Source organism: Apium graveolens, chromosome 5 (assembly GCF_009905375.1).
Source record: "Apium graveolens cultivar Ventura chromosome 5, ASM990537v1, whole genome shotgun sequence".
NCBI classification, from domain to species: Eukaryota; Viridiplantae; Streptophyta; class Magnoliopsida; order Apiales; family Apiaceae; genus Apium; species Apium graveolens.
This window is the reverse complement of record NC_133651.1, coordinates 53,480,495-53,552,583: the sequence shown is the minus strand read 5'-3', so window position 1 is coordinate 53,552,583 and position 72,089 is coordinate 53,480,495. Positions and strand designations below refer to the sequence as shown.

Here is a 72,089-nt window from a genome sequence, read left to right as displayed (position 1 = left end):
AATATCTGTTGTGAAGCCCTCAATCTGTTCTATCTGATTTTTGCATCAAAATCAATTGAGGTTTGGTAAATTTTAAATTCGTAATTTTAGGGTTAATATTCGAATTTGGGGCTTTTCGTTTAACTGATTTTTGGGTTATTTTGATGTTATAAATTAATTGTGCATAATCAGAGCTTTAAGTCGAGCTATGTTTCATGAAGTTTGGGTTAGGAACGACTGAATTCGAGTTTTTTACAGAAATCCGGAATCGAAGCTTTAACGCTTGTTTGTTAGTGTTGTCGACGTATTCTGGCTGCTGGGACGTTGTTGTTGTTGTTTAGACTGTTTAGCAGATTAAACGGTGTGATTCTGACCAAGAACGGAGCTCGTCGGGATCAGAGAACCCCGCCGGAAACTGGTGATATTCCCAGAATCCGGTCGGTGTTCAACCCGACCCGGATTCGTTCTTGGATGACCCGTTTCTTTTAGTTCCCGACCCGGTTTCAATCCCAAAACTCCCAATTCTGTTTACAAAATTCTGTTTCTGAGGTTTTCTGTTTTAAAAATAATTCAAAAATCCTATTTTAATTTCTGAAAAATTCATTTCTATTTTAAAAATCATTATTTTAATTCTGAAAATTTATTTTAATTCAAAAATAAATCCAAATTATTTAGTTAATTAATTTTAGTTGATAATTAATTATTTATATAGTCAATTAATTTAAAAGTTAATTGATTAATTATTTTAATTAGTTATTAATTAATTTTAATTGATTATTTAATTAGATTTAATTATTTATTTTTTATTTAAAAAAATCCGAAAAATAGTTTCGAGCTTTAAAATATTATTTTAAATTATTTTCCAGGCTCGATAATTTTTATGAAATTATTTTTGAGTATTCGAGCCCTATTATTTAGTTATTAAATGATTCGTAGATTGTTTTTATTCCGAAAAATGTTAAAAAAATTCATAATAAATCAATCGTTCGTCCGTTTAATACGAAACGAACGCGTACAGACTCAGAAAAATATTCCGCTTTTAATAAAAATACTTTCGAGACCCAAATCATTTTGTTTCGAATGGGCGCTTGTTTTACAAGTCATTCTGAGTCAATTATTGATCGATAAATCATATTTTTGACCCGATTTCAGTTTTAAACATATCGAGTCGAACCTTTTGACGAATCGAGTCATATGTGATATGAATTATGTGATACGTGGATTATGTGCTTACGTGCTATGTGAATTATGTGCATATGTGGATCAAGAGTCTTGTATTTGTCTGTTATATTTTTGTGTGGGCTATCGTATGGGTAGACGATAGGCTTTTGACGCGTAGTTCGTCGAGTGGTTATCGATTAGACAATTAAAGTTCTATATTTTAATTATAGATACGGATCTCTCGAGTTGATCGGGACAAGACGTTGGATAAAGATTGAGATGGAATGGAATTGGATAACTGGCTTCTAGCAATCGCAGGAGCAGCATATCAGTCAAGTGTTGAAAAGAAGGACGGTGACGTTTTAAGACAGAATGTCAGAATAGATACGTCTTTACGAGTCTGACTAACTGCTAAAACCCAAAGGCAAGTATTTCTATCATCACTTATTGTTCAAGTGATATTTATTTTGAATCGTGTCATGCAAGTATTGTTTTCCCTATTCTCAGTTTAGAATCGATAAATGTTTTACGTATCGCTGAATTAAATGATTTTGTTTACGCAAGTACCTTCTGTTATTCTATGTTCAGAATAGTCAAGTGATTTTACTTATCCAATTATCGGATTTATAAATGTTTTGGATTCTGAGAAAAGTGATTTGTTTGCGAATATTCCTACCCAAGAATTGGGGGAATAAAATTATTTCGGGTGTCGATTATTATGACCCCATTTCAATAAAAGGTTTTAAGATTGGATCATAATTGCGTAAGTGACCGGGACGGACGGTCCAGCGGAGGGCTATTTCTAAGTACCATATGGAATATTATGACACAATTTTTGCCACAGGCAGGTATATTGCCTTTTGTTTGAGTACTCGTGTTTTTGGGGTCACGTTTCTATGAATCATGACCTTGTGCTATCACACGGGTTGATCAGCATGTGATAGTACGTCCATCGGAGGATGATCCCAATCTAAATTATCATATCATTTTTGATATTCATAGAATAAATGATTTATCAACTGTTTCTATTTTAGATAATGGTAAAATGCAGTTTTGATTCAGATTCTGATTTATGCTGATACTTACGTTGTTGTTAAATATCAAAGGTGGTATTAGTATAGATGAATGATGTTGGCTTCAGTATGGAATGTTGTGAGCATCAAAGTTCGTATTGATATCTAATTTGATATGATAACAAAATAAGTATTAATTTCAAGAGTTCGGTTTTGAATAAAGTTTATGATTCAATCCATAATCATTGTTTCATGTTATTGTGGTTTACGATATTTCCGTAAACACTGTTTTACGAGTTTTATTCTCGTCAAGATTCAAAGTATTGCTGAAGCATCTCGCTCAAAAATATCAAAATGGTTTTGAATACAATTAAGGAATCAATTCTGTGGTTCCTCAACTAAAATTTTATGATTCAGCAATTATGATTTTAAATGTTCTGCTCTAATGCAGATGTCGGTTTTATATCAAAACAACCCTATATATGTTATAATGATCTTGCTGAGCATTTCTTTCGCTCATACTTGTCTGTTTTCAAATTTAACCTCCAGTGAGGATTAGCTTGCATTGTTTAGCTGCGTAATTTGAGGAAGCAAAGAAGAAGTTTTTGGAAGGTGGTTGGTTCAGGGTTTACGAACTAGTGTAAGTTTTATTGTGTAAAGTGGTTTATATTATATTATAATTGTGTTATTTTATAGTTGGGCCTAGTATACTTCTTTTCGAAGTTATACTAGTGGGTTTAATTTTGAGATTGAGATTTATTAAAAAGATTGTTAAAAGAAAGTGGAAAATTAATTTGTGGATTTTGGATATCTTGTTCCTAGAACTGTAACCTTAAAAGATCTTGGATTAGTTTGGGGTCATTTATGATAAATATCTTCCGCTGGCATTTATTTATCGATTAAACAGGTTGTTTTGGATTGAGGTTCCTTCGTGATGACCAAATCCTCTGACCCCGGATTTGGGGGCGTTACAATATATGTGATTTAAAATTCGCTCCAACAAGAGGAGGAAACAAGTATTTTGTTACATTCATTGATAATTGTACAAAATACTGTTATGTATATTTGTTGAAAAGCAAAGACAAAGCTATAGATAAATTTAAAATCTATAAAGAAGAAGTTGAGACACAATAAACTGAGAAAATCAAAACGATACGAAGTGATCGTGGAGGTGAATATGTTGAACCGTTTAGGGAATTCTGTTCACAACATGGTATAATCCATGAGGTCACTGCACCATACTCCCATCAGTCAAATAGTATGGCTGAGAGGAAGAATCGCACTCTGAAAAAAATGATGAATGCGATGTTGTTAAGCTCTGGGCTTCCACAATCGATGTGGGGAGAAGCCATCTTAAGCGCAAATAATATTTTAAATATTACGATGTGCAAGAATAAGGATGTAAGTCCTTATGAAATGTGGAAGAAAAAGAAACCAAGTTACCAACACCTGAAAGTGTGGGGTTGCCTTGCAAAGGTACTGATCCCTACACCTAAGAAGGTGAAGATATGTCCTAAGACTGTGGATTGTATCTTCATCGGATATCCTCCACACAGTACTGCATATCGGTTTCTTGTTCATGAATCCAAGATTTCTGATATTCAAAAGAATACCATTATGGAATCAAGGAATGCCTCATTCTTTGAGACGATGTTTCCCTGTAATCCAGGAAACCAACAACCTACGACGTCTAAACGATCTCATGAGTCTGTAGATGACGATAATGAGAGTGACGAAAGTGAAGACAAAAATGTGGGGGTAGTGAGAAGGAGCAAAAGACAACGAATGGAGAAATCCTATGGGTCTGATTTTATGACCTATTTGCTCGAAGAAGGTGACCCAAAAACCTATAAAGAGGCGGTTACCTCACCTGATGGGCCTATGTGGAAAGAGGCCATCAAGAATGAAGTTGACTTAATTATGCAGAATTATACTTGGGAATTAGTGGACTTGCCAACTAGTTGCAAACTATTAGGTAGCAAGTGGGTTTTCAAGAAGAAGTTGAAAACTGATGGCACTATTGATAAGTATAAGGCCAGACTTGTAATTAAAGGATACAAGAAACAAAAAGGCCTTGATTACTTTGATATATATTCTCCTGTAACGAGAATAACGTCCATAAGGATGATGTTTGATATTGCTGCAATGCGTAATCTAACTGTACATCAAATGGATGTGAAAACAGCTTTCCTAAATGGAGACATAGATGAGAAAATCTATATGGAACAACCCGAAGGGTTTATTGTCCCGGGACAAGAAAGGAAAGTTTGTAGATTGGTGAAATCATTGTATGGTTTGAAGCAAGCGCCTATGAAATGGCATGAAAAATTTGATGAGGTCGTGCTGGCCAATGGCTTCAAAATCAATGAATGTGATAGCTGTGCCTATTACAAGGATAACGAGAACGGCTATTTCATGATGACATTATATGTAGATGATCTACTTATTTCCAGAAGCAATGATAAAGTGATCAAATCTATAAAGGACATGTTGAAATCAAGATTCGACATGAAAGACATGGGACTAGCAAATGTAATTCTGGGAATTCAAATTTCTTAAACATCAGAGGGTCTCGCATTAAGTCAACCACATTATGTTGACAAGATCCTTGAGAAGTTTCTTAAGGATGACTTTGAGAAAGCTAGGACACCTGTGGATATGACTTTGCACCTATCCAAAAATAAAGGTGTAGCTGTTTCCCAATTGGAATACTCGAGGATAATTGGTAGTCTGATGTACCTCATTAGTTGTACAAGACCAGACATTGCATACTCAATTAGCAAGTTGAGTAGGTTTACGAGTAATCCGGGAGCTGATCACTGGAAAGCGATCATAAGGGTACTCAGGTACTTGAGGGGAACTCGATACTATGGACTGCACTATGGCAGATACCCATCAGTATTAGAAGGGTATAATGACGCAAATTGGATATCTAGCAAGAAAGCACTTAAGTCTACGAGTGGTTATGTGTTTACATTAGCTGGAGCGGCAATATCATGGAAATCCTCAAAACAAACAGTGATAACTCATTCCATGATGGAAGATGAGTTTGTGGCACTAGATAAATGCGCCGAAGAGGCTGAATATCTACGTCAGTTTCTAGAGGATATTCCAAGATGGCCAAAGCCTGTAACTGCAATAGGGATTCACTGTGATAGTCAATCCTCTATTGGCAGAGCACATAGCACAATGTATAATGGAAAGTCTCGTCATATACGACGATGACACAGTTCCATTAGACAATTGATCTCAACCGGAATTATCACTATTGACTATATACCGTCAAAAGATAATATCGCGGATCCACTAACCAAAGGGTTATCAAGAGAAGTGGTTGAGAAATCATCGATAGTGATGGGCCTTAAGCCTATTGCTTAATGGCATCATGGTGGACACCCAACCATTACTGACTGGAGATCCCAAGAACTTGGTTCAATGGGACAACTAAATCATGATGACCAAATCACTGTGGGGGTAACCCCTGGCCTGTTCCTATGATGAGGAAACAGTGAGACCCGTAAGGTACGAGGTTAAGCTTTGAGCTTTTAATGATCTTTGATGAATACATGGAGTTCAGGAGTGAACGCATGGAATTCAGTTGAGTAAACGCGGGTTACTCTATAAGATAAAGATCACCTATGTGGGAGAGAAGTGGGGCCGCTTCAAAGGAGAATTGCAAGGCACAATTCTTTAGAAACTCATGCAGAACCAGGACGATGTTCCATGGCCAAAATGGACATACTCATGAGAGTTTAACGAGTCAGAAACGATATAGTGATAAGTATATCATCGTTTACATAAACGGTCGAACAGTTCAAGGACAAGCACGTCTACTGTCTACCAGTAAAGTCGGTATGCTTATTCGAGCGAAGGTTCAAGGAGTATTCTCTACCTATCGTATGCTATATCTGATCGAAGAAACTATCACCAAGTCAAACTCCGTGTCTGTCTGTCTGTCTGGGGTGTGCTACTGAAATATCAATCTCATCCATGTGGGGAATTATTGGAAAATATGGGTATTGAGCCTCACATTGTCAAGTCATTTTGAGTCGTTCTTGAGTGGGTGATGCTTGAAGTATGTTCTCCTCCAGGAGAGTTTTCCGAGGCACTTTGAAACAATCAAAATGGTTAAGGGATGAATGAGATGTGATAATCCAAAGTTGGTCCCTTGAAGGTGGAAATGTAGAAAGAAAAATTGTATCCCACATTGAAATGAAAAAGGGATTTCTATTATTATATATAGCACAACACTTTAGTAGTGTTTAAAAGTGTTATTAAGGTGTCGCTCAATCTCCTACGTGCGCGCACAGGGGGGTGCAAATTGTGGGATTTCGAGGGGTAATCCGAGGCTTGCGAAGCCTTCGGGTTTGCCCGCGTGTGCGACGTGCGGACACGAATGTAGCAGAAAATTGGCCCGAATAATCACGGACTAATTTTGCTAATTTAATTTCCACTGGGCTTAGGCTCTTAAATAAATATTCATTATTCGGTATTTATTTTTATAAATACGAATATGAATTGATTTGACAGTTATAATTCGATTCAATTACGGATAATAATTGACTCTCGAATTAAATTTAATTAACGCGTTTAATTAAATAAGAGAAGTAGTACACATGTTTCTCTAAGCCTATATATTTTTGCTATAGGGTTTAGGGTTAACTCACTCATAATACATAGTCGTCCTCATAAACACAAACCCTACCTCTCTCTCTGTCGATGATAGTTTCGTGTTCGTTCAAGCTCGCTGAAGGTGCTCGTTATCCATAACGCCGCCGCTGCCTCGTTTTATCCTGGGAGGCTATCGACTCGCACATACGGTGAGAGGCGAAATAGTTTTAAGGAGACAGTTTCAACTGGACTCGAGGATCTCCCTTTGTTTATATCCTTTCTTTCTCTGTTTGATTTCGTTTACTCACGCAAACACTTATTTGATTTATACATATTAATCGCAGATTATGTTCACAAGTTATACATAATTTCGCTTATTAATAAAGAATTTAGATGACATCACTTATAGCATTGCATTGGACTTGTTGTTAATGCAAGATGCAACACCTCTGTGGTACGGGGATCAAATACAGATGTAGAACAGAACACCTCTATTCCGTGAATCTGCTGAAGACGAACTATATATGTGACAAGTCCATCACTTATGCCGGATTATAATTTTCCTGTCTTGTCAAGCGCGCACAATGGTCTTGTACATGACCCACGTGGAACAGGTAAAACAAATGGAGACGTAGCAGTGCCATTTTCTGGTTTTTAAGAATTGATCTAAGAAACTCCAATGGCATTCCATCACCAGCTAAGGAAGTTAGTGACTCATTCATTTCGATTAATAGGACTAGGAAGGCTTGCTTACTAGTCAAGGTTTCTGCTGAAAGCCTGTAACACAAAAACTTGGAACTTAGGCTTGGGTTTTGTCATTTGTAAATACTTTGTCCTGGCTTGATACCTTGTAGTTGATAGCCTAGTATTAGTTGGAAATGCGGTATGCTTGTGTTTTTTTATGGAAGATTGTTGACTTGTTGTTCAGGGGGAGAGCAAACATCGGTTCGGTTTTTAAATAAAATCGAAACTGAAACCGCATATCCTCGGTTTTTTAAATCAAAAAGCGCAACCGATTCGTCGGATCGGGTTCGGTTTTAAAATCCTCGGTTCGTTTTTATCGGTTCGATTTCGGTTATAAAACCGCATGAAATAAATATGAAAGTTTTTGTTATAAATTTGATAAATATACCTAACTAAAAATCATTTTTACAATTGTTACAAAATTAAAATTTATAAGCATGAAATTAGTAAAACAAAAATGTAAAAATTTATAAATGTTGTATATTAGCAAAGGAAATTGGTGTTGTACTAAACTGTGCAGTGATGTCCCGAAAAATATAAACATGAGATTTCCTTTTTTATTTTATTAACTAGCATGAGAACCCGTGCAAGGCACGGGTCATGTTCTAGTTTAACTTGTAACGGGTCATGTTCTAGTTTAACTTGTAACTTCTGGGATGTTACATTGTTTGCGATGTTAATAATTTTTGCCAATTTTGTTTGTAATTTGTGCCGATTTTGATATGTATTTGCTTGGTTATCGATGTGAACAATTCATAATTGAAAACATTTTCAGCGAAGTTACCTCAAAATATCAAGTGTCTGTTAAATATGTCCCAATTATTTTGCATTTAACTTTGTTGTTGCACGATGTTAGTGTGACTGCATATAATGTTTATAAAAAGTGTATACCGACTTCTTTCTATTTTTCATCAATATGCAGGTTTAGCTTCACTGCCTTTGTAGTATATTTTATATGAAGATAAAATAAATTTAAGATGTATTCATAATATTATCCACACAAACATATATGAGTATATGTTACTGAAACACTTATCTAGTAAATACGGTATAACTATTAGCTAAGAAAAATAATTCAGCTCTCCATTAAAGTACCTTAGCGGGATAAATGCGCAACATGTGACAATGACATCATTGGTAAATCTGTGTGGTTAAATTCATGAAATCTTTGCTGTAAGAGAGTGCATTGAACATCGAGTGAACCCCGGAGGAGCTTATCTTTGTTAGCACAATGTTCAATTCTGATTGCAAGCCTCTGCCTAAAATTTAATCAATTTTGCATTTATAATTCCATATACGGACCTCTTGAATATCCATTCTAACAGACTCTTGTTCAAAGTGTGAAACTATATGAATTTGTATAATATAGTACAAAGTTAGTTGTAGCCGGTAGAGTGGGTTTGTGACATGGTTTAGCTTCACCTAGATAAAACAAAGTTAATACATATGTGGGGCTATATATTTTAGTTTATATGAACGTACTTTTCTGATTTGGATATAGTTTTTGTCTTATGCCAAGGTTCGCATGAATAATCAAAAGTGAAGAAGTCATTTTTGTGAAGTAGAAGATTGGCCATTTACCAAGTTATTATTAAAATCTATTAAAATCGGAAAAAGGAATTCAAAATCAATATATACCTTCAAAACTGCATCAGTTCCCAAGCAATGTGTATAAGTTGAAGATGCCAATATGGACAACAGCTCTTATTGATCAAAGCAGAAATAGTGATTGGTCATATGAATTATGTAGATATGACCTATGCGTACTACTACAGAAATATCTTCACTACACTACCCTAGGTTCCTTATGTATAAGCATTAGCAATCTCACAGTATTGAGTGATGTCCTGCAAACATGTATCATGTATGGGCATAAGTTCTTTGTAATCACAGAATAAGTTATAAGGGGATATTAGATATTTGAGCAGATATGCAAATTTTGTAGTTTTTTATACGAAGGAAAGAGAATTACAACTTAAACACATAAAATATGTGCCAATAAAGAAGCTTCCACATTGCTGACATGCTAGAGGATTTTCATTACCCGCAGTAGCTTCAATGTCATTTTGGATACATATTTAAAGCAACTATATCATGCACATAAATGTGCAGGACTGCATTAAGTTAATCATATCCAGACCATTAATTTTTTTAAAGTTAGTGCTCATAATAATTTTTATGTCACAGATTATTTAACAATTGGATGATAAGTACCAGCAAAGACGGCTAATTTTACAGTTTTCTTGTGTAATGAAGTTCCATTTAATTTTTATTTACAAATAATAAAAAATAACGTAAGCTTATCATGCTTTGTAACTTCTGGGAAGCTAACGTAAAAGATGTTTCATATAGAGTTTACCTTCCTCCTCTTCAACTGGAAAACCCCACTAATACAACTAAAAAAAGGAAAGGTATAAATATCATCTTACCTATTACTGGATAATACTTTTTAGAAAACAGTACATGTATTACTAACAATAATTTAAATAGATCATTCAAAACACAATGTAACATTTTGATTTTTAATACATCACGTAATATTTTTATTAAGTACCTAATTTAATAATCTTGGAGGTTGTTTTAAAATAAGGCTTAATTGTACTTTTGGAGATAGTATACTGATGCAACTTGGTATTATGTTGTCAGTTCATGGAGTTTTTTGTCCAAAATATATCATTTGTTCTTTTCATCGAGTATTATCTGAATCTTGCACCACTATTATCCGCATTTACAGGTAACCACACATTAGTGCATCCAAATAGGAATATGAAGCATAGATCATACAATTACCCGGGAGAGGAGCATAATTGAGATGCTCAGCTAAGAACGGTCGTGCGACGACCCCACAGTATGGCCTGCTGCTAGTTTTTTGATCTCCAAAGCATGATGATTGAAGAAGAACCCTGATTAAAGAATATAATCATACAAAAAACTCTTTTTTAGTTTGACAGAAACTCGGCACTATACACCTGGAGCACTGGATCATCTTTGAAAAACCCCCAATTTCAGCTGGGGCTACAATTCAATGGCAAAAATAGGATTGTAAGCGTTCAGACAATGTAATTCATGATGAGCGGGGTAATAACTTATTTTCATAAGGATTAAACTATCTCACAAATTTAGGAGGGAAGAAAATGTCTCAAAAATTATTGGCCACTCGTTATATATCGAACTCTCACCCACCCATACTCACTCTCCTGTTTTTACATGTTTTATACTCAAGATAACGCTAAATGTTAATATAGGCGGCTTATACACTCTACACCGCAATGGACCCTTGAATTAAATTATATTCAATAAGTCATTCATTTGCCCGGTGCAACCAAAAAAGCTTTAGCAACCTTATAAAACATTTATGTAAAACTTACATGTGATGGGTAACCGAAATCCATATTCAACTTAGGAGTTACATGTACAGTATTATTCAAATTAATTTATACGATATTCAGAATATTACACAAAAACTTTAAAAGTCTCAGTTATCTATATTTATAAGTGCATAGACTGAATAGGAAGTCTGCAGCATCAGCTGGCCGACCTGTATCTTAAACCTGTGCCTAGAACTCCAAACTTGATACATAGCAAACATCTAGCTCCTAAAATCATCTCAAAAGTATTTGCGTTTTATTCCCGGTTATAACTCCTCTTTATTTAATTTCATGTCAATACTTCTCACATATAAGATGTTATACATATCCATGTATCAAATCACGTAGATGTAGTAAATACACAATCAGCACAAAATAGATTAACTATGTAATCATCATTGTTTATCCACGTAAAATTTTGCACATGTTTAAAGATAATCACTTTGTAATCATGAATGGCAAATTAAGTCCAAGACTCCAAGTACTCCCTCAAGAGTCACATCATTTATAATATAAATGCCAAAATACTCGTACAGAGCAAATATCCAATTTGTACTCGTATATAAATTAATATCCAGATTTATAATCACCTCAAGAAGCAACTTATCTTGTCTTGTTACCATGTTCAGATTTTCACGTTAATTCTTAAATCCAAAAAATATATTAGAGCAAGTCCATAAACATCTGGTACACAAGATAACTGATAATGTATATATATCCAAGAACCTAATGATGATTTAATATGCAAGTTACTATATCAATCAAAAGAATTAAAATCAAAAGCTCTCTGTCCATTAGTCTAACTTACATAGACATACGTGCTTCGAGTTTATTGATCAACCTAGTTTTGTAAATATTTAATCATTCACTCAGCTTCCTTTTGGTCCTAAATTTTGTTCGTAGATTCTATACATATGGTAGTATATTCATACCAAAATTTTAATGTTTAAATCCATATAAATCAATCCAAGTTACTGAACCAACTCAACCAAACAAAGCATTTCCGTTTCTAAAATTCTGGAAGTTCCGACATCCCTCACTCCAAGACCTTTAACCCTTGCTGAGTTGATCCAAGGCTTCAGATTCTTCTCCATCATTTACCCTTATTAATTGAGACTTGATTGTTGAGGCTCCACCCTCTTAATTGTCAAGTATTGTTTCTCCTCAAGAGTTCTTTTTCTAGAGTAGATCACTCTTACAATATATGCCACACCACTTTTGAGTGCCCTCTTGAAAGCTGTTCTTTTATTGTACGCAAAGGTCCCCAGCAGTCTCATGATCAACTTTTAGATTCCTATTTGTTGAATACATAGATTGTAGTATCAAAGGACTAGTCTAACAGTCATGAACAATTTTTAATACACCGTTGTTAGGAACCTGAGCTGACACCTAACTTATGTTTTATATTATTTACTATTATATCGATATGTAGGCTGAAAGAAAAAAGGAAATCAAGTACAAATTCATAAACATAAACACACCACTATTTCAGCTCTAGCTAGGTAGCAATCATATATATGAGAAGAAGCGGACATGCTTGCAAGAGTCTCTTTTCTTTTATCCGAAACTTGAGTGTTCATGTACCAAAATACCCACACTGAAAACAACGTTCCAGTTAGTACCTATGCCATCAAACTATTCCTCCTCCAACTTTTTCAAACACATAAACAGGTTAACTTTAAACGTTATCATGCACCTAGGTAGTTATATGTAAAGATTTACATGATTCTATCCTTTATAGTTAGTATTGACTTTGTGGAAGCAATCATAGCCCTTAAACAAATTGTTTAAAATTCCATTAAACTCCATATATGGCAAAACAATTACATAGAATCAAAAGATTACCAATTAGGCACATAATAATAACCAATTTCAAAAAATAAAAACTAATTTCAGCCTACACCCCCAAAATTAAGAAATTCAAATCACATAATCATAACTAATTTCAGCCAATAGGATTTTAATTCAGCAAACAGCAAGTGAAATCATCGATTACCTGACACGTCGGTGGTATTGATCTGTCATCCAAGTCTAACCCGCAACTCTATGCCATCTGGAACTCGCAACCCTCAATTATTTATTATTTAACCTTAGATTATTGATAGGCTGAATGATAATTGAATGATAATTGATGATTTTATTTTCTCCAACCCCGAACATGGAAGCACGGTTTGAATCTTTTGCGATTCTATGAATGAAGAGTGTTCAGATAGTTCAGCTAACAGAAACCGGAAGGGCAAAGCAGGAAGGATATGACCGTCTTTTTACTAATTAATTGTCTCACCATTTTTATTAGAATTAATTGACTCATGATTTTTTTTATTATTGCCCCATGTTGGGCTATTAATAATAAGATAGATTATCTTCTTTCATAACTACTTATATACACAGAAGAGCTGTTAAGTGCAAAGGTTCCACACAGAAGAAGCAGACGCATATTTTCTGTGTTGTCCAGTGATGGCTTTTTTTAGCCAGAATAAAATAAATTTCGTTATATTATATATTTGATTGACCTAGGGATATAAATCTAAGTTAAGCTTTATTTTGTGATTTAAATATTCAATAGTAGAATATGGTATAAAATGATAGTTGTGAACAAATATAATATAATATAATATAATATATTATTTATCTAAATTTTGTGATTTATTATTATTAATCGGATCGGTTCGGTTTTTTTCGGTTCGGTTTTAGTTTAAAATTGAAACCGAACAATCAGTTTCGGGTTCGGTCTTTAATATTTCGGTTTCGGATCGGTTCAATTTTATACGGATCGATTTTTATCGATTTTTATCGGTTTCGGTTCGTTTAATTTTCATTTCGATTTTTTGCTCAGCTCTATTTAATACCACTTCCATAATTATTTGGTTTGTAGTAACTTCCTACTGCCCCGTTACATAAATTATGAAATTAATTTTGAAGCAACAAGTATAACAGATGGATAGATAAGGCCCAACTGGCCCACAAAATTAAAGAAATGAAGTGAAGTAACAGCAGCAGGACACATTGGTTGGTCTTGTAAACAAGAAGAAGACATTCCACAAAGTGACCTGGGTGGGTATTAATTAACTGTGAAACGGATAATTTGGATACGAATCTGTCTATATCCGGATTCGGATCCGAATCCGAAAATCCGTATCCGTCTCTGAATCCGAAAATCCGTATCTGTATCTGTTTCTGAATTCGGAAATATTTAAAGAACAATATCTGAATCCGGATCCGACGGATACTATTCGGATCCGGATATTATTCGTATCCGAAACCGATTTTCAATCAGATTTTTTTATTTTATATTAAAAATTTAAAAATTTGAAAAAAAATTAAAAAAATATAGTTAAAAATAAATCATTTTTAAAAATTAAAATAAGTGATAAAGTGATTTAATTATATTTTAATTTTTCAAAAATTAATTTTATTTTTCTTTTCAATATAATCGTTATCTTTAAATTGTTGAACACAAATGATTTTTTTCTATATGCCTATAAAATTTGTATAACCATAATATTTAATATATTTTGGACATAAACACGCTATAAATTTAATATAATATATTTTCAAATTATTTAAATATTTAAATATAAAATATATTTATTCGGATTCGGATATTATCGAATATGAATATGCTTGTATCCGTATCCGTATCCGTAATCGTCGGATTCGAATACGAATAATATCCGCTTTGTGTCGGATACGGATAATATCCGCTTTATTTCGGATACGAATGTGGTTTTTTCGGACGAATATCAGATTTTTCGAATTTTTTTGACACCCTATTAATTACTACTTTAATGGTTTGAACCTAACCAATTCACTGAATGTGTGGACTTTAGCTGAACAATCTAGCAGACGCATAACGTGGGCTCATATCTGGGCCATCATATTCTTATGACTAGTTCAACTCACCAATCAATGTCGTTTCCCTCTTTCACAAGCAGCTGGGAGTATCATGTTTAAATTTTTTAAATTAGTTTTGTTGTTTCCGAAATAACCAAAACAATAATATTGACATTATTTTTTCATAAAAAAAAATTAACTTCAACTTTTGCAAATACCGAATATGTTTTTTTCCTCACAGACATAAGAATTTTCGAATATTATTTTTAAAATACAATTTTGTAACTCATGAAAATAAAGCACAAAATTTTGCAATTAGATGTAACAAATATCAAGTGCGATTTTAAGCAATCATGATTAATTAAAATAAAAGCAGCTGCAATAGTTTTTGATATTTTTTCTTTTAAAAAACTAGACTGTTTAAATTGCAATGGATTATGGATATTTTTTTTGCACAAAATTTCACACATAAATTAATTACAAAGACAAAAAATAAATAAAAAGTAATCATCCGAACGAAATACTGGTATGGGTTGAATTTCAAATTCAGACAGTATTGCTAAAGTTGGAGAAATCACTTGGGCCGTTTGAACTTTTTATTAGGATCTTTACGGAAGAATATAAGGTCAGCTTTACTACTTTGAATTATATTTGAATTTTTTCTTTTGTGTTAAACATTCTAACTTTAAGACACTGAATTTAAAATAAAGCATGGTAAAGAAAAGGAGTGCTTGTACAAATGCAATGTAGATTCTTGTTAAAATTAAAAAAACCACATCCAAAAGGGACATGGAATATACTAATGCACAACATTATTATTTACTATTTCTAAGAGATTCTAGCGAATTTTTTGCTCCTAGACTAGGACCAAATATGAATGTTCGTTTAAGAGCATTGCATTTTCAACCCATAATACTATTTTATATCAGGATAATGTAAAAATTACATTATTTTTTAATTTAACTCCAACTCATTAACACTAAGTTATTTTATTACTAGAATATAAAAATAAAGTTAAAAGTAATAAAGGGGTTAGATACAAATGGAATAAATTTATTTTTAGAATAGGAGCAAAAGGCAACATGAAATATATAAAAACTCTAAAAATTTGGTGTGACACCAAATTTAGTGTAATTTTTGGTGCGACCCAAAATAGGTGCAATTTTTAGAATTGAGTTGGAGTTTTAAGGAAAATGGTGTAAAAGTATATTTTTAGAGTTGGGTTGGAGATGGTCTAACATGTAGCCCTGTGTTTAATATTACGTGAATTGATATTATTTTAATTGTAGTTGTTGATAATATTTTTATGTTATTTTTTGATAGATCAATTGATCAAATATCTCCCTTTATAAATCTAAATCGGTGATGAAATTAACGTGTTTTATCTCAAAATTAATAGTATGTGCATCAATGAAATCCAAATGTACGACGACTATATAATGCAATGAAATCATACATCGGTTATGAAATTAATTACAAATCATATTAACGATAACAACCGAATAAAATATTAGGAACTTATTTAAAGAGGTATTAGAGTTGCTTATCGAGTACAATTATTAGTATAGCAGAAAAAAGTAATAATTAAATATGATTGCCGACATATTGAATATAATATTTTTACAACTAAAAATATGGATATATTTTTCAAAATATTTTGTTTTTACAATAAATGTATTAATAATTAGGTAAGTAATCCATGATTATAGAAATTGGAAATCCGATTACCGGAATGTTAAATCCGAATAAAATCTAATAATTTTTTTTTATTTTAAAAATATATATGTAAAATAGTTATACTTGAGATGCATAGAATTATAATTTCTAAGTAAATAGCAATTTTATAATATCTTAATACCTTATTTAACTTTAAATTTTTACAAACCCACCCTTAAAAATGAAAATATTATTTCGTAAATACTTGAGAAATCATATATTTAAGTTTTTAATTTGTGATTATTACATTTTTATAGTATTATATCTATTTTAAAATAATTGATCATTATTTGATGTAAATTAAAAAATATTTTTAATATTATTGGATCATATTTGACTCGAATCCGATTGATTATAGACTACCTGGTTAAAAAGTAAAAAATATGATAACGGCTCTTATTTGGATTTTCAATACCCTCGATCAATTTGTATTCAAAATAAAATAATAACGGACACAAATTTGAATATAAGGAAAATAAAATAATATGAGACTTAAAAAAGTAGCCGATATCATTAGGCCCATTTTACACCTCCACCCCTTGGTTCATACTTTGCATATTTCATTACCAAGAGGGCACGCTCTGTCGTGTTTGGTGCCTGGTGGTGAACCCATCAATTAAAAGTTTAATTACGCATAATTAAATTTAAGCTGGGTGCTTAATCATATGATTAATGTTGTTGGAAATTTAAGGAATTAATTCATCATTTGTTCCACCTTGAGTGCACCATGTCAAGAAATTTTACTATGAATGTAATTGGATAGGGAGAATACTAATTTAACACCAGAGCAGCTTTAACAAAAGTAGTAGAAAATAAATTCCCCAACTTTTTTGGTTGTTTATCTAAGCTTTAATTTTCAGGATTCAAATTAGCTCCCCTATCATCAGCAGTTGAGCAGTATAACTATCTACTACTTATGCACTGGAATAACAGTTGCGCGACTGTGTTTAATTATTTATTTCTCAAATTCTGGAGTATTATATTGAGCACCACAATGAAAATGAAATTGCAGAACTGCTTTAAAATAATCTCTCTGTTTTTCTTTGGCATTTGATTGTGGGATTAGGTAGCTCATGTCATGTCAAACTTACTGTACTTTCTCCTAACCACACTGGACGTTCTCCTCGTGACAATAGGGATGACAATCAGGTCGGTCGAAACGGGTTTAGCAAAAATCAAACTCGAACCTGATTATTTTTGCCAAACTCGAACCCGAACCCGAACCCCGAAAAATCCGAACCACTAAACCCGAACCCGAATCCATCAGGTTCGGTTCGGGTTCGGGTTCGGGTTCAGGTTTGTAGATCACTATCAAATTGCAACTTAATTTGCACAAATTCTGGTGAAAATTTACTAAGATCTGATTAGTGTTCATAAATATGACGATTTTGAAATTTTTGGGATTGAATTAGTGGGTTCAGAGATGACAATGAATCATACCTCTGTGAATAAAATTGTTAGTGAAATAATGCAATAATCTTGACCTTTAGTATACTTGTATTAACACATGTTATGATTTAAAGACTTGAATGCAATAGTTTGTAAAAAGCACACTTTTTTAGTACTAATATTAGTAATATATTATATTATATATTACTTCTTATAAAATATAAAATATTATTTATATATTAACACGGGTTTCGGATCGGGTTCGGGTTCGGGTCGGAACGGAACGGGTTTCGGGATTTCGGGTCGGGTTCGGAACGGTATGTATTAAACTCAAACCCGACCCGAAAATGATTCGGGTTTAAAAATCAAACCCGAACCCGAAATATTCGGATTCGGTAAAACCCGATCGGATCGGTACGGATCGGTTATTCATCGGTTCGGTACAAATTGTCATCCGTAACACTGCAATTTCATTAATTTCTTATATTTACTGTTTCCGGAATATAATTTAAAATTAACAATATTTTATATTTTTTGTTATCGAGAGGAGAATTGTACACATGAGTTTGTAAAATCAAGGCAAGGTGCCCATACAAGCACTTCATAATAACTTATTGTTTGGAAGAGATTGTCGCACTTTCAAATATCAATTATTTCAGGGTAGCACTGTGCACAAACCTAAATGTAGTACATATTTGGTGAATTCTAGTTCTAACATATTAATCGATACAAATTAAAATAATAAAGAAAATATGAAAATAGCAGCGGCGGAATACCAGAATTATAATTTAGGAAGGACCGGATAGTATTAGGAGAAATGGAACTAAAATATTTTATATTTTTCCGTAATTTGAGACTAAAAATATAATGACAGATGAGAGTGATCCAGGCTCAATTCACTTCACTCCCCCAGTTCCTCTCCGGGCTAGAATGAATTGTTTAGTCAAATATCTAGCAGACAAAAAATGAAAATACTGTAAAGAATCACCAAAAAAAGTGCATGTGTATCTTTTCCCTATTTCTATCTAGGGCCATCCATATTGCTGTGACTAGGTAGCTACAACAAGTCAACAACATTATTTTGTTTTCCCCACCACACTCCTTTCACTCCTCCTACATGTAGCTGGAAAAAGAAAAACACACACACACACACACACACAGTGATGGTATCAGAAGAAAGCTCCACACCTAAGCTACTCATGTTGTCTCCTTCACCAAAGCTATCACCAAAGCCTTCAATTCTCTCATCTCCACCACACCAAACCTCAGCTTCAGTTCCATTCCTGTGGGAAGAAGAGCCTGGAAAGCCCAGACCCTGCACTGCCTTAGTACCTCTCCCACCCCACCAAAAATGCTTGGAGCTTCCTCCAAGGCTACAACCAATGGAGTACTCTAGGCTAATTACCAAAACACCCTCCCCCACTACTGTTCTTGATGGTCCATATGTGGGCAAGCATGCAACTTTCTCCTCCTCATTCAGAATATTCAGCAGGAGCAAACGTCATGATTCTTTTGATTACAGGTTTAGTGGTAGGTTTAGTCCTGAGAGAGTTCAGATTGGTGCTTTGTTTCTTAATGAAAACAAGGGTAAGAAAGGGCTGTTTGGTAACTTTAGGGGTCAAATGCACAAGTCTCATAAACTTATGGGTACCAAACAGGAATTTACTGAAGAGGGTAGCTTTGTCATTTCACCCTCTTGGGATGACGTGTCACATTTCGCTGAAGTGGATGATGAGAAAGTGTGTGATAGCAATGGCACCCCCACAAAAATAAAGATGACCAATTTGCCTCATGGCAAATCTCACTTTTGGGTACGTTTCTTCTTTTGTCTACCATTTCCTATTTCTGTATAATTGTTGCAGTTTTATGACTCGTTACTTGCATGTTCTAGAGTCCATGTCCTTAACTATGTTCGAGAGTAGATGATACCCATACAGAGGAATCACTTGGTGACTCACATACACTTCTTGTCTTTGAAAAGGTTCGAAACCTTAGACATTCCGTAAATACTGCTGGGCAAAGGGAATGAAATCAACTTAGGGCAAAGCGAATGAAATCAACTTATTGTTAATAAGTAGAGAGAGGCATAACATTACATGACTGAAAAACAAAAATCAGGCATGCTAAAAAGTTACTGTCATGATCTTTCATGTCAGTTAATATGAGCAGTATCTGTGAAACGTTTTTCAAGAAATATGTTTATCTGGGGACCAAATGCATTTGGCGGACAGTTTGCATATAATGAAAAGTAAGGGAAAACTAGCGCTCAAGGTATTGACTCTTTATCTTGGGCCAAAAGATAAACAAAACATGTTAACTGAAGGATTTTGACATTACAAGTGTTAAGTTTCATCAGCAACCTCTCTAGTTAGGAGTTGAGAAAATGCCCATTTTCATTTTTTACCGTCATTTAGAGCAGGGAAATTGTCTGCGTACAACTTAGTTTTCATTTTCTACTGTCGAGCTAGATATGCTGGGCAGTTTTGTTTGGTTTAGTGTTAAATTGCATGATAACATTAACCTGACAAAATTTTTATTTCTGATAGAGAAGGGTTGTTGCGAATTGAACACAACCCTCAGGCCTGAGAACAATGGGCCTTTCTGACTATGACTGTCATCTTATCTTTGTTTAAGTAGTTGTCTCAAAAGTTATCAACAACTATACAAATTTGTAGAATATTTGCTTTTGGAGAGAAAATTCAACAAAAGACTGCTGAGTTCTAATTCTCAGCCAGTCATCCTTCTAGGGTTCCAGCTAAGTCCTTGCAATATAAACTTAATACAGATACCACTAGTCTTTTCCCTCACTTTAATGTCAACCAACTCCAATTTTTTGAAGATGACAATTCCTGGGAACTAACTGCATGTCGTAGTATGAACTATACTCGATAATATCTTTTTCATCAATTAATGGAAGTGACCATTATTGTCTCTCAGCCTTTCCCTTATCCAAAAGAAAAGGGGAAAGAATGTGCAAAACTGATTGCAACTTCCTCTAAAAAGTTTTTGAACAACAAACTTTACTACATTCTTAACATTTATTCTTGTTACAGGCGACAATGTGCGAGGGTTTCAAGCATGCCATTCCATGGAAGTCGAGAAAATCAAAGAAACAATTTCACATCGTCTAATGTACTCTCCTTTGGATACTAATGGCAGCCCTAGCCTGTTTAAGCTCTTGTAACATAAATTTAAAATTATCTTTTAAGTTTGATATGTTTGCAACTTTTTATTGCTGTATGTCACGTAACTTGGTTCTATATAATGTAACAATCTACAATATGAAATATATCATGGGCTTTTGTTTGTCAGGTTACTGATTCCTAGACAACTCAAGATATCATGTAATATGCACCTGTAAGCCTTATGCTAAGAATCCATTCTCTTGACACCCTAATCTAATGTACCTCAGTAAATCTATTTTGTAATAAATTTCATGCTCAATCATGCAAGCAATCAGTCTAAAGCTCGAAAAATCAAAGAAACAAATTTGGTATCAAAGATTGTAAATACATCTCAGAACCGGTGTCAATTTAAAAGACAGTACAATTCATATATCTAATTCAAAAAATATTATGCTAATAACTATGGGGAACATGGAGCAACACCGAGGCCACACAAACAACTATATCATGGACATGCATATATAAACTGACCTCACTTGCAAAATAAAGGCTGTCAGTTCCAGAGTTCAATTCACAGAACACATGACAAGTCTTTGAATCATTCTCAATTCCTTGCATGCAATGGACCAATCATAGATATAAAATGATAAAATGATTATTCAATGACCTCAAAAAAGCACAGTTAAATGGATCAATCATAAATATTGAATGACAAGATGATCATACAATGACCTCAAAAAGCACAGAAACTTAAAAAAAAAAAAAATTAGATAGGTGTTTGGTTACAGTTTTCCTTTCTTAACAGGACATATCGTAAAACAAAGGTTCTTATTTCTCATTTCAAGCTGGAGAGAAAAGACAAATGGGTGGGGGATAAAAAAGTTACAAACAATAATCTACTTCAACATCACCCCTGCTTTTTACCTGTCATACCTGCAACCACCTGTAAAAAATACAAATACATGAAAAGTTCAGATACTAGGGTACTAGCAAAACCTTTTAGGTGAAGAAACAGGTAAAACAGCAACCAGAGAAATGTTAAACAATGTTACCGAAAAGGACCATGCAATCATTGTAGGAATAAAAAATTAAATAATCAGAAACCGCATTTAGGGTAAGTTGCTTGTTTTACAAATGACAGAAAATGAGATCAAGTAGAACTGTGATCTAGCTATATAAGCATCAAACATTACAGCTAACCTAGCCGTAGTCAGGAGAATAAGATATGTAAACCAAATTATATTAAACACAGCCCCCCTAAGGATAAAATTCGGGATGAAGTAGTATATTGACAAATTAAGAGAACAAGAGTAGCACACAGGGACAGAATGGGCACACACTTCCACTGTGGGGTGGCCAAAGATGTCACTCCCTTAGTTGTGACACAACTACTGATTAGTGGGCAAACAAAGAAGCAGTAGATAAACAAGTAAAGTTACGTTTAAATTTTAGGGATTTTATAGTTAATGGCACATCACTTACTTAACAAGCATTATGATTTAATGGTCGATTCAACTCTTTAGACAGAATATTAACACAACAACAAAATAACTTCAGAATGACCAAATAAAAAAGTAAATATATGATAAAATCTTCCAAATATTATACTTACATCACTCAGAGCAGGTTGAGGTACTTGTTTGGATGATTCAAAAGAATCCAGCATAGGCCTCACTACAGCTGGAAGAAAGAGGCCTGAAAATCAAAAGATAAAAACTATCTAATAAAAAACTCAAACTCGCAATCTGGCTTACAGTTGCATTTCAAATTTACATAACTGGTTTTCAGTAGATTGAATGCTAAACACTAAGCTTTAAACATACTAACTACAAGGTTCCATTGTGTAGCTGAGAAGACAAAAGGCGGCATAGATGCTACAAGGTTTTCCGTTTTATGTGCGGACTACTAGATGCACGATATTTAATTTTCTCGCCATACTAGTAAATTATAATTCATGATAAAAGCCTTTTAATATTCCATAAAATCATCACATCTGAAAATTGCATGTATAAGAACAAAGAATATCAGATTTACATACAAGAGTTTGAATAACAATTACATCTACAAACTAAATATAATATATGAAGAGAGGATACCAGACAGTTACATATAATTAAGTGACTATCTTATAAAACATAATTCCTGAAAGAAAACAAACCCTAAGCCAAGAATTTCCACGAGGTGATACAGTGTGGGGGATAGATTACTTAAATCCAATGCTAAACAGTTCGAAATGTTTTAATTTTTAAATTTGCTAATTTCTAAATTGACCGGATGCATATTGCAGACAAAGTAAAAACAAAAATTCATATCCTTGAATGTGAAATTATAACAATTAGGATGTCCATATGCACTTTACATAACTAGTAAAGAATTGTACGACATGTTTATAAGTTGATGTTGAACGTTTTCAAGTCAGTAACTCTAAATAAGTAATCCATCTCTTCATCTAGCTAATAAGCAAACCACCTTGGACTCTCTCCTACTTTCACTCCCCAATATCTAATCCCAATTTTACGTAATCATTCTTCGGTTGTGATATTTTTTCCTTAAATTGACCAAGTACAAACCAGTGTGCACGATAAAATAAATAAAAATTTAATTCGACTTAATTCCAAAACACGAAGCCATGACACAATTGCAGTTGAGTAAAGTTTGATGATCTGCCTTCAACATCAAAATAAACAAGCATCACATAACACAACAATACAATGCATGTAAACATAAACAATCAATAATAACAATTAAAATATAACGACTACGATACGTTAAAGTTAAACATTAAGCAAATCGAGATGGGATTCGGATTCAGCTAAACAATATGCGATTTAAGCTAAAAATGTAGATTAAATTGAACGATCTGAGAAATAAATTAGGGTTTGGGAGATACAAGAACATTATAAAAACTTGAATTCAAAATAAAATAGAGATAAATGTAAAAATACCAAAGCCAGCAATTAGGCAAGAAGCCGCAACAACAGGCTCCTGAGCTACAAATATCCTCAAAGTCTTCATTACCGTCATCTCTCTCTCTCTGTGTCTTAATCCTCAAAATTTTTAACTTCATCTTCAGTAAGTGGGTCTCCTCTTTTTTCAACGGACCCGGCCGGGTCGGGGCAGTAGAAAATTTTCCATTTTTTTTTTTCAATTTTCTAAAATTTTTCGCTTTTCTATTTCTAAGAAAATTATTGAAAAATTAGAAAATAAGTTCCAAATTAATTTAAACAAAAAAAATTATATATGAACATTTTTTAATTTAGAATATATAATTCTTTTATGTAAGCAATGAATAATTGTAAATAATGTTATTGTCAACAAAAATTATATGATGAAAACTTGTTTTTAAATTATTTAATTAATTTTATATAATTTTCAATATTTGTATTATATATCATATTTTATGCGTTATTATGTTAACAATTTATTTGTAACTGTTTCACTAATATAAAAGTTTCAAATTTTATGTGAATTTGTTTTGTCTTTATTTTATAAACAAATGTATTAATATTAATAATATTAATTGTATTACTATTAATAATATTCATATATTCATGTATGATTCATAAAAATAATATATTATTATATTATGTATATCTTACATAAAAAAGTAGTGAACGTGTATATTAGGGTTAGAATGTGGGTCGACATGGTGAGTTTAAGGTGTTTTCTATTTTATTATATTAGAAAATAATAAAAAACTGTTTTCACAGTTTTCTCTAGTTATAAATTAACCAATAGTGTATTCCATTTTTCTAGTTTTCATTTTAGAAAATATGCAAGTTGAACACATATTCAAAATTTTCTATTTTTAAAGAAAAATTTCCTGAAAAACTGGTGAAGTAAACAACCCCTAACTTTCCCCTCCAGGTTTTTATTTTTTATTTAGTGCTCGTTTAGGAAATTTTAAAATAAGTAACTTATGAGTTAAAATTAACTAATGACTTATAAGTGATAAATAGATATATACTTATAAGTTACGTAATTGTTTGAATAATTTTATTTATAAATAAGAATTAAATTAATTGATTATATTTAAAGATTTAGTATTTTTTTATAAAATTTTATTTTTATAAAATAAGGATTTTATTTTTATAAAATAAGGATTTTATTATTATAAAATAAGGTTTTTATTTTTTATTTAGTATTTTTTTATAAAATTTTAAATTGTTATTGGAACTTAATTTTAAATTCAATTAATAAAATTATAGTTTAAATGCCTAATTAATTGATTATATTTACATATTTTCTTGGATGGACTTGCAAGTTACTTGATATTTGTCAACAGTTCGTGATCCGCTTATTATTTTGCCTACTTGAAAGTGGGGTGGTGATTTGTGATCCAAATTTTTAATAATTTTAGCATGAATTCTCGGAAGTTTGTGCGTGCTACTTATTACGGTATCACTTGTCGTGGTGGGTGATGTTAGTTTCATGATTTCTGATGATGATACAACAGAATGGATTATCTCAATGCAACAGAATGATTCAATAAGATCTATCCGAGATTAATGCAAGTCTAGCAGATAAGGTTTAGTTTTTTAATGTATATTTTAGTTTGGCTGGATTTAAATCTCTTCTCAAACAAACCTTATCTTGAACTTAGTTTGAATCTTTCAATGTCTATTTTTAACTAAGTTTATCTTTCTACAAATACTCTAACAGATTATCATCTTCATGACTCATTCAAATGTTTTTAAAGCTCTTCTTGATAATGTTTATCTTATCACTTGTTTGAAAACAAAATCTGTTAGACTTTGTATATATATACAACTCTAGTATTTCAGATTGGACTAATTCTTTCACGTCAATTTCTCTTCATCTGAAAACATTTTCTTGTTCATTATATCCGAGATACAAATCCAGTCGAACAAGATCTAGTTTGAGTTGTAATATTTCATTGTTATTCATTGCGTATATTTATATCAACTTTGTGCCGGGTTGTGGCAAAACTTGATTTCAAAGTATAGCAAGGTAGCTAGAAGGCTCAGGAATAGCAGTTGGCTAGGTAGCAAAGTTAGCTTGGGAAAGGGTTTCTTTCGGGTGCTATATTTGTAATCAAGGGAAAGACTGTAAGTTCTTTATTAAATTTGATATAATACATTCTCTATGTTAGTTGGCATAGGGACTTGGATGTAGGTCATAGACTAGGTGTAGGGGCCGAACCAAGTGAAAACTTCTGGTGTTTTTACTTATTCAGTTTTCAGCATACTGCATTTACTTTACTGTTATTTTCATTCTGCAGTTAAAAGAGACTGTCCCATACCCTGTCTCATTTGCAAAGGAACTGTCCCATTTGCATAAGAAACTGTCCCATTTGTTTTGACAGTTAGAATATAATACTATCTATCGAGCCCTTTAAATTTCAATTGGTATCAGAGCCAGGTTCATTTAATTCTCTTTTTAGTGTTTATTTTGCTAGCGATCCATGGCTCAACCAGATAGGTATTCAAATAACTATCCACCACTGCTCCAAGGTGCTGAAAACTATAATGACTGGAAATTGCGGATGAAGATATTTCTTCAGCGTGATGCTTTTGAATGGGATGCTGTTGAGAATGGTTTCACAATTCCTATGAAAGATGGCAAGCCCAAATCCTTCAAGGATCTTTCTTCTGAAGAAGTGAATGCAATGAATTCTAATGCTAAAGCTATGAACTCGCTTCTTAATGGCATGGTAGCTACCGAGTTACGAAAAGTATCTGCATGTACTACTGCGAAACAGATCTGGGATACAATAAAAGTTAGCCACAAAGGCACTTCTAAGGTACAAGAAGTCAAATTAAGTATACTAATGAGTGATTATGAAGGTTTCAGGTTGGAAAAAGATGAATGCGTACAGGATTCTCAAGGAAGATTCCTGACACTTATGAATTCTATCTCACTATTGGAAAGCATCATTCCTCAATCTGAAATCAATAGGAAAATTCTCAGGGCAATGCCAAAGAAGTTTGCTCCAAAAGTTACCATTCTGCAGGACTCAACACTTCTTTCGACTATGGACACTTTAACACTCTTCAGTGAATTGGAAGAATTCGAAAATCAACTACGTAGATATGATGAAGAAGATGAAGCTCATCGTAAAAAGACTATTGCACTCAATGCTGAAGCTGATGAGTCTCCTGATGATTCTGATGAAGAGATTGCTCTTCTGACCAAGAAGTTTCATAAATTTCTTGCCAAACGGAGTGCCTTTAAACGACCTATGAAGTCACAGTTTCCAAAGAAGGACTCTAAAACTAACTCAAGCAAGGAGAATAAAGCAAATCAAAGCAATGATACATGCTTTGAATGTGGAAAGAAAGGGCATTTCAAAAAGGACTGCTACAAGCTGAAGAACAAAAAGAAGGCATTAATCACTTGGAGTGATGATAAATCTGATGTTGAGATTGATTCAGATGATAAGTCACTACTAGAAATAGTAGATACGACATCGGTCCTTAGACATCGGCATGTAATGCACCCGATGTTAAAATGCAGTTTAACATCGGTTTTGTAAAAAGCGATGTTGAATACGCATATTGACATCGGTTTCACTTAGTAGCCGTTGTCTATCTTCAGAAATTAAAAAGGCCACAAATTTGTTTTTAACTTTGACATCAGTTCATTTTGTTAACCGTTGTCTATGGCCTTTTAAAAAAAATAAAAATTACTTAACTCCCCCCCCCCCGCTTTTCAGTACACTTTCCCCCCTTTAATTTTAACAAAAAATTCACTTTAACATATTTTCCCCCCTTTCCAAAAAACCTCCCGCGAGCCTCTCATCTCTCCCCGACCGGCGCCTCTCTCGTCTCTCTCATCTCTCCCCTCCTTCTCTCTTAGTCTTCTTACCTTTCTTCTCTCTTCTTACCTTAGTCTCTGTTAACCGTCTCTTCTCTCTTTTCTCTGAAACCCTAATTTTAGCCCCAATTCTAATTCAAGATTTGGAGCTTCAAATTAGAGCAAATTAAACTTGAAATTGAGCTAGTATCTGGAGGTTGGAGCTAGTATCTGGAGGTAGACATCATTTGGAGGTTGGAGCACTGAGGGTTTAGAACATTGGGGTTTCGGAACATTGAAAGCATCCGGAGGTATATTCTTCTTTACTTCTTTACTGTTTATCTCCCTCATTTTTATGTTTAATATCTTCTTTGTGCATGTAAATGTTTTATGTTTATCTTCTTTTCTTCTTTACTGTTTTTCTTCTTTGTGCATGTAAATGTTTTATGTTTTTGGGGGTTTTATGTTTGTTTCTTTTTGGGGGTTTTATGTCCTGTTTTTGGGAATTTTATGTCATATTAAATATTTTAGGTACACTGATGTAAATCAATGTTTTAGGTACATTGATGTAAATGTAAATGTTTCTGTTCTGTTTTTAATTATGTGTTTTCTGGGGGTTGTTCATACATATTAGTGTGTTTTGGGGGGGGGTTTTGGGGCTGCATTTGAACAGGTCTAACCCATTATTTTACATCGGTTGATAAAAGTACCCGATGTCTGATGGACCATTTCACATCGGTCAGACAACATAACCGATGTCTGATCTAGATTTTCACATCGGTTTGTTTGAAAGATTTTTAAAAAAATATCTTTTAGAGCTTGTAGGTTTCATGTTTTAATGGATAATTACCCCATAATATACTCATATTCACCTAGAAATACTGTAATATAAGCTGAAATTTGTTGCAAAGACATCAGAATTATTCTTAAAACCGATGTATAGCACTGTAATAGACATCGGCTGTGAACCGATGTCAAAGCCTGATGACATTTAACATCACACGCGAAGACATCGGTTCAGTTTTTTTTTAACATCGGTTCAGAACCGATGTCTGATCCCATATTTTTAGTAGTGAGTTGCTCAACTCTGCTTTGCTGGACTCGAGGACAGTATCAGTGACAATGATGAGGTACAGAATATAAAATATAATTCGAATGTATCTACATCTATGTTGAATTTGCAAGTCCAGGTTAAGAAGCTAAGAGAAAAGAATGCTTATTTAAAATAAGCATTAAGTGAAGTTCTTAATGAAATGGATGATCCTATGAAGGATGAAGCCTTGGCTGCAGAAAACAAATCTTTGCTTGAAAAGGTTTCAAAACTTACTGAGGAAAATCAATATCTCAAGAATGAGATTGAGATGAAAGATGTCTGTTTTGAAGCTTTGAAGAAAGAGTCAATCTCTGTTGATCCAGAAACTGTCAAAAGAGACAGTATTCCTGACCCCTTGGTTTCTGAACTAAAGAAGAACGTAGCACGGCTTGAAAAAGATTTAGCAAAATATTTTCATGGTGAAGGAACTCTGAATGCTTTACTTGGTGAACGCAAATCTTCTCTTGATAAAGGAGGATTAGGATACGAATAAATCAAGAAACGTGCATTTCAAGGTGGTTACAAGCGATCTCCTATGAAGTATAAGATGCCTTATGAAAAATGTCGAGATTGTGGCAAATCTGGTCACACTACTTCTGAATCTAGATTATGTGGTATCAAGGGCCACTCTTCTAAGTCATCTTATAAATCGTCTGCTAGATATAAATCTGCTAATGCATCCATTAATATTATTCAGATGTGGATTAAGAAATCAGATAAACATTTATATAAGATCTGTGATACTAACCAACCAGGACCCAAGGTTAAGTGGGTGCCTAAGAGATAAAGCAATTTTTGTAGGTTTGCTTGAAGGTCCATGTTCCGTGAAATAAATGGATCATCGATAGTGGTTGTTCACGTCATATGACGGGTGATAAATCCACGTTTCTATCTCTAGTTTCCAAAGAAGGTGGTTTAGTTACTCTTGGAGATTCTAACACTGTCCGAATCATTGGAAAAGGCACCATTGGTAATAACAGGTTTGCTATATCTAATGTTCGATTAGTAGATGGTTTGAAATACAATCTTGTTAGTATAAGTCAACTTACCGATGCTGGTCATAAAGTTAAGTTTGATAAAGATGTATGCTATATTGGTACTCAATCTAATGAGTTTGCTTTAGTTGCTATATGTTTTTGTATCTTTTATTTGTGATTAATAGAGAATTTAGTTATGTGTTAATGCATAATTATTATATGTATTTATGTATGTGATTTTGTAATTATTAGTTTTATAATTGTTTTATTATTTTAGTCCTTGTGTTTCTCCGTGTGGAATGCAAATAGATTTGGGCTATAGTTTGATTAGACTTATCATCTCCTCGTTCTTCGGGCATGTACTTCTCTTTCAGTACATCACTTCTTTCTTTCTTCTGTTCGTTTCCACTTCCGCCTCTAACTCTTTGGCTTCTCACTCCTATTTAACTCCTCTTTCTTAATCTCTTCGTTTTCTTCACTACACCCTCACATTCTCTCCAAAAAAAATCTTCTCTTTCTCTCTCTCTTAATCCTCAACTTCTCTCTCCCATGGCCCGTCGATCGAGATCCACCTCTAACCAAACTCCAACCACCGGTCCATCAGGCTCCAAACGTCGTCGTGTTACTGCCGTTGATTCTGAAGCGTCCAGCGAAGCATCTCCTAACTCGTTTGAACAACATGCAAAAGAAAGCGGCTCCAAAATCTTAACCAAGCCCATTCTCAAAGAGCGGATTTACGATATTGAGTTGTTGACTCGAGTTGGTGTTGTTGATTTGTTCAAGTTCCAAGGTTGTGAGTCACTGTTGTCACCGGAGGAGGTTATCTACCCAGAGCTCGTTCGTGAGTTTTATGCAAATTTTCAATTACTTCAAGAAGGACTTGTGTTTTCAAATGTTCGAGGGACTCCTGTCGTTTTCAAGGTCGATGCTCTTGCCAGAATCGGAGGTTTGTCGGATCAAGGGGTGTGTCCATTCACTACACACCAGGTTTTTATGGACATTCCAGGGCTACAGTATGAGGAACAGCTTAAAGAAATTGTTGGCGAGAATTTTGTTGATGTCTCCATCAAACCCTCGGTATCAGATTTAACTCTACTCTCTCTGTTGATTTTTAAATTGTTTCACACAAATTTGTTGCCTCGTAAAAGTGGTCGAGATCGAATCATTTTTCAAGATTCGATTTTAATTTCTATGTTTGTTAAAAAGGTTCCTTGTGATGTGTCTTCTTTGATAATCAAAAACATGCATCATTGCTCGACTCATGAGTCGATGCATTTTCCTTAACCTGCCTTGTTATCTAAAGTGTTTCGATATTTCTGTGTGTTTGTTGCTTCTGTTAAGTCTGAGAAATTAGTACTTTGTTTGATTTGTCTGTTTTATCAGCAAATAATCTGTTTGTTTCTGAGTCAAATGAGTTGCTTTTTGATGAAACTCATAGGCAAGTTGGTGGACTTCCAAAATCCCCAAACTATGCCTCTGACCCCTCTGATCAACCCACAAATTCTCTGTTAAATTCGTTGTTAGTCAAATTAAATAAAAACTCTGTTTCTTTGGCCAATCTTAATCAACACTTTGCTTCTATTGAGACCCTCGGTTCACTGACTTCACACGTCGGCATAATGAATGCTTCTTTTGAGTTGATTAGAAAATTTGTTTGTTCTTCTTTGGATTCGATCAATGCAAAATTGTTTATCTTGCATGCTCATGATGTTAAGCTGTCTAAAACCTTGGATATTGAGTTTGGAACCCTTCAAGAGGGTATGGTTTCCTCGGCAAAGGCCTTGGAAAAGGAATTTGTGAAGCTGTTCTTTAAGCTGGGCTCCGAAACCAAGTTTGTGTCACAGCAGCTGTCTGCTATGCAGGACAAGAGCAAAATGTAAGAGGCTCTCCTCATCTTTTTCAATAATTCGAGCTCTCCTCACCAGCAGAAATAAGGCTCACCTCTCTAAAAAAATTCATGCTCTTCTCACCCTAAAGGATTTAGGCTCACCTCTCCAAAGGATTCAACCGCACCTATTCAAGGGATTCGAGCTCACCACTCTAACAGGTGCACCAGCCTTACTTTCCTGGAAAAAGCCCCGACCCTCATCAATGGAAGGATTTAGAAGAATATTCGGGGAACCCACCACACTTGAACTATTATGAAGACTATTAATTGACTGTTGATGAGCTCTTATTTCCCGGGGAAGCATTGATGCGACATGAGTATGCAGAGGCTTCCTAAAAATCAAGGCACACCTAGGTCCCCCTCAAATAAATTATGGAGTTAGGGCACTTTGATGTAGCATATTAGCCTGGAGGCACTTTGAAGGGTCAAGCATTAACCAACTTCATGCTTGAGTTCCCGCCTCATTCCAAGGATGACTCTAGGGAACTCATAGCGACCCTAAGAGGAGTGGAACCCCCCGAGAACGTGCCAAATATAGCTCTGGTGGGCCCTATATATTGATGAGGCTCTTATTAACATCCTCAAGCTAGCTCTGGAGATGAAGGTGGTTAATCTCAATGTCTACAATGACTTCATGTTAGTGACTCCTCATATTTGTTGTGAAAGGCTCATCAAGTTCTTCAATGAAGGTAGGGTGAGCCCATCTGAAGGGATCATAATCAAAAGGCAGATGCATTGATAAAGTTGAGCTCTCAAAGAGAGGTCATGCCACTTGAAAATATTTTCCATGAAATTTCAAGTCAAGGCTAGCGTGTCTAATGAATTCACCATGGAGATAGCAACCCCGGGGCCTACATTGATGACCCTCTCCGGGACTATGTCAAAATGGAGAATTTATCTCAAAATAGGATGGAAATATGAACTATTAGATAACAAACGACCTTCTATCTTATTTATGACAAGGTTCTACAAGGGAGGATTCAACACGCCGCTACTGAGGTGTGTGGATAGACTAGAGGGAACTTACTTAAAAAATAAATTACGCGAAGACATTAGTGGCAATCACCCCGGGGTAGCGTTGATGAGGCCTCTTGTCCTCGGGATAACATTGAAGAGATCAATTGAGCCGTGATAATGTTGGACATATGGTGTTAACTCAAATAGCACAAAAAGAGCACTACAATATTTTGATTCCTCGTCGTATCTCTAATGATAACAAGGAATCGGGGGGGTAGTGGTACTACCGAAACACCTCCTCCAGCATGATATTAAAAATTATAGGGCAAGGCCAACATTTAGTGACACGAGGCCGCGAATTTGGAATCTTGCAATATGAGACTTCTAGACCCCGCTGACGATCGATGATGGGCCAGTCCGTAAGTCCATACATTATGAATCGATCTCAATGCATGTGCTAAAGACAATCTGTCAGCAAGAAAAATTATTTGAAGACTTAATCAGTTATCTTAATGCACTTGGGATTTTTTTTTTTAAAAAAAATTATGATCTCACGAGGCAACGCGAGTCTCTCGAGGCTAACATTTATGATGCAGCGCCTTCTTGCATGAGTCATGAAGGTAAGGACAACGTCCGCTATGTGAGGTCGATAAGAGCTACACAATAATTTTATAAGGATCCTATTTACAACATATATTTTACAAGAAGGTGAAGATATAAATCTCTATTCTCTAATATCCAATATTCAACGATGCGAGGCCAACCAACCATCGTATATGAAGCAAGTTTAGAGTCAATATCTTGCGGTACGAGACCGGTATGAAAGAGATCAAAATTGTGCTCCTAAAAATCACAAGACCTCTCCAAATTATTCAACTTTTTGGTTGCCTTGCGGAGATCCCTCCTCAAGTCCTTGATGTAAACCTCATTCTCTAGTCTGGAGTTACAAGTAATCAATATAGAATCTTTTTGCGGGGTGGAGCTTATGTGAAAAAGATCCCACCCAAAGTTGAGCTCTATGATCACAACCTTATTATCCACAATATCAGTAGACCAAGAATTCACGTCAATCACGCATAACAGCCTTAAATTGGCCTATGTCCGAGCTACTACAGTAGAAGAAGGTGAAAGAAGGCTAGAGTCCTTACCCTATTTTGGTAATCAGTTTGAGCAATCATTTGGCGGCGATCCCCCAACAAAGGTTCACTTCTTCGGCTCCTAGCGGTCACTCGGAAAGCTTTCTGTTTAGATGCACATTCAACGTAGTAACTGGACCTTTCACATACGTCACTTCAAGGAGGAATAATACTTTCTTGATTCCACATTGCATTCATAATGACAACATGAAATCAGGGGGTAGTTGTTATGCCCAAATATGGACATGGGCTCTAAACAGGCCCATTACAAGAATTATTAATAATATTGGGCTTAATAAACAAGCTCAAGAATATGGAAGAGCTCTCCTAATTTGTATATGGATCAGGACCATGTACCGCATGTTGACCAAGACTTCGCATGATGACACGTGGGAATATATAAAGGAGGATAGTCATGTTCACCTCTTACTATGAGATGGCACATGTCCACCTTTAACTAGGAGGCGACGCATGCCCATCTCTTACTAGGAGGTGAGTCATGTCTGCCTCTCCAACAGGAAGGGGGCATGTCCACCTCTTACTAGGAGGTGAGTCTTTCCCTCCTCTTACAAGAAAGTGAGTCCTGCCCTCCTCTTACTAGGAGGTGAGTCTTATCCGCCTCTCCAGCAGTAAGGGGGTCATGTGCACCTCTCAACAAGACTAGAGTTTTGTCCAGCTCTCAATCGGGAAGAGAGTCATGTCCACCTCTCAACAAGATAGGGACCAAGTCCACCTCTCAACAGGAGGGGAGTCCTCTCCTCATACTACTAAGAGGGGAGTCATCTCCTCATATCACTAATAAGGGAGTTCTCTCCTCATATCATGCATGACTCCATATTACTAGGAGGGGTGTGTTGGATTTTTAAATGCAGCGGGGCATGGCAAAACACTTTTACACATACAAAATCCAAATAAAAGCATATAAATCGTGAATAAAAATTTGAGGGATCGAATCTAACCTTTAAAAATAATTCGGAGACAACGATCAGAGATCCTTAGCAGTTGCTCCTCAAGTGTGAAGCACTCCACCGGTATCCACCAAGAAAATGACTTTTAGGAGGAGGAGGTGGAGAGAATTTGGTTTTCTGAAACTTTTGGGTTTCTGGGGTTTGATGTGGGTTCGAATAAAATTAGGGTCTATAATAGTGTATTTATAGGCAAAATTTTCAGCTGAAATTTTTCCATAAATAATATTATTATTATCCCATTTATTATTCTCATTAATAATTAAAACACCTTTTAATCATTAATCCTTTTTCTAAACACTTTAGAAATAATTCTCTCTCTTGATTTAATTTCCAAAAATTAAATCCTTTAATTAATAATATTAAGAACTTTTCTTAATTAATTTATAATCAATTAAATCTCATTTAATCAATTATTAAATTTGCCAATTAATTATTTATTTCATAAATAAATAATTATTAGCCATTATTAATTAATTCCTCCACCATTAAATCATTCTCTTTTTATGGTGTGACCCTGTAGGTTCAATATTAAGCCGGTAGTAGAAATAAATAATAATAAAACTATTTTATCATTATTTATAAAAATTCTCTAATTTATTAAATATGATTAATTAATTAATCACATTTATTCTACATCGTGAGTGATGCTTCTCAACATATCGCGACTATCCGGATAATATGAATTCACTGCTTAGAATACCAAGAACCTGTCAGTGAATAGTTACCGTACAATAAACTCCTTCTACCCTACAATGTCCCGATTAAATACAAGGCATGGATCTCGTGTCAAGCCTATCTAATTCAATCACTTGCTTACCATTTACTATGCGTAGTTCTATGCAAATTAGAAACTCCTTTCTAATTTCATTCACTCTGGCCAGAGATTCCTGAACTAGCATAAGTGGATCAGCCTTGAACATTCGCTTCCTTCACTGGAAGGGGTAGATCCTTTATTGATCATACACTATCTTCGTGTACAAATTCCTATACCCAGTAGAGCCCTAATAATTGTCCCTGGAGACTAAGAACTAAACCAAAGCATAGTTCAGTGTACACAAGATGACTATGATGACCTCAAGTCTAAGGATACTTGTACAACTATCACTATGTGAACAACTGCTGACACGTGAGTGAACTCCATCAGTTGTTCAGCTGTGCGAGTCATTTTCAGTGAACTTATTCTATAATAAGCACCTACATACTAGCTATAGTGTCACCACATAAATGTCTATGAGAACAGACATCCTTCATAATGAAGCAAGCATAGTATGTACCGATCTTTGCGGATTATTAATTACCAGTTAGTAATCCTATGACCAGGAACTATTTAAGTTTAGAGTTATCATCTTTTTAGGTCTCACTATTATGATCTCATCATAATCCATAAAAAGCTTTACTCTAAACTATGGTATATCTTATTTAAACACTTAAATAGATAAAGCCCGTAATAAAAACAAAACAAGTCTTTATTAATATCAATAAAATCAAAACAGATTACATAAAAGTTATTCCTAAATCCTTATACATGATTGGACTTAGGACATATTCCTTTCAATCTCCCACTTGTACTAAAGCCAATCACTCTGGTATCTAATACTCATCTCATCTTTATGACGATCAAAGTGACTTTCAAAAAGTAGCTTTGTGAATGGGTCTGCTATGTTATTATGTGTGTCAACTCTAATTCAATACAATACAAGAAATGTTACCGCGCTCCCACTAACCCTTTTGTAGACGCATGGTTCATCTTCGTTTTTTATAAAATCAAACTCTTTGATTGTCTCATCAAAACGAATGTTCCATCTTTCGAGAAGCCTGCTTTAAACCACATATGGTTCGCAGCAGCTTACACACTAGGTTTTTATTTCTCTTGGAAAGAAAACCATCTGGCTAATTGCCAGATCTCATAGTCGTAGTAAGCAGCATTCGCAAGCAAAATCCGAACTGATTTTAACAGGGCTACAGGTAAAAGGTTTCATCAAAGTCAATCCATTGCCTTTGTTTGAATTCTTTTGCCACAAGCCTGGCCTTAAAGGTCTCCACCTGGCCATCTGCTATAATCTATCTTTTGTATACCGTATACATAGATTCCATTCCGGATTTCATGGCACTATGCCATTTATCTTAGTCAACACTACTCATAGCCTCATTATAGGTCACAGGGTCGTCATCATCAATGATCGACAACTCATTGTCATTCTCAATGACAAGGCCATAATACCTCTCAGGTTGGCGAGACACTCTCCCTGACCTATGAATGGGCTGTTCCACAAAAGGTTGTTCAGTCAGAACAGGTGTTTCCACTCGATCTGTAGTAGTTTGTGCTTCTTGAACTTCATCAAGTTCAATTTTGCTCCCACTGTTTCCTTCAAGGATAAACTCCTTTTCCAAGAAGGTAGCATGTCTGGAGACAAACACCCGATGATCGGTGTAAAAGTAATACCCTAAAGTGTCTTTAGGATATCCCACAAAACTACATTTTACGAATCGATATTCCAGCTTATCTGGGTCAACTTACTTGACATAAGCTGGACATCCCCAAATCTTAACGTGTTTAAGACTCGGCTTCCTTTCTTTCCATATCTCATACGAAGTTTGAGGAACAGTTTTTGGAAGGCACCTTATTCAGTAAATATGTTGAGGTTTCCAATGCATAACCCCATAGGAATACTGGAAGATTTGCATAGCTCATCATGACCGAACTATGTCTAACAAAGTTCGATTTCTCCTTTCAGATACCAATCTGGAGGAGTCCACTGGGAGACTATACCATTTACTTTGAGATAATCTAGAAACACTCCATTAAAGTATTCACCACCTCGATCTAATCGAAGAATTATAATACTATGTTTGGTTTGTTTCTCCACTTCATACTTATACTCTTTGAACTTTTCAAAGGCTTCAGACTTGTGTTTCATCAAACACATATCCGAATCTAGATCTATCATCTATGAAAGTAATGACGTATGAAAATCCACCCATGGCTTGCTTAGACATTGGTCCACATACATCTGTGTGTACCATTCCTAGTAGATTTGCAGTCCTCTCTCCATGTCTACTAAATGGAGACTGCAGTGCCACTATAAAGTGAGATTTTCATCATCCCTTTTCTTTTATTAGTTTGTTCAATCTGAAGTAAATTATGTCACATATATACAGACCATTATTTAAAGCACCACGTCCATAAAGAATATTATCTCAAAGAATAGAACATTCATTATTCTCAATAATAAATGAAAATCCAGCCAAGTCTAACTTGGGAATAATATTCCTCACAATCGAAGGAACAAAATAACAATTATTTAAAACAATAGTCTTGCCCATAGGCATATGTAAATGAAATGATTCTACATCTTCAGCAGCAACTCTTGCTCCATTTCCATCAGTAGAATCACCTCCTCTTCCTCAAGAGTCCTACTTCTCCTTGGTCCCTGCAACAAATTGCAGATTTGAGAACCACAGGCGGTATCTAATACCCAAGTAGAAATTTGATTTAATGACATATTCATTTCTATCATGAACATACCTGAATCAGAAGCGGTAGTCTCACTACCCTTCTTCTTCTTCAATTCTGCAAGGTAAACCTTGCAGTTCCTCTTCCAGTGCCCCACCTTGTTACAGTGAAAGCAAACAACTTTGCTCTTGGGGTCTTCAGCTTTTGGTGGAATCGGCGTTTTCTCACCTACTTTCTTCTTCTTGGAAGGGTTCCTCTTCCTTTTCTTAGGATTGGAACCTTCACCAATTAGAAGAACAGAACTCTTCTTAGGGGGAAAATTCGATTCCGCAGTCTTCAACATGTTGTGGAGTTCAGGCAGGCTGACATCCAACTTATTCATGTGAAAGTTCACAACAAACTGCGAAAACGAACTCGGAAGCGATTGCAAGACCAAGTCTTGGCTCAGCTCCCCATCCATGGCAAAACCAAGTTGTCCAAGACGTTCAATCAAATTGATCATCTTAAGTACATGGTCATTCACAGATGATCCCTCAGACATCCTACAACCGAACAACTCCTTCGATATCTCATATCGAGCTGTCCTTCCCGCCACATCATACAACTCTTGTAGATGCATGAGGATAGTGTGAACATCCATATGCTCATGTTGCATCTGTAGCTCAATGTTCATGGAAGCTAGCATGATGCATTGTGCAACATTTGCATCATCTATCCACTTTCGATACACAACATGTTCATCATTATGTGCATCACTAGCAGGTTCAGTAGGCTTAGGTGAGTCAATCACGTATTTCATCTTCTCAATCCTGAGAACAATTCTCAAGTTTCGAAGCCAGTCAGCATAATTAGGACCAGTCAATTTGTGAGCATCTAGTATGCTCCTGAGTGATAGTGCAGAAGACATAACGTACAAAGTAAATCTGTAAATGATAAACACATAACAACACTTAGCAAATATTCGATTTCATTTTAAAACACTATATGAATCGGGTCTTTATTCATAAGTGGCTCCCACTAGTTTTCCTAATTTATTCAACCCCCTACGTGAAAAATTAAGCATTCATAATGCTAGTGGGAATAGGGATCCTACATTCCATTACACGACCCCGGCTGTAGCACGAACCGCCATGTAATGTTCAATAGGCAGACAACTCTTGTCAATTACATCTCATGTTATTCCCTAATCAAACTTTAGCCTCTTGAATAATTGAGTCTCGGCTGTGCACGACAAACTCAATATTCTAAGTCAAGTCTAACCCAACATTCCGTACAATTGAATCAGTACCCAAAGGCCCACGGCTGTGGCACGTAACGACCTTTAGATTCTTATTCAATGTACACATCTCTATGTAATAGACAAGTATTTCTTATTTCGAAATCAAAGCCCTCGGTTGTGGCACGAAACGACAATGATTCAAAAATAAGAACTACTTTTCTATCATGTTGGAAGGCTATGACCGACACAAGCCCGTTGTGTCATTGGCCAATTACTACTTGATATTATTTAATTTTAGAGGGATTATATTACGTTACAATCATAATCATATTATAAAGAAATTCTTCCTATTAAATTAAATATTTCAAATCAATAATCAATAATCAGATGATTCCCAGATCGGGTGGAGCATTGTCAAGAGGCGTCACTTAATAACCCTTTCTTACAGATAGAAATCTGTTGTTGACAGAATCATCCTTTCTCTCATATCGAAAATTCATATTCAATTACGTGTTTCATAAACACAAGAATCTCATGATGGTATTCATAATATTATTATTAAGGTTATGAAATAATTTCACTATACTAGGTTGTCTAACGAACGCCTTATGTTCATTTAAGTTCACTTAAATCTATCATCGCATGATAAACTAAGCATATATCACATATATCAACATGAATAAACATCAAGGTAGGCATGTTAAATCATCTATCACATTAGTCTAAGCATTATACATCTCTATGTATCACATGAAGCATTTAAAAGCAATTAAAACAGTCAAAAACAACTTTAAAACACTTCATGGAAATATAAACAGTTCAAAACTTTTATATAAACTAAAATTATCACACCATTAGATCCGTCTCGAAGAAACGAATCCAACGGTATATTGCACGCCCAAAACGGAGTTACGAAACTCCCAGAAAATCAATTTTAAAATCAACAGAGGGCTGTAACGCATTTCAGGAACGCGTTACAATCCCTGTAACGCATTCTGGTAATGCGTTACACCCCTTTTAAGCCATTAAAGGGTGTAACGCATTCCGTGAATGCGCCACAGGTGTGTAACGCATTCTGGGAATGCGTTACACCCCAATTTTTTTTTTCTTTTTCCTGCAGCAGCCGCCTTTTCTCGAAACCTGTGCCGCCGCCTGACATACCTGTTTCTTTGTCTGTACCTTTTCTCTTCTTCCGTGCCATTCAACACAGCATATTACACAGACAATTCAAACATATATATATACATGCAATTCATATATATACATATATTTTCATTTAATTATGAATTTAATTACAATAACTTCAAAAATTCATAATAAAAAATCTATACATCATAAAATTATGAAAAAAATACCCAGACGATCTACAACATTTGTAGAACCCAGATCAACATTCAAAATTATTATGAGAAATGATTTCTCATCAGACAAAATTAATCCATAATATAACTTGTAAAAATCATAATTAATACATACAAGCACATAAAATTCTGAAATTTTTACCACAGATCTATATGCATACAACCTATGCTCTGATACCATTGTTGGATTTTTAAACGCAGCGGGGCGTGGCAAAACACTTTTACACACACAAAATCCAAATAAAAGCATATAAATCGTGAATAAAAATTCGAGGGATCGAATATAACCTTTTAAATTAATTCGGAGACAACGATCAGAGATCCATAGCAGTTGCTCCTCGAGTGTGGAGCACTCCACCGGTATCCACCAAGAAAACGATGTTAAGGAGGAGGAAGGAGGTGGAGAGAATTGGGTTTTCCAAACTTTTTGGGTTTTCGGGTTTGATGTGGGTTGGAATAAAATTAGGGTCTATAATAGTGTATTTATAGGCAAAATTTTCAGCTGAAATTTTCCCATAAATATTATTATTATTATCCCATTTATTATTCTCATTAATAATTAAAACACCTTTTAATCATTAATCCTTTTTCTAAACACTTTAGAAATAATTCTCTCTCTTGATTTAATTTCCAAAAATTAAATCCTTTAATTAATAATATTAAGAACTTTTCTTAATTAATTTATAATCAATTAAATCTCATTTAATCAATTATTAAATTTGCCAATTAATTATTTATTTCACAAATAAATAATTATTAGCCATTATTAATTAATTCCTCCACCATTAAATCGTTCTTTTTTTATGGTGTGACCCTGTAGGTTCAATATTAAGCCGGTAGTAGAAATAAATAATAATAAAACTATTTTATCATTATTTATATAAATTCTCTAATTCTACATCATGAGGGATACTTCTCAGCATATCGCGACTATCCGGATAATATGAATTCACTGCTTAGAATACCAAGAACCTATTCAGTGAATAGTTACCGTACAATAAACTCCTTCTACCCTACAATGTCCCGATTAAATACAAGGCATGGATCTCGTGTCAAGCCTATCTAATTCAATCACTTTGCTTACCATTTACTATGCGTAGTTCTATGCAAATTAGAAACTCCTTTCTAATTTCATTTACTCTGGCCAGAGATTCCTGAACTAGCATAAGTGGATCAGCCTTGAACATTCGTTTCCTTCACTGGAAGGGGTAGATCCTTTATTGATCATACAATATCTTCGTGTACAAATTCCTATACCCAGAAGAGCCCTAATAATTGTCCCTGGAGACTAAGAACTAAACCAAAGCATAGTTCAGTGTACACAAGATGACTATGATGACCTCAAGTCTAAGGATACTTGTACAACTATCACTATGTGAACAACTGCTGACACGTGAGTGAACTCCATCAGTTGTTCAGCTGTGCGAGTCATGTTCAGTGAACTTATTCTATAATAAGCACCTACATACTAGCTATAGTGTCACAACACAAATGTCTATGAGAACAGACATCCTTCATAATGAAGCAAGCATAGTATGTACCGATCTTTGCGGATTATTAATTACCAGTTAGTAATCCTATGACCAGGAACTATTTAAGTTTAGAGTTATCATCTTTTTAGGTCTCACTATTATGATCTCATCATAATCCATAAAAAGCTTTACTCTAAACTATGGTATATCTTATATAAACACTTAAATAGATAAAGCCCGTAATAAAAACAAAACAAGTCTTTATTAATATCAATGAAATCAAAACAGATTACATAAAAGTTATTCCTAAATCCTTATACATGATTGGACTTAGGACATATTCCTTTCAGGGTGGCCTACCACCATATCACTATGAGGGGTAACATGTCCCCATATTAACAAGAGGGGAGTCCTCCCCTCATATTTTTAAAAGACTTGAAGAGACAAGTGAGAGTCCACGATTACATGTCAACTGTACAAGGAATATTATTACAATACTACATGACCCTATTGGGGCACATCATGGAAATCTAGCGGGACTATATTACGCTTGGAAGGATCTCTTCAAGGTCAACACTACTTACATATTTCTGGGTCCACATCACATGATCAGGCTCTAAGGGGTTGTCTGTGAGGCCTCTAGGTGTTCTCGTGCCTCACCAACGAGATATCTTCGCTTAATGCCATGACAGCTTATTACAATCTAACTGGGTCTGGGTCATGGAATAATATGGACTTTTTATGAATTTCTCCCCACAACAAAATGAATTTGCAATCAAGAGTAAAATAAATAGCTTACCAATTCCAGAGCTTTTTGAAGATATTACAAATTTGATGGCTAGGGTTTATATAATTTAAGGTGGATTCTGGCCTGCCCTAGTCGATAGGAAAAATGGATTGAAATTATATCCAATCATTAGTTTATTTTAACTGGACTTGATCACCTATTTCGATATTTTTTTAAATTTTTTTATAGATAATTTATTACTAGAAAAACGTTATTAAATTGGTAAATGAAACGAATAAATTTGACATGTCTTTCCTATTTACTGAAGATTTTTTATTTTTTTTTTGTTAGAATAGCTTTTTGCTTTAATATTAGATATCATAGAAACTTTCAAATTTGTACCAATTTACATTACATCCAATGGAACTTTGATGACCAACTATTAAGAAAAGTTCTATTATGACTGTAAACAGAAGTATTACATGAAAACATTACACATTACATCATTTACACAAACTACTAAGTACACCCTCACAAGTCACAAAACTTCCTTGGAGGTGAAACTGAAATGCATAAAAGCAAGGTGGAAACATATTTGCAAAGATGAAACATCTACTGCATCATTCAATGCTCTTATCCTACATTTTCTACTAGTAGACCAATACTCACATATTTGTACAATAATGCAACACAGTCTGCTACACTAACAAGGCTGGAAACATCCAACCAATGGTCCAACCCAAAAACAATCCAGCACCTACAAGACTTAACCCCAAAGCAAACATTAGCGTGTAGTTGGGAACGTTACATCTCCGACGCCCTTGCTTGGAATGCTTAGCCTTCACTGCCTTCTTTCGCATCTTCCTGTTTTTGATAGGCATCCATGGCAACACCGATGGGAAAATATCAGACATTGGATGGTTTTTGTTGTTCTTTATCTGATAGTACAAGTTTTCCAACTGCAGAAGCTGGAACCACTGTTTATAAGCAAAAAACTCAGATGCCTGTCTGAAGAAAAGCTTGACAATATGTTCTTTTTCAGCATATGCCTGCTTTGCTGCCATCTCGGCTTCCCTGGCACGGGTTTGAGAATGCCTAAGTGCTTCCAACAACTGAGCCTTGCAGGCATCTTTGTCAGAAATGTCTGTTTCAGGTTTACCTAATCTGGTTGTCTTATAGCTGCATACCACATGCACAAAAATACTTGATTATCTAGAAAGATTAAGAAAACAAAGCTACTTCATATTTAACAATCCTCAGGCTAGCTGACTACTCTGTTACACAAACACATTGTTGCAGAATGCATACTACTTATTAATTGTCGAAAATTTCAATTTATTGCCACTATAAATCAATTAACCATTTGCTGTTATACTGTTTAATAAGGAAATATAAACTAATTGAAATTTATCCTATAAAATGAAACTCAATTCTAGAACATATAAATTACAAACTTATAAAATCATTTCCATAAAAGGTTACCCGCAATACCACCAATATACTTGTGCGAGATTAAATCTTACAGCTTCCAAGGAAAAATTGCTAATAATAATAATAAAAAAACTAAAACTAGTGTACGCATAAAGAATGGTTCTTTTATTTCCCCGACTTCTGCATAAGTTGACTCTCTTTCAGTTTTATTAAATTCCGTTATCATATTTAAGATAAGCCTGCCTTGTTGACACTAAACATAATTTCATTATGATTAAGTTTCCAGGACTAACTGTACATTAACACAGTGGTCAGAGGATATGTAAGGAGCTCTCGTCTTTTAGAGCTGAAATGTAAGTTTTCAGATACAAATTCTTCAATATCAGGGGCAGATCTAAGATATTATCTTTCAGGGGGCACCAAGAAAATTTTGAGTAAGCACCCTTAAGTTTTGTGGGGGCACTTCTACAATGACAAAAGTGTTAACGGTGAAAAACGTCAAATATGGTTTTGAATGAACCATACTAAATCCACCCTTGGGCCTTGGTTGACATTATGGGAGTGTCTACTCTTACTACCATTGTTTCGTCTATTCTTAACCAGACTTCTTCAGAAATAAGGTGGACAACTTTAAGTAAATTGTCATAAGCCAAAAAAGTTATTGTTTCAATACCTGAGTGGACTATCTATACCAGAATTTGAGTTCCCATTGACTGACCAATTACTCCCACATGCACTTTCTAGAGGGCTGCCGCCACTTCTGTAACTACTTCGATCAGCAACTTGAGGCTTCCTATCAACAGAAGAGTTAATACTCCCGTCAAGATTGGGAAACCCAATCCGAGCATTCGGGTCCCTTTTAATGTGATTCGTCTGAGGCTGTGGAAGATCGCAATTCTCGACAAGATCAAATGATCTCTGTGCAACAAAAGAAGCTAATTCATCACTATCCGCAGTTTTCCACCAAGGATCTTTTTTCCCACTCACGATCAATGGAGATCCTGAATCAAGACACCACTCATCTGATGTATTTAAACTAGCTCTATCAACATGATCCATTTCTACAAATTCGTAGTAATCTTTACCATCCTTCATCTTTATAGGTTCTTGAACACTCTTTGCATACTCTGCCTTCAGCTCTTGCTTGTTAACACTGTGTTCTTTCCTTACAAAACTTGCACAAACTCTACCTTCAGTGCCGCAGGTGGCATCTGAGTTCAAATCTCTAGTAACTACAGTACCAACTTTGTTTAGGTGGACTCGACTTGTTTTAACATTCAAGCTCGCAAAACCAGCTCCACAGATATCCATCTCTGCCTCAAGGGTTTTAACTTGATCATTTAACAATCCCCTCTGGTACCCATAGTTGGGTTGCAGCTGGAGCCACCATTTAGTTTCAGAAGGTACATTCACATATGAAGGGTGGTTGGTATGCGGAACAAAACCTGGAACGTGATAGTCTTGCCCATCTGTGGCACTTGCAGGTCCAGAATCGACCTGCTTAGTTGTTCCTCCTGAAGATGGACAGCAAGCTAGCTTTGGAGCTCTTTTTGCGTCTTCTTGTACAAAGCAACGATTAGCAGTTCTTTGCCAAGCAGCTCTTGCTTCTGCTGCAGCCATCAGTCACTCATATTTCCACAGATGCTGCAATATAGATTAAAAACTTCTTAACTGACAAGAATAAAGTCTAAACGGAGACTTGAAATAAACCTTGTTTTGAGAGAGGCCACAGGTATATTCATGACCAAATGCAAATACAAACCACAACATTCGTGTTCTGTTGAAGCTCAAAAAGATTGACAGTAAACCTAAAATATTCTTGAAATTAGCTTGTATAGGGAGTTAAAAATGTGATCTTGCTATAATACTAACTTCTCGATATACTATGCTATTTAAGCATAATATTCAGCATATGAACTATGTGGATTTACAAATCTACCAATGATTAATCAGTGCTTAATTTCAGTTCAAACTCAATATATAGATCTGCATACCTACACATTTTTGGTGACTCGGATTATAGACCACGTCATAAAAAACAAAAATTGACACAATAACAATCCTAAATAAAATACATGAACTTAAAAGCAAGCTTTCCTTTACAGACTCAACCCGCAAGTCCTCTGTTTTAATATAGCATTTGTTTCAAATATAATACGACAATTGTGATTGTAAGATGTTTTTAAACTGCTATGTCCTAACAAATTATCAATGCAAGGATGCATAAAGTGGATGTAACACAAATATTTGAAACAGATGAACAGATTCGATCAATTACTTTCATAAGTCATCAAGCTCAAATTATGAATCAGAAACAGGATTACAGGATTACGATCATGTCACAGTTAATAGTAAGAAAATTTTACAAATTGAAAAAACTGGACCAACAAGGTAACAACTTTTCTTTAAAAACAAATCCCATATTAAAAATAATACAAAAAATGTGTACTTTAAACTTCTTCAAACAGAAAAAACAATCAAGATCCTGAGATCTTAATAATCAAGTATACACAAATATATACACTTCAAATATTGAAAAACATGATCAATAATCCATATTGACCTCAACCCGGGTAACAAAATTGCCACATAACAAACACAATCAAAGCAAAACACAAATTGAAATGATGGATAATCACCATGTCATAAAAACAGCATGGACCAATGAATTGTTACAACATAAAAGCTCACATAAATTCATTGTCATTCATGATATCTATACACACAGATAAACTTAAAATAATATCAGGCAATATTATAATATCTTCAAATATATGTATACACGTAATAATTGTAGAGAGAGAGGGGGTGGACCTGAAAAAGAAAATCTAAGAAACTGAGAGAGAAGAAGATGCAGGTGTGTGTATACAACAATAATACAAGTATAGATCTTCAAGAATCAAGAATATATGTGTGTGTTTGTATGTAATAATATGTGATGTATCAAGAGGAAACAAGAGTTGATGAGTCAGAGAGACACGAATGTTAATCCTGTGACAGATCTATGTTTCATTTTATTACAGTTTTTTAATTTATTTTTGCGGACCCAAGAAACGACATCGTGTGGTTGAAGCTGTAGTAATTGTTACTCAAACTTTAACTGAAACGGCGTCGTAAAAGGAGGACCAGCAGTACTAGTCTTTGTTGTCTACATCAAGAAAAGAATAGGGTGCAAGCAAAGTGGGAGTTGAATGTAAAATGAGTCAATTTATCATAATAAAAATATCTGAATGGATTCTGATCTGTGTAATGAATCTGAATAGGAGTATTTGATAGGGGGCATCCATCTATGATTAACGTGGGCTGGTAGTAAGTGGATTTAACATTTTTCTCATAACAAGATACGGCACCATGTTTACGAGTTGTCTACTACTCTGTGTTTTCCGGTGTTTTTCGGTTCTTACCTTTCCGCAAATGTTTACGTAATTGTAGAGGAAAAATGTCTTTTTAAAAAAAATATTATGAGTAATGGTTAATATACAGAATTTTGTGTTTTAATTGGGCTTGTGATGTAAATACAGAAAACCATTCTAATTAAAACTCACTACATGTTATTATGTATAAAATTTTGTACATAATTATATACACCAAATATTTTTCAAATTGCTTTGATAAGTATCAAGGTTTTAAAAAGACGAGTCCAAATGGTCGGACGGATGGATCGTACATATTTTACTTTAAATTATATTTTTATTATATAATATTTAATATTTCGTCTATTATAATATAATATAAATTACTAAAGCTAATAATTTTTTTAATTAAAGTAAGGATAATTCGCCTACCAAAAAACATGCACCGACGATCAAATTTTCAATTCGTTGTCTATTTTAATACGGTAAAGATGAATAGTATATATGTATTTGTAAAATAGTTAAGTTGGTAACAATAAATTTTAATTAAAGAGATTTTTAAATAATTAAATTTTGAATTATCCATTTATATTTTATGTTACTTGTAATTAAGTAATTATTACGACTGTTAGCAAGCACGCGAAAGAGATGTTTTGATTGATTCGAAATACGGGAGAGAATTATATAGTTTGTTTGATCGACCCAATAATTAGAATTAGAATAATTAAGTAAGGATTATTAAATAATTTCAGCAAGTATCGACCGACTAATTATCAAACTTTTAATGTTTTCTCTATTATAATATAGTATAGAATAGTTGTCGGTAACCCATACCAAGCACTACTCCGAGATTAATAATATCATCGAAGTATTATTTGTATAAAATTGAATCTCATAATAATCCGTACGAAATACAGATTAAAATAAATAAATAAGTAAATAATGTTATCTAATTAAAAGAAATCGAAATCAAGTATAATCATAAAATTTCACCATATAATTCTTTTTTTTACTAATATGACTTATAAATTTAGTTTAGTTATACACCTAATTATTTTACTTTCTATATTAATCTAACATGTTAACGTTTAATAATACAATTATTTAAGTGAATTGATGCTTGGATGAAAACTAAAAACAAAATTAATGCGAAAACAAAGTTTACAGACAATATAAGTCAATTTGTGTTAGTTGAGAATTAATTATATAAAATTTTAAAATGATTATATATTTTTTCCGGTGAGTACCAAAATTTGGTAATTTTGTGTTATAATAGAACATAGTTTCAACTTATTAGTATAGATAGTTGATAAATTGTGTGGAGTAGATTAAAATATCGAATTAGTATTTGGTGTGCGAAACACGAATCAAAATTAATATATTATTATTAAATATTAAATTGGTATTTGCGAGTAATAATTATGTACTTAAAAGGAATCAAATCAGATATGAAATTTTATAATTCTAGTTCTGCATTGTTTTAATTGTTATAGAAATTTAACATATTAGTTTTATTTTTATAAAACGAATTGTATAGTTATCTTATGAATGCAATTTTTGTTATTTAGATAATTTAATATTAATATTATTAGATAATTATATCATAATTAGATTTTTTAATATAATTTATTTATTATTACTTAATTATTGGTAAACAAATATTTTTCAAATTAAAAATAAATAGACACTTGAATGAACACTAACTAATAGAAGAGAAAGTTTAAAGAAAATAGAAGTCAATTTTTGTTAGGTGAGTACCAAAATTTGGTACTTTCCTACTTACTTACTTTGATGCTCCAATAAAACATGATTTCGCTTATTAATAAAGAGTATAAATTTTAATTATTTAATGAACCAAATATTTGATATTTTAGATAATTTAATATAATTAATATATTCTCTTATATTTATTTTTTAGATAGATTTTTCAATATAATTAATTTAATATTACTTAATTATTAATAAATAATTTTTTTTTAAATTAAAAGTAAGTATACGCTTGAATAAATACTAACTAATAAAAAAAGTTAGATAGAATAAAAGTCAATTTGTGTTAGGTAATTACCAAAATGTGGTATTTTTGTACTTTTTTGCACCCATAAAACATGATTTCACTTATTAATAAAGAGTATAGAGGCATAAGGGGATTTTATCCAAATATTTAGTAGTTATGATCTCTATACTACCAATTTAATAATTTAATAAGGACTGTTAGATCTTCAAATAAATTGGATCTAAAACAAAAAAATATTCTATAACCAACGATAAGTAGATATTCTAAACATAATTGAATATCCTACCTTTTCAATGATTTAAACAAAAAAGAAGTAGTCAACTTAAATCGAATACAATAATAATGCAAAATTTGTAATTATATTTTTCAAATTCAGGATAATATTGTGGGATTTTTTTTTGAATTAAACACTACTTCGTGAGTTTCGCGTCGGCTGTAAAATCGTCAAAATCTGATTTATAAAACTCAATATAGAGCCGAAATAAAATCAAAATAATCTCAGTAATTTTATTTTTGTTTAAACTTTAATTCGATTCTTTTTTAACTACTTCAAATTAATAAATAGTTGTTAGATAAAAAAAATATTCGCTTATTGCACGCCGAAATATTAATAATTTGATAATTGGTCAGTCAGTACCGTATTTGATTTTATATAATACACAAGATTACTTTTGTACGTATATGTTATTAATGCCACTTTTTTCAAAAACCTTATTAGAGATGGTTTGTTTGTCAGTATAATTGACATGAAATAAGATAAAATTAAATCGTTTATATGTAATAAGCAGGACTTTTTTTCCAAAATTTTGATGTTGTACCACCAAAACAATCTCAATTGTTGATATTTTTAAAATAAACGATCAAGATGATATTAGACTACTGTAATCACGTAACTTAAAAATTTTGGACCCCTTTGAACCGTGAGCTATAGGCCATTGCCCCTTTCGAGACTTCCCTTGCACAGGTCTGTTAGACCATCTTCAACCCAATTCTAAAAATTCACTTTTACACCATTTTTTAAAACTCTTCTTTAAATCAACTTTAAAAATTACACCATTTTGGTGCAATACCAAAAATTACACCAAATTTGGTGTCACGCTAATTTTTTTATAATTTTTGTATATTCTCATGTTGCTCTTGCATTTCTTTACTAAAAAATAAATTTGTTTTATTTAAATCTCACTACTTTATTACTTTTAACTTTACTTTTGTATTTTAGTAATAAAATAATCTATATAGTACAAAATTGATGTAAAGTTTAGTGTTAATGTTAGACCTGACAACGTTCCGTGTCGTGTACAAACGTTCGGTGTACTTTCGTGTTTTCGTGTACAAAATCTTAATTCCGAACCCGACCCGGATTTGCATTCGTATACCAATTTGGTGACATTAACCCGGAACTAATAAATTCGTGTTTACCCGCTTTAGTACACTAAAGTACACGGATTATATACGAAAAATATTAATTGTTAAAAAAATTAATAAATAATTAAATGGTGAAGTGCTCACTCACGTAGTCAAGGAATAATAAAATATATTTTAATATTTACAATTATATATATATTATTTAGAATAGGTAAAATTTATATTTTGTATTTTTATTTAGTATATATATTATATTTTTTATTTAATTAATTATTTATTCCGTGTACTTTCGTTCCGTGTCGTGTACCTGTATTGGAAACCCAAACCTGACACTAATTATATTCGTGTTTTTTCGTGTTCGTGTACCAAATTTTCGAATCCAAACACTAATTATTCGTGTCGTTTCGTACTTTCGTATTGTGTTCACGTGTCGTATAGCAGTATTGTCGGGTCTAGTTAATGTGTTGGAGTTGTATTTGAAATTTGTGTAATTTTTACACTATCTTAATGTAAAAATGACATAAAAATAATGTAACGGGGTGGAGATGCTCTTGATATGCTCTTGATGGGCAAATCTTGCTATGATCAGGGTTACAGATTTCGGAAATCGGAAGTATTCGGTTTAGGTACCAATTTACGATTTATCGGACGATTTTTAAAAAATCGGATGATTAATCGGCGATTTATCAGAAATCGGTCAAATTGGACAAATATTTCTGACCGATTTTTGAGCGATTTATCGGCGATTTTTGAAAAGTCGGCCGATTTCTATAACAGAGGTTATGATACGTGAACTAATTATTCCCATTATTCCTTATTAAACTATACTTGAAATATTAAGCTCATTTTAACCATTCTTCCGTAGAAGTTGCATATTCCTGCAGAGTAGAGACCACTATTGTGTAAATCCTACAATACAGAAATGAACGTGCACTGCACAATGCATAAGTTTTTTGTTATGTCAATGTACATCGGCAAATTTTTGTAACTAGTCCAGCTTACCAGAACTAGGAAATGAAAGCGTATTCTTGAAAAATAGTTGATGAATTCATTTAAACCAGTTCAACAGAAGAATCCACTCACCAAGTCCGCCTTAAAGAAATACTTCAACTCTTTCAAGAAAGCATATATATCAACATTATTAAATAATCAGTCGAATTAAAATGTTAATGCGTTAGATGAATGTCTGAACAGGATCGTATACTCTTTAACACTCTCACTGTACGATATTCTTCGTAGTGATTGACAACAACAATATAACCAATATCAACAACAAATATTTATATTAAATAAATGGGTGGGAGGACTCGAACCTGAGTAACCCGAGAGACCAAGTCCCTTCCTAAACCGAGTTCTGATACTATGATAACTTTAGAGATATAATACGAACGTAAAACTTTATTACAATCAACTTAAAACTTATAATACACTAGTAGAAAACACGTGCGAAGCACGGGTCGAGATGAAAATATTAATATTAAATAATGAAAATATATAATAAATAAAACTGTACGATTATTGTATTTTTTCTTTTTAAATTATTTGTAGTTTTCATTAACTCAAATCTTATTAGAACAACAAACTCAACTTTATTATGTATCTGTTGTTCAAAAAGACATAACTAATATTTTACATTGAAAATTAAATTAACATTATTAAGTAGGTGCATATTAAATTTTTTATTATTAGCCGAATTTGTGTTTTTATATAGTTTGTAACTGCATAATTTTTTCTTATAAAATATTCATTATGTATGTATAAATTTGCATTTGGTACTAAAATAGAATTCTGTACGTATGAATCTAGAAATTACAATGTAAATACGATTCCGTTTATATAAAAATAATATAAATATGTAGTACATAATAATCAAAAAATGGGTAAAATATTACATGTAGAATTATAAGTCATATATTTAGAACTATAGTAAGATTTAAAAAGGGGTGAAACCAAAAGTTCGTAAAATCAAAGTATCCCTTAAAAGATGGTTTCCTTATTAATTAATAATAACAATGCATAAAGGATTTTATTTTATTATTTTAATAAAAAAATTAAAAAGAATTATATGAAAAACAGAACTATCATAATTATAATATGATTTTAATCTATATTTTGTTAAAAAATAACATAGAAATCTACATGAAAGAGAAATATAGGGGTGAAACCAAAATACGACATAACTGTACCATTTTGAAACCAAGTACCCTATTAAGAAATAATTTAGAGTTCTACGAAAATATAATTGTAATCATAATACGGTTTGAACATTTTTATTATTTTCTAGTGGTTAAACCAAAATACAGTTTTTTATAATATTCATATCATTTTAGTATAATGGAATTCCACCAACAAATTAAAAAATTCTAAATTAAAAAATTTCAATTTAAACATATAGCCTATTTACTTGGTCGTGGTTTATATTGTTTGGAACCTAATTAGTTGGGCTAATTGTTAGATATGAATACAACACGGGGGGTGAATGTGTTTTGGCTTAAATGTTTGATTTTCGATCGACTTAGGCTTTAGCAGTTGGTTGTTGTTTATGATTTAGTAGAATGGATGTTAAACATAAATAGTTGTGCAAATATGTAAAATAAAGATCTTCAAAACACACTTAATTTTATATTAAAAATCAAGCAGTGTTTTGCTATAAAATCTCTAAGCTCTTGTTTTAGAACTTAGCTTCTTTCCTGAGAGAGAACACACACAATTTTCTAGTCTGATTGTTCTTCTTTTTTTAACTAGAGGACCAGTGTTAACTTTATAACCAAGTTAACTGCTGGTTTACACAGTGGATAATAAACATGCTATTAGCTTTTCTAAACTGTCACTTGCCATTTCTATTTATAGAAAAGCAAATCTTCCATTTCTGGTTTAGCATATCTTTAGCATTCCGTGTTAACTTTAATCTCCTTTGTCAGTTAATCTTTGTCGTTGATCTTGCACATCTCTCAAGCTGCTTTTTGTAGACTTGTCAATCCAGCTGTGTGAATTGTTTGTTGATTTGCAACCTTGGATATTGAACTGTTCTGCAATTCTGTACTTAGAGAAATTTCTTCACTTCGAGATCTTCAGTTAAGCTGTAGAGAACTCGACATCTCAATAGGCATGTTGGCTTGTCGATATCTCTGAAACTTCATTGTTGCCTAGACTTATCGACAACTCTGAGTTCTCTAGTGAATTTTGGTTTATCGATAACTCAGAGTTCTCTAATGGACTTTGGCTTATCGATAACTCAGAGTTCTCTAATGAATGTATACTTGTTGATATCTCTGAGTTCTCGACAGACAATTCCTGAGTTCTCTACACCCGGTGGATGTTGCTTATCCATCGAGTAGTGATGGCTTATCCGTCGAGTAGACATTCCTCATCCGTCGAGTAGATATTGCTCATCCGTCGGGTAGATGTTACTCATCCGTCGGTACTCTCTGGAGTTTAAATGACTTTTCGATAAGTCATTCTGGAGTTCTCGAATGATTTCTCTATAACACTAATTCTGTGACTTGTAGAGATCTTGACTTAGAATGTTTTACACCAAACAGATTTATTCAACTCCAAGCTTCTTCATAATTCTTTTGAGGCATGATCTTCTTGATCTTCTTCCAGATAGAATTCTTAGGCTTGACACTGTTTAGAGAAAAATGCTCCAGTCTGCTCCATTTACATTTTACAGACATTAAGTGTTACAAGTATGAATTACAGATTAAGGTTACAATACAACTAATCTTAGGGTTGTCAATATGACTTAGTCTTGTTATGATACAGGCATGTCTTGCACAACAATCTCCCCCAATTTGTTAGAAGATTGCTTATCACAAATTTATGCCTGTTAACAAGACTAATACCAAGTTAAAGAATGAAAATAAAATGATACAAAAGCTGATACAACACTTGTACATTGGACAGTTTACAATAATTAAGTAAAGACCGAGCTGTCTGATTCTTTCTCAATTATGTTCTTAATTTGCACAAGTATTTCCAATTCTTCTAGAATGGGGGTGTCAGCTAGAGCCTCTATTAGTTTCAGCAAATCTGGCTTAGGATATCTAGCTAACATCCCTATCCTGTAACTTGACAAAGAGCCAGCTTTTATATTCAGAAATCTTCCATCCTTTGATATTCTGCTCTTGCCTGCTGCCTTCAACTCTTCTGATATACTCAGATCATAGATGTTGATGATATTATTAGCTCCAGTAATCTTTGACATTCTTCTGAGGCATAATTCTTTGACATCATCTATTATATATTATAATCTCCCCCAACTTGTTCATTATGAAATTATGCACAAGTTCTGATTGATGATGTCAAAACTTTAACTAAATACAGAAACCAAAACCAGTCTTCCTATCAGGTCTTCTTTTGTTGAGTTGCATTTAGATTTATTCAACATCCATTAGCTGTTTTGGCATTTAGATATATTCTCCCCCTTTTTGACATTATCTCCAGGAAGAAAAATCCAGCTAAATGCACATTGTTCAAGCTGCTGTCATTGTCCATTTGGAACACTGTCTGCAGCTCCAAGCTTCATTGAGATTCATGGTGATAAGTTTTAAACAATAGAAGTTTCTCTTAGATCTGCAGAAAAATCTGTTAGTGATAAAAATCCTAAGCTCTATGTTCTTTTAAAAAAGTAGTCTCACCATTCTCACTGCACTAGTCTCATGACTTTTGAGAGTCAGAGTTCCCTCACAAGGATTACTAAATCCATACATTCATCTACCTCTCCTTTTGCCAGGAAGGATCCTGCCTCTCTTATTCTTTGTTTTTCACTCAATCTTTTCTCTTATAATCACATAAAAGGCTCAAATGTTGTTTGACCTACAGAAATAAGAGGTGGTTGAGAAGAGGTAATCTGTGATCATATGATTAGAGGAAGACCATATAGGGCTAATCATACTCATTTCACCAGAAAAAAGAGTGCATAAGCATCTATGACTGGGGTCACAGTTTGACTCACAGATTGCTCTGTGGTTGTGACAGTGTGTTGTCCTCCGCTTGTAGTGAGAACCTCCAATGGAATTGGAGAGGATTTGACTGGGTTACTGTCATGTACACCAGCCTCAAACCTTTGTGCACCTTGCAGAGCACTGTCACATAAATGTGATAAGATTTCCCGTTTTATGACATTGTCATAGGCAATTGTTCTTCTAGCTTTGACTGTTGAGACAGCTTCTGCTAGAGTTATGAGGGGGGTTGTTCCTTCTTGAGGAACCTCCAATTGAATTGGAGAAGATTTAGATAGCTCCCCCTCAGGAGTACTACCCTCAAACCTATCAGTCTGTTAAGACTATTTGTGCACATGAAGGTGCATTAGTGATATTCATGAAATATTCTATAAACTGATAAACTTTCATGTTTGGTGGATTCTTTTCTCAAACAACTGAATCAATCTGGAAGTCATCAAGACATTGCTGTCCTTTTATAAAACAGGTTCCTTTTGAGAGTTACCTGAGTGGGATTGTGTTTGAGTTTGTGTTGCTATTGCTGTTCCATATTTAATGAAAGTTCCAATTCTTGTCTGAAAGTTCTAGTTTGTGTTTGTGTTGCTGTGCCTGGGTAAACCGCAGTTTGGTTTTAAAATGTTTTAGCTACAGTTTAACACAAATACCTGTTGATTGAAACTTGAATCTCCTGTTATTGTCTGAGTGGATTGTGTTGAACCTGTAATGCATTGAACATATTTATCTATATTGATTAGGCATAACCATTGAAACATACAGTTGCATGCATTATGACAGGAAAACTAATAATCAATCAATTTGTAAACACAAGGCAATCATGACATAAACAATCAAACAACAAAAACAAATTGATAAAGAAGAAGATAATTTCATTAATATTAAACATAGAGTACATTAAGATGTAGATTACATAAAGTAAATCCTAATCCTAACTACTCTAATTTAGACTTCTTCTTCTCAGCCTCCAACCTCTTTGCCCTGCGCTGGTAAGCCCTGAACATGGAGTGTGCAAGAGAGATGATCCTCTCCTGCAACTCCAAAGCAGTAAGGCGTTGCTGCTCAGCCTCCCTTGCTCGCCTCTCCTGTTCGAAAGAGGCTTCCATCTCAAAGAAAAGAATGTCAATTTGATCATCCCACGAGAGTCCGTAAAAGACCTCAAGTGGAACATCAAAGGGGCTGTAAACTACCCCCTTGATGCGGACACGAAGTCCGAAGGGATCAAAATATACCAAATCATCATCCAAATGATGAACCGGTAGATAAGCTCCATTAACAAGTCTGTAGAAGACTGGGGCATCCATTTGAATGAGAGAGAGATGAACAAAAGGTGAATTTAAAATTTGATATTTTTGTTGAGAGTAGGAGAGTGATGAGTGATAAAGAGTGAAGCGTTTTAATTTATAGAGGGAGTAAAGATAGAAATCAAAAGACTCTTGAGTTACCCGGATAATAGAAGTAATAATCACATAAGCCTACTAGACAGCTAGAAATGACTAGTGACTGTTCCCCATGCAAGTACTCAAGAATATTAGTTTATTTTAAAAAGTAACTATTCCCCATACAAATAAGCGTGTACTCCCTACATAAAAAGTAACTCTCCCTATTAGCAAGCAATCAGATATGATTATCACTATCAACATACATAAAACAACACAAATAATGTACTAGTCTACTAATATTGGACTAACATATTTCCACGTAAGAAAGAAATTATATAAGCACGCAAATGTGTCAATAAGTCAGAGAAATTTAGAGACTAAGTATGTCAAAAGTATTTTTATGAACAAAATTTATGAATTAAATTTGTTCAGTTTTTCATACTTTTTGCTTCTTTTGATCTGTTATTCATTAAGTTCACATACTGAAGATATGACGTAATAAATATTCAGTTTACTTAGAATTTTGAGAAATTCCAAGTTAATATTAATGGAGAAGTCTGGGTATTTATAGAAAAAGTAAAATACTTATCGAGAAGTCAAATAAACATTTGATATTAAACTTATTGAGAAGTAATTTTAAATATGAAAAAGGTACATTCGAGAAGTCAAGTGACTTATCGAGAACTCTGATAAATGCCCAGTTTGTCCAAAAAGGACTGAAATAATTCTAATTTATTTGAATTGAATCAAATGAAAATCAGAATAAATTTTCCAAAAGTATTTGTCTAAAATAATGCATTGAATTAGATTATTTTAGTTCTGAGTTATTGATAAATCTCAAAATATCCTTGTCGAGAGCTCTGTGAATTAACACTATTAGAGAACTCTACATGGTCTTATCAATAAGTCATAATAGAGCTTATCGAGAAGTCATTCGAGAAGTCTGTAAATTGACTTATCGTGGACTCACTCGAGAACTCCAAAATGACTTATCAATAAGTCATTTTGACTTATCGAGAACTCAGTTCTCTATACCTTTGAGTACTGTTTATCTGCCTTGTGCTAATTTTTACACATTTAAGATGTAAATTAACAACTAAGCAGTTTACTTAGAATTTAAAATATTCTAAGTTAATTTTTGAGTTTATAAAGAAAAATAAATATACAGAGATTCTGAAATATTTATAATTCATATTTCAGTTAATTTCTAATTAAATCAAACTAGGTTGATTTATTAGAAATTAATCTGCTGCAAAACATTAGCTGAGTTCTTGCCTTAGGATGAAGAATTGAGCATTCCAATTTCACTCACAAGTCTAGTGAAGGTTGCTTCATCCAAAGGTTTAGTAAAAATATCAGCTAATTGTTTTTCTGTTGGAACAAAAATGAGCTCAATGGTACCATTTGCAGCATGTTCCCTGATAAAATGGTACCTAACATCAATGTGCTTTGTTCTAGAATGATTAATTAGATTAGCTACTATAGATATGGCACTAGTATTGTCACACGTAATAGGAATTTTGTGTAACACTAGACCATAGTCCATTAACTGATTTCTAATCCAAAGCACTTGAGCACAATAACTTTTAGTAGCTATATATTCAGCCTCAGCTGTGGAAGTTGACACAGATTGCTGTTTCTTACTATACCAGGACACAAGTCTTTGGCCAAGAAATTGACAGCTTCCACTAGTACTTTTCCTATCAACCTTGCATCCAGCAAAATCTGCATCTGTGTATCCAACAGCTTCAAAACCAGTTCCCTTATGATATCATAATCCCAAGTTTGGAGTTCCCTTTAAGTATCTGAAAATCCTTTTGACAGCCATCAAATGTGATTCCTTTGGATTGGCTTGAAATCTGGCACATAGACAAGTAGCAAACATGATGTCTGGTCTACTAGCAGTCAAATACAGCAATGATCCAATCATCCCTCTATAGCTTGAAATATCCACACTCTTGCCTTTCTTGTCTTCATCCAACTTGGTTGCAGTAGACATTGGTGTAGATGCAGGTGAGCTATCCACCATACCAAATTTCTTCAATAAGTCATTCTCATATTTGGTTTGGCTGATAAAAATACCATCACTTCTTTGACTAACTTGAAGGCCAAGGAAGTAACTCAATTCTCCCATCATGCTCATTTCATACTCATTCTGCATTAGCCTAGAGAATCTTTGACAAAGCTTTTCATTTGTAGATTCAAAGATGATATCATCCACATAGATTTGAACTAGGATCATATCTTCACCATGCTTCTTGTAGAAGAGAGTCTTATCAATAATACCTCTAGTAAAACCATGTTTGAGTAGAAATTCTGTCAGTATGTCATACCAGGCTCTTGGTGCCTGTTTCAATCCATATAGAGCCTTAAGTAATTTGTAAACAAAGTTAGGAAATTCTGGATCTTCAAAGCCTGGTGGTTGTAGCACATAAACTTTTTCTTCTAATTCACCATTGAGAAAAGCACTCTTGACATCCATTTGATACACCTTGAAATTTGAGTGTGCAACAAATGCCATAAAGATTCTTGTTACTTCTAGTCTTGCAACAGGAGCCAAAGTCTCATCATAGTCAATTCCCTCTTCTTGTGAGTAGCCTTTAGCAACCAGCCTTGCTTTGTTTCTAGTAACAATTCCATTTTCATCCATTTTGTTCCTGTACACCCACTTGGTTCCAATTATGCTTCTATTCTTTGGTGCAGGGACTAATTTCCAAACTTTGTTTGTCTAAAACTGATTCAGCTCCTCCTGCATAGCACATATCCAGTCAGGATCTAATAGGGCTTCTTCAGTTTTCTTGGGCTCTACTTGAGATAGAAAACATGCATGTAGGCATTCATTAGCAGTTGCACTCCTAGTTCTCACACCAGCTGAGGGATCACCAATAATAGCTTCTACTATATGACTCCTATCCCACTTTCTGGTGTGTGTCTGTTGACTAGTGCCTTCATCATTTTCTTCAGTATTACCATGACTGTCATTTCCATTCTCTCCTTCTCCCCCTGAGTTTGTGCCATCAAATTCAGGTGTCTAAAGAGAGCTTTCATTCTCATGATTTTGTTCAGAGGTCTCTTCATTTGTCATTTATTGTGCCATAATTTCATCTTCCTCATCAGAATCACTATCAATGGTTAGATTTTCAAATGCAAGGGCTTCAGCATCATTTACATCAAGGCATTTTAGGCCTGGACACTTGTCATAATCAAAAGTCACATATGTGCTTTCCATAATTTTCTTTTGATTAATCACATAAATTATGTAGGCTGTTCTTTCCAATGAATATCGCAGAAAAATTGCTTCAAAAACTTTAGAGTCAAATTTTCCCACATATTCAGAGTTGTCTTTTAGAATATAACACTTGCTTCCAAACACATGTAGATGCTTCACTGTAGGCTTCCTGTTAGACATGATTGATTAAGGTGATTTGCCATGAGCTTTGTTGATGAGATATCTGTTTTGAGTGCGGCATGCAGTATTAACAGCCTCTTCCCAAAAACTAGTTGACAACTGAGCATCTTGTAGCAAGGTTCTAGCAGCTTCAACCAATGTTCTATTTTTCCTCTCAACTACTCCATTCTGTTGAGGTGTTCTAGCTGCTGAAAATTCTTGAACAATGCCTTTGCTTTTGCAGAATTCACTTAATGTTGAGTTTCTGAATTCTGTTCCATTATCACTCCTCAATCTTTTCACACTAATTTTTCCTTCAGCTTGCTTCTCAATTTTCTTGATGTGCTCAATTATAATGTTTGGAGTTTCATCTTTAGAGTACATGAACTCAACCCAAGTGTATCTTGAAAAATCATCAACCATGACAAGGGCATATTTGTTCCTTGAAATGGACAAGACATTTACTGGCCCAAACAAGTCCATGTGAATAAGTTGCAGAGGTGCACTTATGGAATTCACAAATTTTGACTTGTGACTTGATCTTTTCATCTTTCCTTTCTGACAAGCTTCACAAACTTCCAGTTGAGTAAATTCCAGACTGGGCATGTCTCTCACAAGCTCCTTCTTGACTAAGGTGTTGATTGCTTTAAAATTCAAGTGAGATAGCTTTTTATGCCACAGTTTGCTTTGCTCTTCTGATGCCTTGGTGTAGAAATAACACACTCCTTCCTTATTTATTGAGTCTAAGTCTGCAACAAACAAGCTTCCCTTTTTTACTCCCTTAAGAGCAATTTTACCAGTCTTTTTGCTAATAAAAGCACAATCTTCTTTGTTGAAAACAACTTGAAAACCTCTGTCTGCAAATTGACTAACACTTAGAAGATTTACTTCTAATCCAGCAACTAGTGCTACATCTTCAATGACAACATTTCCAGAAATAATCTTGCCATATCCCATTGTGAATCCTTTGTTGTTGTCTCCAAAGGTCACCAAAGGGCCAACCATCTCCTCAAATTGTGATAGCAGGGCCTTATCACCTGTCATATGCCTGGAACATCCACTATCAATGATCCATATGACCTTCTTCCCTTTGCCCTGCACACAATGAGGATTAAGTGTGTTTAGCTACCCAAGCTGTGTTGGGCACTTTCTTCTTGTTAACTGATTTTGCAGAAGTAGAATGAGAATTTTGAGATAAAATGGAATTCTTAGACTGTTGAGCATTTTCCCTTTCAGATATAGAACCAAATTTTGATTCTATGAGATCAATTCTCAATTTGTAGCAACTCTTCATCACTTTCATGTTGCAGGGAATGCAGTCAAACTTGTCACAGAATGAATAGGGATCATTTGCCTTTGCTTCATTGTACTTGCAGACTCCTTCAGGTGAATTGCTAATAGTCTTTTTACAAAGATGAGTTAGGTGATTCATTGATCCACAATTCTCACACCTCTTTCTAGGAGCATCTGCAACATAAGCAAAATTATTGCTTTTGTTTATCCCAATCTTTCCATTTCTATTCTTCTTTTTCTTTTTGACCTGTTTAGCTTTAATCTCCTTCACAGGCTCCTTAGTTTCTTGATTGGCTTTTGGTGTTTCAACAGAGATGGAAGACTGAGTTGTCTCATCATTTTTCTTTTCCTTGTCCTCATCAGCTATCTCATGTTTGATGATCAACTCTTCTTCACTGAAGTTCACTTCACATGCCTTGAACAAAGGTGATTCAACTTTCTTCAAAATAATTGGAACATCTTCAGTTTCAGTTGATTTCCCTTTGTCACTGACAGACTTCCTCTTGTTGTTCAAATCCTCATAATCAAGACCAATGGCAATGTTTGCACATGGCTTGTTCTTTTCATGATATTGGCCAATCAAATCAGAAGCATTTTTGAAGGATTTCAATTTCACTTCATTCTTCTCCAGCTTTTCTCTCAATACTGCTTCAATTTCACTTGCATACTTTAATTTGTTCTTTAATTATGCATTTTCTTGCTTAGCAGTATCAAGCTCAACCAGCAACAATCCAGTCTCTTGTTTTTCACTCTCAAGTTTTTCATTGATCTTTTTCAATCTGCTAACTTCCTCATTTGCAGCAACCATGCTTGTATGAATGTGGAACATTTCTGCGCTCATCTTTTCAACAGTTTCCTTATATTGACTCACATTTAAATCAATTGTGGTAAGAGTTGGTACCTGTTGTAACGACCGAGGAATTACGCTTGTATTATATTATAATAATAATAAATTATGTGTATTATTATGTGATTAAATGTGTTAAGTTGTTAAACCCTGACTGCTATGTGTTATGTGTTGGTTGTTTTGATCCAAACGTGTTTTGGATATTTATTGAGCGTTCTATCGTCAGTTATATATATTATATCAAAACCTGTACAGCTCAAAACTATGTTTTAAAAGCCCGTATTTCAAACAAAATCATTGGCCCTATTTTGCCAAAAATGCCCTATACCGTATCGCTATTCTGAACCCCTAGACGTTTTACCAATTGACCTTTTTCGCGAAAAACGACTTTTTCCGGACCCCTTCGGGTACCAAAAACCCCACAAAAATCACATTTTTATTTTTATATGATCATGAAATTATCATATATCATTTTTCTTTGCATTTTTGTAATATTCATAATTTTTGGGAGTTTTTAGCATTTATTTTGTATTTATTGGATATTTAAAAATTCAATATTAATACCCAAAAATTATAAAAATTGGGGCCAAATATTTTTATTAGGAGTGTAATTAGACCCTTAATTTTATTTAGGGGTATTATTTTCATAAATATAAATACCAGATTTATAATTAATTATTCAGTTAATTACTATTAAAAATCAGAAAAAAATAAATAAAAAGAAAAGGGGTTAGGGTTTGAGTGAAGAACAGGGCAGGAGAATCAAAGTCAATTTTGATCGTGATTCCGGCATCCAAATCGAACGTGTGAGTATTCGTTTTGAAGCCTGTGATTCGTAGTTTTCAATTATGTAATCATTTTTGTTGTTTGATTTCTTGTTTTTAATTTCGTAATTTTCGGGTTTAGTTCTTGAATTCGGGTTTTGTGATTGAGTTGTTGGATGTTTTGATGATTACGAGCAGTTAGATCGTTGTTTTGCGAGTCGAACGACACCGGTTTCGTGTCTGTTGGTGTCCGTTTCTTGGTTGTCGGAGAAGCGGCGATGCCGCCGCTGTTCGTGTTCGCCGGTCTGGTTCGACGGGGAGGAAGGATGAAGGAAAGAGGAGGACGTCCCTGTGGTGTTTTCGGTGAAGAACGAAGCAAAACCAGCTTGGAACCGTGGTGTTTGGACGTTGTTTTGGTTCGCCGGATTTTCACCGGAAAATCCCCGCCGGCGTCGGGTTTCTGGGCAGCCAGGAGTGTTCTTCGTCGACCCGGGTTCGACCCGGTTCCAACCCGGAAATCGACCCGGGTTTGATCCCCAAAACCTGAAACCAATTCCCTGAATTGTGTTTTTGATCTATTAATTATTTATTTATATTTTAGTAAATCAAAATCAGATTTTAAAAATTCTAATAATTAATTAAAAATTAGTTCTAAATTCTGAAAAATAGTATTAATTTCTAAATTATTTTATTAATTTATAAATTCGAATTTAATTATTTAATTATTTATCTAATTATTTATTAGTTATCTAATTAAGTAATAATTAGGTAATTAAGTAATAGTTAGGTAATTAATTAATAAATAAGGATTAAATAATACAATTATTGATCCGATAATTAGTTAATATTGCGAATAGTGATTCGATAATAAGAATTATTATTCGAGCGTTAGTTATTCGAGAATTCACGAGTAGCTCGTATTTATACGAGTAGTTGCTCGTTGAATTATGATTCGAATAATATTTATTTATTTGATAAGTATTGTATCAGTTAGTTGTATCGATTTTTATTTATAAATAATCGATTTGATCGAGTAAGTATTATTAATTTGTAAATAATTGTAATAAATAGTAATTAATTCTAATAATTAGGGATTAATTATTTTAAAATACAATAATTATTAATTAATTATGTAAAAATATAATTAAGGATTATTTAATTATAATTAATTATTAATTAATTAAATCTTGTTTAATTCATAATAATTCAACCGTTAGTCTGATTCGAGCGAAACGAAGACCCCTGGACTCAGAAAAATGAGACGAATCCAATAAAAATAGTTGTAAGTTATAATTTCTTCTAAAAGAAAGTGGTTTGGTGATAATTGGTAGTTCGTAGGTCCTAGTAGGGGTATAATTGAGCTGAATAAATCCCGAAAAATTATAATAAAATCAGATAAGACTAGTAATACAGGTATAAGCCTAGAATTGATTCTAAAAATAATTATAAATCTAGAAATTAATTATGTGCTTTACGTGCTACGTGCTTTATGTGATTATGTGAATAGATGTGCTGTATAAATGTATGTATATATATATGCGAGTCAGATAGAAACGCATGGGTAGACTGATAAGGTTGCGTGATATCAATTCAAGATACACGTATGTAGTAAATTATCTAAACACCTATCTTTCCATGATTTGTTCAGTGTTAGCAAGGCAGAGCAAGCTAGGGTCAGAAGGCAGTGAGTTAAACCAGGTTAAGTACGCGCAAGGCAAGTTTTCCCCTATTCTAAATTCAGAATAGTGATTTATATTTCCTTTCTATCGTATCGACTCTCTTTGATAATCATTGTTCATATACACTGTTACCTACTTATTATCACTTGTTCCATTTCATTTCAATGCTTGATTTACCCAATTTATTGAATTCCCTCTTCATATTTCAATTCCTTTACCCTTGTTACATATAGTCTGGTATATCCTGGTGTTGGGATATATCAATAGCATTCCGATTATTCCGGATGTTAAGCCTTGGACTGGATGGTTACTTTACGGACTGGGTTTTACCCAGACCATTATTTAATAGGCCATAGTTGCCTGAGTACTCCTAATGTTGGTTGGGTCTATGCAGTTGGGTATAGATCCGCACTATATTCTGACTGATCAGCAGGTTATAGTGCATATGTTGGTTCTTGTTCCAGTCTTGTTCATTTGGCACTCGCCAGTGTTGGCAAATTATTATCATATACATATACAGATGGTTGTTCAAACCAGCAGCTTATTAGTTCATTTATTTCTCTCTCTTTATAATATATATATATATATATATATATATATATATATTGTTGCAGGCTTGTTGAGCAATTTTGGCTCATTTCTTTTATTGTCACTCCTATTGTTTTACAGTTAAGGTAGAGAATGAAACCCATCAGGACCCGCATAGTCAAGAAGCGAGTCAAGCAGCGGGACCCTCTTATACCAAGAGTGTTCCTTCCTATTCCCGAAGAGAGTTTTGAAGTGCCAGATCAGGTGTAGCAGGATAAGTAGTAATGTTGGGTTGAATAAAAGTTTTGTGTAGTTTGAATAAAAGATTGTGTAGTGAAACTGTAGATAGAATAAAGTTTTGTAACAAAGGGAGTTCTTGAGACAAGTTTTATTTAGTTGGGTTTGTAATAAAGTGTAGTGCATGATTCTTGTTTTCAAACTCAACCCTTAAAAGATCCTGAGTAGTGATAGTTCGGGGTAATTATTGTATTTATATTCCGCTTGTGCAGGTATAGTTGGTAATTATTGTTAATAATGCCCCAAATCTATACCCCGGATTTGGAGGGTGTTATAGTTGGCATCAGAGCTTAGGATTGACCTTGGAAAACAAGAATGTTAGGGTTAAGATAAGATAGGAAAATAAGATAGGATGAGAGTAAGAGTGTTAGGACTGTTAGTCTATGTGATTAGAAGTTATGAGTTATAGAATTGTGATTTGATTGTTTTTGTGTTATTATTTTTATGTATATTAGATGGCTTCTTTATCATCATCTACGGAGAGGACCGAGACAGATCCAGTGGATGCACATGTAGTAGCCCCAGTGTCAGGGCAGATCTTACCTCCATTGCCACCTGAGCCAGCACCAGAGATACCACTTCCCCCGGAGGTACCAGGTTTTGCAGATTATTTTCCATACGTTGAGCCAGAAATACCAGATATTCCACCATTAGAGTTTCCGATGTTTGATATTCCTGATATGGTTGATCTTCTGCAGTGGGAGGATTTAGAGCCTCAGATTCCTATGCCACCAGTCGAGATTCCAGAGCTGCCACATATGGAGCCAGAGGCAGAGCCGCCAGTGTATGCGCCTATGGAGCAGCCTGTCTTATTTCCTGCCCCATTAGCCATTTATGCACCTGTTCCAGGAGTTTATCAGTTTCCTCAGCCGGAGTTTATAGATGAGATCGTGGTAGATGGACCATTACCTTCTCGAGGTTCCAGCACTGATCTTCATGAGCATCATACCGTGACTTACCAGCGCTTTCAGGCAGAGAGGGAGGAGAGGATTAGATGGCAGAACCAGTGTAGAGAGATCCTTGGATTGTATGAGACACAGACGTATGGTCCTGTCAGAGCATTACGACCGGATTATATACTGAGAGAGAGACTACATCATATTCACCGGGTTAGTTCGCAGCAGCTTACTGATTTGAGACAGCAGGATCTTAGTGCGGAGACAGCATATCGCAGAGCATTGGGACTTACCGAGGCAGTGCTAGAGGCAGTGCAGGAGGAGTTGAGCCACGTACCACCAGGATTTTGAGACCAGTAGATCAATGAGTGTTGTATTATGTATATTTTGTAGATAGAGGCAGCATAGTATTGTATGAGTAGTTTGTATGAGTGTAGCTACTGACTCTGACTGATAGTAGTAGCAGTACGACTGTTATATCATAGGTTTTTGTATCAAGCACTGACACCTGTAGCTGGTGTTCTACCTATATATATATATATATGAGATAATCTTTTGCACGTTTTCTTTATTTTATTTCCAGTCATTTAAGCATTTACATTTATTTCAGTACCATTGCATATTTACAAATGTAGTTTTATTCACGATCAGGTTGTAAAAAAAAAAAAAAAAAAAAAATTTTTTTTAAACATATCATACTGTTTTATCTATTCAGTTATTTAATAAGTTATTTTATTTTCTCGAATCGATTGTTTTAATATATGTTTAATATACTGTTATTAAATAAGATCCATTATTTATTTACCAGAAAAATGGCACCTAAGAGAAAAGCGCAGCCCGACTCATCGAATGGAAACACCGAGGGCCAAAACAATAATAAACAGATGGATCAGATGTTTAATCTCATGCAACAGCAGATATTGATGATGCAACAACAAATGCAGCAGCAGCAACAACAGTTCCAGTAACAGATGTTACAGCAAGCCGCTCATCCAGGACATCAAATACCACCAGCAGCACCTACGACTACTTTCAAGCAATTTCAGTCGGTGAAGCCACCGGAATTTATGGGTTCCACAGATCCTACAAAAGCGAGAGCTTGGCTGAAAGAGATGGAAAAGGCTTTTTCGTTGGTAAAGGTTGAGGAAGAGCAGAAGACAGATTTCGCTAGCTATTTTCTAAAAGGTGAAGCTAATTACTGGTGGGAATCAAAGAAAGCTTTGGAAGAAGGTGTGGTGACCTGGAACAGATTCACTGATCTTTTCTTGGAGAAATATTTTCCTCGTTTTATGAAGAATCAGATGGAGATCAAGTTCCTGGAGCTGAAACAAGACAACTTATCGGTTGCGGATTATGAGACCAAGTTTACTGAATTGGCAAGGTTTGTTCCAGAGCAGGTGGATACGGACGAGAAGCGGGCCAAGAGATTTCAGCAAGGACTGAAACCATGGATTCGTAGCAGGGTAGCTGTGTTTGAATTGACAACTTATATGGCTGTTGTTCAGAAGGCTATGATTATTGAAGGAGAAAGCGAAGCAGCTCAGAAAGAGAAAGGACCAGGAAATTTTCAGAATCGTTTCAACAAAAGGCCGGGATTTCAAGCTCGGGGAAAAGTAAATTTCAAAAGGCCAGAGCAGAACAATCAGAGGATGGGAAATCGACTTCCAGCCCCAATTCAGCAGAGACTTATCCGACCGCTTATACCTGATTGCAGAACGTGTGGTAGAAAACATACAGGAGTTTGCAACAAGCTAAATGTTACATATTTCAAGTGCAAGCAAAGGGGACACTATTCTGGAGAATGTCCAATGGGAAAGGCAGAAGTTACTTGTTTCCAATGTGGGAGAAAAGGACATATCGCCAAAGACTGCAGAGGAATTGCAATGGCTGCCAGTATTCCAAGAATTTTAGCATTACCTCCACCTCCACTACCACAGCAAAATCAGCCCAGAGAAAGGACTTTCAACATGTCAATGAAGGAAGCGGTATAGAGTCCGAATGTGGTTGCAGGTACACTCCCTGTAAATTCCGTAAATGCTTTAGTATTGATTGATTCAGGAGTACTAGATCTTTTATTTCTGAAGTCTTTATCTTTAAGATAGATTGTGAGATTCAGTGGTTGGATGAAGTGTTAGTCATAAAATTAGCGAATAATGATCAGGTTGCAGTAGATCGAGTATGTCCGAGCTGTGATATTGAGATAGGGAGATGTCATTTTTCAGTTGATTTGATACCTTTTAGGTTAGGGGAGTTTGATATTATTTTAGGAATGGATTGGCTGTCTAGTAATAATGCTCAAATTGACTGTGCGAATAAGAGAGTGAAATTGCAAACTGAAGAAAATGAAACGGTAATATTTAAAGGTGAGAAGCAAAAACAGAAATTCCTATCAATAATGCAGACGAGAAGATTGCTAGGTCAAGGATGTCAAGCTTATTTAGCCTATGTACAGGATATGGATAAGGGAAATTTGAAGATTGAAGATATTCCTGTAGTTTGTGAATTTCTTGATGTTTTTCCGGACGAATTACCAGGACTTCCACCAGATCGAGAAATCGAATTCACTATTGACTTGACGCCAGGGACTGAACCAATTTCAAAAGCTCCATATCAAATGGCACCTGTAGAAATGAGGGAATTAGCAAAGCAGTTGCAAGAACTTCTTGACAAAGGAATTATAAGGCCAAGTGTATCCCCATGGGGTGCGCCAGTATTGTTCGTGAAAAAGAAGGATGGTAGTATGCGACTGTGTATTGATTATCGTGAGCTGAACAAGTTAACTATCAAGAATAAATATCCTTTACCTCGCATTGATGATTTATTTGATCAACTAAAAGGAGCAGCATGGTTTTCGAAAATCGACTTACGATCAGGCTATCATCAGTTAAAGATCAAGGCCGAAGATATTCCAAAGACAGCGTTTAGAACAAGGTACGGACACTATGAATTTCTTGTGATGGCTTTTGGATTGACGAATGCACCTGCAGCGTTTATGGATTTGATGAATCGAATATTCAAGAAGTATTTGGATAAGTTTATCATTATATTTATTGATGACATCTTGATCTATTCAAAGACGGAAGAAGAGCATGCAGCGCATTTAAAAATGACATTGGAGATATTACAGAAGGAGCAGCTTTATGCAAAATTTTCCAAATGCGAATTTTGGTTGAAAGAAGTGCAGTTTCTAGGGCACATCATCAGCAGAGAAGGCATTCAAGTTGATCCAACAAAGATTGAAGCTGTGTTGAATTGGGAAAGACCAAAGATGCCGACAGAGGTTCGAAGTTTCTTAGGTTTGGCAGGATATTATCGAAGATTTGTCAAAGATTTTGCGAAGATAGCTACACCGCTGACCAAGTTAACTCGACAAAGTGAAAAGTTCGAATGGAATAGTAAGTGTGAAGAAAGTTTTCAAGAGTTGAAGAATCGGTTGGTGACGGCACCAGTATTAGTATTGCCAGACGAGCAAGGAAATTTTGTTATCTACAGTGACGCTTCATATCATGGTTTAGGATGTGTGTTGATGCAACATGGTAACGTCATTGCATATGCGTCGAGACAACTTAAACCTCATGAACAGAAATATCCTACGCATGATCTGGAATTGGCAGCAATTGTTTTTGCATTGAAGCTTTGGAGACATTATCTGTACGGTGAAAAATGTGAAATCTACACGGATCATAAAAGTCTGAAGTATATCTTCACGCAAAAGGAACTAAACATGCGACAACGTCGATGGCTGGAATTGATTAAAGATTACGATGTTACAATCAGTTATCATCCAGGAAAAGCAAATGTTGTAGCAGATGCGCTAAGCAGAAAAGAAAGATTGAATCGGTTGACTTCATGCGAAGAATTGGCCAGGGAATTCGACAAATTGGAAATCGAAATTCGTATTCCCAATGAATCTGCAGAAACTATCTATGCTATGACTTTCCAACCAGAATTGCTGGAAAAGATTCGCCGTTGTCAAGAAGAAGTGATGAGTCAAGACGACAACTTAACAGGAGAAGAGATTACAACTCAAAAAGATAATGAAGGAATTTTACGTTTTGCGTCAAGAATCTGGATCCCTAACGTGGCAGAATTAAAAGAAGAAATTATGCGAGATGCGCACAATTCGAAGTATTCCATTCATCCAGGAAGCACGAAAATGTATCGCGATTTGAAGGAAAACTTTTGGTGGCCGAATATGAAGAAGGAGATAGCAGAATGGGTGAGTAAATGGTACACATGCCAGCGAGTTAAAGCAGAACACCAACGTCCGAGTGGGTTATTGCAACCATTAGACATTCCAGAATGGAAATGGGAACATCTAGCGATGGATTTTGTGGTAGGACTACCGAGGACTAGGGCAAATTATGATGCGATATGGGTAATCATTGACAGACTTACGAAGTCGGCACATTTTCTACCAATTAATGAAAGATTTTCGCTCGACAAATTAGTGCACATGTATCTCAAAGAAATTGTGATGCGTCATGGAGTACCAGTATCAATTGTATCGGATCGAGATCCTCGTTTCAATTCAAGATTTTGGAGACAATTCCAAGAATGTCTAGGAACGAAGTTGAATATGAGTACAGCTTATCATCCGTAAACTGACGGCGAAAGTGAAAGGACAATTCAAACGATTGAAGATATGCTACGAGTTTGTGCGATCGATTTTGAAGGCAGTTGGGATGAACATTTACCCCTAGTGGAATTTTCTTATAATAATAGCTATCACGCCAGTATTGGAATGCCACCGTATGAAGCATTATATGGGAGGAAATGTAGATCACCCGTGCATTGGGATGAAGTTGGAGAACGCAAGATTTTGGGTCCAGAATTAATTCAGCAGACAAAAGAAAAGATTAATCTTATTCGAAAACGAATCGAGGCAGCACAAAACAGACAAAGCAGATATGCAAACCAAGCCAGGAAGGATATGGACTATCAGG

The 72,089-nt window shown here is 34.3% G+C and overlaps 3 protein-coding genes across 4 annotated transcripts; 1 reads left to right on the top strand and 2 right to left on the bottom strand.

Annotated features, from left to right (window-relative positions):
- The first annotated feature begins 18,855 nt into the window (after positions 1-18,855).
- LOC141724023 (uncharacterized protein At4g00950-like) lies at positions 18,856-21,126 on the top strand. The gene is made up of 2 exons (XM_074526009.1): positions 18,856-19,626; positions 20,869-21,126. Exons 1-2 carry the CDS (start codon positions 18,979-18,981, stop codon positions 20,944-20,946), a joined length of 726 nt encoding a protein of 241 aa, XP_074382110.1. The 5' UTR covers positions 18,856-18,978; the 3' UTR covers positions 20,947-21,126.
- Positions 21,127-21,573: 447 nt separating this feature from the next.
- On the bottom strand, positions 21,574-24,023 carry LOC141724022 (uncharacterized). The gene is made up of 3 exons (XM_074526007.1): positions 23,886-24,023; positions 22,553-22,635; positions 21,574-21,883 (listed from the first exon to the last, which is right to left on the bottom strand). The coding sequence occupies exons 1-3, from the start codon at positions 23,962-23,964 to the stop codon at positions 21,848-21,850; spliced, it is 198 nt and encodes a 65-aa protein (XP_074382108.1). The 5' UTR covers positions 23,965-24,023; the 3' UTR covers positions 21,574-21,847.
- Positions 24,024-43,375: 19,352 nt separating this feature from the next.
- Positions 43,376-47,386, bottom strand: LOC141724021 (uncharacterized). 2 transcript variants are annotated; one of them, XM_074526005.1, is made up of 3 exons: positions 47,194-47,386; positions 45,053-46,023; positions 43,376-44,127 (listed from the first exon to the last, which is right to left on the bottom strand). In XM_074526005.1, the coding sequence occupies exons 2-3, from the start codon at positions 45,997-45,999 to the stop codon at positions 43,647-43,649; spliced, it is 1,428 nt and encodes a 475-aa protein (XP_074382106.1). In that variant the 5' UTR covers positions 46,000-46,023; positions 47,194-47,386; the 3' UTR covers positions 43,376-43,646. The 2 variants fall into 2 exon arrangements, with proteins under 2 accessions (XP_074382106.1, XP_074382107.1); XM_074526006.1 differs by lacking the exon at positions 47,194-47,386 and adding an exon at positions 47,019-47,159.
- Between the last annotated feature and the right edge of the window lie 24,703 nt (positions 47,387-72,089).

Bases quoted from the DNA above. Each gene is read 5' to 3' on its own strand.
- LOC141724022 (XM_074526007.1), bottom strand. From the start codon at position 23,964: ATGACGGTAATGAAGACTTTGAGGATATTTGTAGCTCAGGAGCCTGTT. The intron at 22,636-23,885 runs GTATTTTTACAT...TTTGATTTTCAG, and splicing joins TTGCCTAATTGCTGGCTTTG to GCCTCTTTCTTCCAGCTGTA. The intron at 21,884-22,552 runs GTAAGTATAATA...TATTTTTTACAG, and splicing joins CTCAACCTGCTCTGAGTGAT to GTGGTTGCAGGTATGACAGG.
- LOC141724021 (XM_074526005.1), bottom strand. From the start codon at position 45,999: ATGGCTGCAGCAGAAGCAAGAGCTGCTTGGCAAAGAACTGCTAATCGT. The intron at 44,128-45,052 runs GTATTGAAACAA...TGTGGTATGCAG, and splicing joins GGTATAGATAGTCCACTCAG to CTATAAGACAACCAGATTAG.
- LOC141724023 (XM_074526009.1), top strand. From the start codon at position 18,979: ATGGTATCAGAAGAAAGCTCCACACCTAAGCTACTCATGTTGTCTCCT. The intron at 19,627-20,868 runs GTACGTTTCTTC...TTCTTGTTACAG, and splicing joins ATGGCAAATCTCACTTTTGG to GCGACAATGTGCGAGGGTTT.